Raw genomic sequence first — 72,089 nt, 5'->3', positions numbered from 1 at the left:
GAAAAGCATGGAACAGATTTTCCCCTAGAGCCTTCAGCTAGAGCATGGCCCTGCCAGTGCTTTGATTTCAGGCTTTTTGCTCGCAGAACTGTGAGAGAATAAATTTCTGTTGTTTTAAGCTACCTAATTTATGGTACTTTATTACAGAAGCTCTGAAAACTAATACATAAGTCATCAGTATAAAACAGTTATTTAAAGTCAAGAGACTAGATGAGATTCCCCAAGGAAGTAAATATAGTTAGATAAAAGTTAAAGTCCAATGTCTGAACCTTGGGTAACACTAGCTTTTAGAGGTCAGGGAGATGAGGAGAAAACAGAAAAAATAGACTAAGTCATAGCCAGTGTGTTAGGAGAAAACCAAAGAGAGTTGGGATCCTGGAACTCAAATGGAGAAAGTGTATCAAGAAGAAAGAAATGTGTTGGGGTGCTTGGATGGCTCAACTGACTGGTTGGGGGTCCAACTTCAGCTCAGGTCATGATCTCATTGTTCAGTTCCTGAGTTAGAGCCCCATATCAGGCTGGTTGCTATCAGCATGGAACCTGCTCTGGATCCTCTGTGCCCCCCTCTCTCTGCCCCTTGCCCCTGGCACTCTTTCTCTCAAAAATAAATAAACACTTAAAGCAAAAAGAAGAAAGAAATGTGTTAAATGCTACAAATAGGGAAAGTAAAATGAAAATTGAGAACTGATCATTCAGTAATGTAGCAGTCACTGATAACCTTGCACTGAATTAAATCATCATGTTGAAAATTACTTTGACACAATATTTTTTTTAATTTTCAAAGATAATGATTTATACAATCTGATATAATTTCCAAGTAGATAGCTAACTGACAGAGATGATAAGATGGGAAATGCAAGACGTAGTGATATTTTCATTAAAAAACAAACCTAATTCAAGTAAAGATGAGGAATCCATGACTAACTATAGTTCTCACAAAAAAAAAGTAGAGTTGAGAAAATACCCTAAAAACCTTTTACCATTTCATAAGTTTGTATGAAACTTTCTATAATTTTGACTGCCCCACTTCTCCTTTTTTACTATAAAATAGAGGAGAAAAAAAAAAACAAAGAAAGCCACAAATACAAAAGAAGGCAAGAAAGTGAGTCATATGGGACCATTCTCTTTGTTGTCCCCATGTGAGAACTGTCAATGATAGAACACAGAACACCAAGGAGAGGTCTTTGTCAACAGCACTGATGTTCCTCACTGTAATTCTCTGCTTTGAAACCAATCTGCAATTCTCCTGATGCCACTTTTCAATTTATGACCCCAGGTGGGTTGGTCTCTGAGGAAGACCAGCCTATATATGCAGCAGCTGAAATCACTAGTTGGGGCTAGTTAATGAAACTGAGAATGTCATGGGCTGGTTAATATTCATATATTTGAAAGGAGCATCTCTGTTTAACCCGAGGGCTATATTTCATTAGATTTATGCACTGTAATGCAATACCTGAACGCTGAATGAAACTGGTATTGTTTTGTTAAATACTTGCAGGTTTCATTTATGCTTCAGATGAAAATCCGCCCATCTTTGGCATATGTATACCTGTTCTCGCAGCTACTAAGATTTTTCTTATTGTGGTCATTGTGTCCTACCATAGTAACATAGATGATTCACCTGGATATTTGAATAAGACTCTTTTTCCTCCTCCACAAGAGCTAATATGTCTCTTTGTCAAAAGTCTTAGGCATTTGTAACAACTAAAGTAATGATTGCAACAAGGTCCACAGACATATATTTCTGCCTGTGGCATCCAGGATGATAGAGGCAGCCCATGTGTTCAAGTAAGAAAAATTAGATTAGCAGAGGATGGATCACATATTGCAGGTTAAGGTAAGTGAGGAATGTTGTCCTTGTTATATTGTTAGACAGAGACACATTGAATGTCTTTGTCAGCAAGAAGAGTCCAGAAGAGTGGATATCAGATTTGGATTGCAATGGAATCAAGTATAGATCCTATTAAAAGACACTAATGACTAAAGTCCTCCAAGCCCCTAGGCCTATTAAATTAGAATATATGGCGGTATATCTCACGTATCTGTACCAGAAGTAAGATTGTACAGAAAATAAGATCCTTCAGGAAATATTAAGTAGTTCTGGGGGTGAACTGGCAATATTTTCTGCCTGTGTCTACTATATTTAATAGCCATTATTAGGTTTATTATTTCACTTTTCTTGTTGAAAACTGGAAAGATTACAGAGTCCTTCATGTGAATCCCGTCGCTTTTTGAGGTAAAGAAAAATGTGGGGGAGTTAAAGAATGGGTCACGAAACTGTCATTCCCAGAGATGCTGTGCACACGTATACTTACAAGGTTCTATTACAAAATGCACTTTTGAAACACTGAACACATACCATCCCACAAACATTTCTATAATCTAAATTACACAGTAGCTCATTTCAGATTAGGCAGAGTACTGCAATTTAAAAATCAGTTTATCAGTTCATGGGGCACCTGGGTGGCTCAGTCAGTTGAATGTAGGACTCTTGATTTCATCTCAGGTCATGATCTAGTGGTTTGGGAGATCAAGCTCCACATCAGGCACCCCACTGACAACATGAAACCTGCTTGGGACTCTCTCTCCCTCGGTCTCTGTCCCTGCTCATGCACGGTGCCCACACTCTCGCTTTCTCATTCTCTCTCTCAATTAATAAACACTAAAAAAAATTAAAAAGTAAAAAATCACTTTATCAATTCACCTTTGTTTACACTAGTGTTTCCAGTATTAATTTGTAATGATATTTTTTCTGCATATCTTCAGCACAGTTTACAAAATGACATCTTTGGTAGAATTTTTGTTCTATTAACTTGTTTTTAACATTTGACTGTTGATTTATGAGTCTCACTTATATTTGTTAGTTTTTAGAGTAAAATTGCCCAGTAGAAAATACTAAGCCAAGTGCCTCAAAGTTAAATGTACACAGGGTTCAAGATAGTAGTAAAAGGTGTAAACTGAGCTGTCTGAAAGTGAATAAAGAGTGGTGATGTCTATGTGGAAACAGAGAATTTCTTATTTGCCTACAGGTACACAGTCTTTTTCTTTTTTTTTCCTTTTTTTAAATAATATTTTTTATTTATTTCTAGGAGAGAGAGAGAGACAGCGTGAGCAGGGGAGGGTCAGAGAGAGAGGGAGATACAGATTCTGAAATTGGCTCCAGGCTCTGAGCTGGCAGTCAGCACAGAGCCCGACGCGGGGCTCAAACCCACCAACCGCGAGATCATGACCTAAGCGAAAGTCGGACGCTTAACCGACTAAGCCGCCCAGGTGCCCCTACACAGTCTTTTTCTAACAACACCAATGCTCACTCCTTCCTTTGTTCTTTGTTTCCTTCCTTCTTCCCTCCCTCCCTTCCTCCCTCCCTCCCTTCTCCCTCCTTCCCTCCCTCCCTTCCTCCCTTCCTTATTTTTTTCTTTCCTTTTCTTTTTTTATCTATATATCTGTTTATCTACTCACCTACCTATTTTGAGAAAGAGAAAATTTACTAACACAATGCAGAACATGGGCCTTCATTTTCAAACTCTATTTTAAATCAATCTTGTCATCAAGGCTAAGAATTCCAATATGTTTTTCTTGATGGCATTCAATTACCTGTTTATTAACAATTTTCATGAAAGAAGATGAAAAATATTGTAAATAATGGATAAGCCATAAAGATCCATCCTAACTACATTACATGACAAAATGATTTTTATATTTTGTGTTTACTTAATGTAGTAATACTGATATATGCTGATATATCTAAAATGTCTACTTCCCTATGGGAAAACAGAACAAGCAAGGTAAAGAAAACTTTCAAAACCTGAGCTTATGAGACTATGTACTCAAACCCCCACATAATTAAAATGTGTTCATTTGATCCACATAGACGGTAAGTGTAACAAACTCAAATAAGATGTCCCTAGAACTTATGCAGATCTAAAGAAGGATCTGCTTCAATTTCTTCTAATGTTTAAATATTCAATATCAGGACTTACACAAATGGAAAGTAGAAGCTAACCCAAGAGTCGGAGGGAGCTGGTGGCTTCCAATACCTAGAGGTCATAGGGCAAGGAAACAGTAGACACTTGACAGGAAGTGAGAAAAAACCCATAAATAAATATATTTGTCAACTGTGTAATTGGGTGTGAGGGGAGAAAATCAAAGCTGGCAGCTGTGGCAATCCTTCCTACATGGGGAAAATGGGATCTGGGAGGTAAAGTGTCGCAAAAATAATTAGAAGACAAAAGCCTTCTTCTCTGCAATGGAACATTTCCAGCCCTTTCTGGCCCAGTGGAAGCAAGAGAAGCCAACTTAACCCACACTCCATTTGTTTTGAGCTATTTTGGTGTTTTTATTTTGAAAATGTAACTTTCCATGAGCATGTGACTTTGAGAAATCAGTAGGACAATTGAGAATAAACTTTACTTCCAAGAAATGTGCCCATTCTGGCATTCACATTCTTGGGCCTCCAACTGTCACATCTCAGAAAACAAGATTTAAGCATTTTAGCCTACACTGCATTGTTCAGTGGAGAACACAGCGTGCTGAAAGGAAGCGCTTAACTTAAAAAAATGGTAACAATTTGGTCAAAGCCCTTGTAAAATTGTTAAAGACTTTTTTAAAGAGTAATTTTAGATTCACAACGAAATTAAGAGGATGGTACAGAAATTACTCATATAATTCCAACCCCCATATAGGCAGTCTCCTCTATTAACATCCACTCCAATGGTACTTTTTTTTTCTTAATCAAGGATGAACTTACATTAACACATCATAATCACCCAAAGTCCATAGTTTACATTACCATTTATTCTTGGTGTAGTTTATTCTATGGGTTTAGGCAAATGTACAATGGTATGTATCTATCACTATAGTATCATGCAAAGTATTTTCGTAGCCCTAAACATTTTCTGTGCCCCACCTAGTCATCCCTCCCCCAACATCAACTCCTGACAACCACTGATCCTTCTACAGTTTCTGTTTCCACAACTTTGCCTTTCCAAGAATATTAAAGAGTTGGAATTATACAATATGTAGCCTTTCCAATTGGCTTCTTTCACCTAGTAATATTCATTTAAGTTTCCTCCATATCTTATCACAGTTTTTTAGCTTTATAAGAAATTGCCAAACTCTTTTCAGAAACAGCACCAGCAAAGAATGAGAATTCTTGTTGCTCCACATCCTCATAAGCATTTGGTGTTGTCAGTGTTTCCGATTTTGGCCATACTGATAGGTGTATAGTAGTATCTTGTTGTTTTAACTTGCATTTTCCTGATGACATAAAATGTGGAACATGTCATGTGCTTTTTGAGCATCTGTAAAACTTTGGTGAAGTGTCTATTCAGGACTTTGGTCCATCTTGTAATAAAGTTGTTTTCTTATTGTTGAGTTTTAAAAATCTTATCATATTTTGGATAGCAGTCTTTTATCAGATGTATCCTTCACTCAAAAGTGTTAATTAGCTTATCTACATTTCTTTCACAGATCATGACTTTGGTATTGTATCTAAAACATCATTGCCATATCCAAAGCTACCTATGTTTTCTCCTATGTTATCATCCAGGAGTTTTATAGTTCTGCATTTTACAGTTAGACCTGTGATCCATTTTGAGTTAATTTTTGTGAAGGGTATAATGTCTATATCTGAAGTTATTATTTTCATTGTGACTGTCCAGTTGTTCCGTTACCATTGTTGAAAAGATTATTTTGCTCTTATTGTAGTGTGTTTTCTCCTTTGTCAAAGATTAGTTAACTATATTTATATGATCCTATTTCTAGGCTCTCTTTCCAGTTCCACTGCTCTATTTGTCTAGTTTTCACTAATACAACAGTGTCTTGATTACTGCAACTTTATAGTAAGTCTTGAAGTCAGGTAGTATCAGTCTTCCAAATCTGTTTTTCTCCTTCAATATTCTGTGGGCCAGTCTGACTCTTTTTCTTCTTCATATAAACTTTAGAATCAGTTTGTCAATATCTGAAAAATAGTTTTCTGGAATATTGATTGGGATTGCATTGATTAATTTGGGAAATATTGACATCTTGACTATTGTGAGCCTTCTTATCTAAGAACATGGAATATTTCTCCATTTTAGTTCTTTTATTTCATTCATCAGACTTTTCTAATTTTCCTCATATATTGTTAGATTTATACCTAAATATTTCATTTTGGGGGTTGCTAATATAAATGGTATTGCATTTTTAATTTCAAATTCCATTTGTTAATTATTAGTGTACAGGAATAGATTGACTTTTGTACATGAACCTTGTATCCTGAAATATTGCTATAATTGTTTATTACTTTCAGGAGGTTTGTTGTTGTTGTTGTTGTTGTCGTTGTCATCATCATTGTTGTAGATTCTGATTTTCTACATTAAAAATATCATGTCATCTGTGAACAATGAGAATTTAATTTTCTATCTCAATATACGAACCTTTTAGTTCCTTTACTTGTCTTATCACATTGACTAGATTTTCCTGTAGGATTTTGAAAAAAAGTGGTGAGAGGGGAAGAGTTCTATAATCCTGAGATTAGGTCTAAGTCTTAGTGAGTTTATGCTTCTAGTCTGTGCACATTACAAATGCTTCTCCATTTTTTTCTGCCCCCCCCCCAAGTTATGACAGGATGGCTAGAGGTCAGTATATCCTTTTTCCCATGTGGAAGACTAATGCTGAGTGGTGTTGGTTATTTCTCTTCCCTCAGGTCAGTCTCATAAAAGAATCCAGCAGGTTAGGCTCTGATTAACTAGTTTCTCTTGAAGATAGATCTTGTTAAGAACAGAGTGGTCTGGTGTATTTCAAAATGATTCTCTTTCCCAAAGAGATTAGCAGACTTTTCTAATATTTACTGTGGAAACCTGGTCAAGCTCCTGGTGGTAAATCTCACACTATTGTGGCAGCATCCCTATGACTGTGTTACTCTAGATTATTTTTAATGTTTATTATTTTTTAATTTATTTTGAGAGAGAGAATGAGTGAGGGGGGCACAAAGAGAGAAGAAAGAGAGAATCCCAAGCAGGCTCCAACCCATCACAGAGCCTGATGCGGGGCTTGATCTGATGACTATAGGATCATGACCTGAGCTGAAATCAAGAGTCAAATCCTCAAACAATTGAGCCACTTAGGCTCCCCCCGCCAACCCCTGAATTTTTAACTCAGTTGTTCACAATGAGTCTGCAGCAATTTCTTAATTACAGTTCAAGTTTTCCTACCCAATGCTTGTTTCTGTAGTGGTTTATATTTGTGACTCTGTATTCACCTGCCTGTATCTCCAATTTGAAGACAACAGTTTGCCCTATGTTCTCCCCTCTCTTGTGGATCAAAGAAGCATAGTTGATTTTTCAGTCTATTCAGCTTTTTACTTGTTGTTAGCATAACATGTCAACTTCCAAGCTCCAACCAGAATCCCAAGCCCATCTGACTTCTTTTTAAATGAAGCACATATTCATAATAGACCTTTGCAACATGACGAATTATTCTAGATGGGGAGAAGCATCTTGAGTCCTGCAGAGGCATTCACACATAAAATAATAAGGGTTATAAAAAGATAAGCAAAATGTTATGTAGAATTGACACTGAGCTACAGTTACATATGTGACCCCACTGGTGTTCTGAGATAAAATAATGATATATAAATAAGAATGACCACAATGTTTTGGTTATACCTGATAGAGTTTAAGGTAAGTAAAATGGGTATAATTGTGTCCATGGACCCATATTGCCTGTATATCCCAGGTTCCCCTCCTTATTTTCTTTTTGATTACTTCTCCTTGGAAATTTTGAAAGCCAAAATGTCCAACATCTGGGTTATTTTAATGTCTGACAACTAAGTCATGAGATACAACAGAATAAATCATCGAATGTTTTATAACATTAAATTAGCTGATTATAAGGGCAGCTACTCTGACCATTATAATTTAGTCTGCCCTCAATGTATCTCTTGAGGATACAAAGGGAGGCTATTTATTCAAATTGGGTAAAGCACATGGATAGAGTAGATAGATAATACAACTTGCCAGTTTGAGATATCTCTATAATGCCCAAGAAGTGAAATTACTCCAGTGCTTTCTCTGCACAAGAGTAGGTCTCTAGAACCAATGTCCTAGTGTCTTATTCCATGTGGGCTGCTGTGATAAGGTACCATACACTGGGTAAGTTAAGCAACAAAAATTTATTTCTCACAGGGCTGGATGCTGGAAGTCCAAGATCAGAAATCTAGTATGGTTGGCTTCTGTGAGAGCCCTCTTCCGGGCTATAGGCTTCTCCTTTCATCCTGTCATGGCAGAAAGCAAGCAAACTAGCTTTCCGACCTCCTCTGATAGGAGCGCTAACCCTATTCATCAGTGCTCCATCCTCATGACCTAATTAGCTCCCAAAGTCTCATCCTCTAAATATCATTAGATTAAGCGTTAGGAATTTCAACATATGAATTTTGATGGGAAACAGAACGACAGTCCATTAATATCCACATATCCTAGGAAAAACTATGTGAATGTGAATAGCATAACCATGCCTACATTGAAAGGCTATGTTTTTGTTTTGGGGTCTTCAGAGGTCCTTTTCAATAATGCTTGTGCTTGTATCATTTGATTAAACACTTTCACTTTCTTTTGTTTCTAGCACACTAGGCTCTGGACACTCCCATGAACTTTGAAGCACAGGGTACCACAGATAATAAAAGTAAGAACATCAGCTTTTAGGTCTTATATCACTTATTTCTATCCTAGTGAGAATTAAAACTATTGATTTATTTTCTGAGTTAACACAAATTGTGATTATTGAAAATATTTGATTGAAAAATGTCCCTGAAAATAGAGATTTCACACATCAAAGAGCAAGTAGAAGTGATAATTTTAATAATGCAGAAATATAAAGAAATTGTTGTGCTTTGTGAATTAGAAACAAGTATATATTACAATTTCATGTTAGGTCTCTCTTGAGTATAATCTGTAAGGAAGATCTGTAAATCCTTTGTCCAATAGCAGCCTCATTTTCATTTTACTTTTCTCTTTCTCTTTTTCCTTTTGTTAATGAACTCTTTGAAAAGGAAACAATGGGAAAGGAAAAGATAAAAGAAACTGCAGCTCCATCAATTTTCTCATTGCGTCTCATTAGCTAAGAGACCAGTGTTAGTACCTTTGTGATTTTTGTAGTATTGACTTTAGGCTATTTTCAATTTGTGAAAATAAATTACTTCCTCCATTTCTCTTTGTTTCTTCTGAATAAAAGGATCCTATGGAGCCAAGTATGGTAATGGGTTAACAATATTTAAGATACCTTTTACTGATACACATAATAATGTTAGAGATTGGAATAACAGGGTTAAATCACTTTGAAATCTGTCAGTTTTGTTGTTTGTCCTTTGTCTTATATTTGTAGTTACATACATGTGCAGATGTTTTATGTTCATAGAGATTCATTTCCTTTAGTTTTTTCATTTCCTTTAACTTTAGATAATGACCTTCATTATTTGTAGTATTTTAAACTATATTTGAACTATATTTTAACTGATATTCACATAAATAACCAGATTTTTTTCTGGTTAGGACTATATCTAGTATTACTTTTCTTATACCTTCACACTCTGTTCTTCTGATATGTCATGTTCTAAATGTCTATCTTTATTAACAGCATATAGGTAGATTTTTTAAAATTTCTAATCTGACAATTATTATATTTTAATGACTAGCTACAAATATTTCTTGCACTTACAGATATATAGGCATACCTTGGAGATATTTGGAGTACCAAATATCACAAATGAAACAAGTCATGTGAACATCTTGTTTTCCCAGTGCATATAAAAATTATGTTTACACCATGCTGTAGTCTATTATGTGTGCAATAGTATTATGTCTAAAAATAATGTATATATCTTAATTCAAAAATACTTCATTGCTATAAAATGCAAACCATCATCTGAGCTTTCAGAAAGTCATAACCTTCTTGTTGGGAGAAGATCTTGCCTTGATGATGTTGATGGCTGCTGACTGATTAAGGTGGTGGTTGCTGAAGGTTGGGTGGCTCTGGGAATTTGTTACAACGACACAACACTAAATTTTGCTTCGTCAATTAATCCTTCCTTTCACAAATGATTTCTCTGTAGTATGTGATGCTCCTTGATAGCTTTTTACCCACCGAATTTCCCTCAAAACCGTAATCAATCCTCTCAAAACCTGAAGCTGCTTTATCAGCTAAGTTTATATAATGTTCTAAATCCTTTGTTGTCATTTCAACATTCTTCACAGCATCTTCACCAGGAGTAAATTCCATCTCAAGAAACTACTTTCTTTACTCGTCGAAAAGAAGTATCTCCTCATCCATTAAGTTTTATTGTGAGAGTGCAGCAATTCAGCTACATCCTCAGGCTCCACTTTGAAATCTAGTTCTCTTGCTATTTCCACCACATCTGCAGTTACTTCCTCCACTGAAGTCTTGAACCTTTCAAAGTCATCCATGAGGACTGGAATCAGCTTTTTCCGGAGTCCTGTTAGTAAAGTCCCAGGAATCACTAATTTTCTTCATAGAATCTAGAATGCTCTCCAGAAAGTATCTGATTTTGCCCAGATCCATCAGAGGAATTATTATCTATAGCAGCTATAGCCTTACAAAATGTATTTCTTAAATAATAAGACTTAAAAGTAAAAAAAAAAAATGCTCCTTAGTCCATGAACTGAAGAATGGATGTTGTGTTAACAGACATGAAAACAACATTAATCTCACTGTACATCTCCATCAGAGCTACTGGATGACTGGTTGCATAGTAAATAAGCTGTAATATTTTGAAAGGAGTCTTTTTTTCTGAGCAATAAGTCTCAACAGTGGGCTTAAAATATTCAGTAAACCATGTGTAAACAGATGTGCTGTCATCTAGGCTTTGTTGTTCCATTTATAGAGCACAGACAGAGTAAATTTAGCATAATTCTTAAAGGCTGTAGGATTTTCAGAATGGTAAATGAACTTCAACATAAAGTTATCAGCTGCATTGGCCTCTAAAAAGAGAGTCACCCTGTCTTTTGAAGCTTTAAATCCAGGCACTGACTTATCCCTACCTATGAATGTTCTAGGTGGTATCTTCTTCCAACATAAGGCTGTTCTGTCTGCAGTGAAAACCTGCTGTTTACTATAGTTGTCCCCATCAATGGTCTTAGCTTGATCTTTTGGATAGCTTGCTATAGCTTTTACATTAGCACTTGCTGCCTCACTTTGTACTTTGATGTTACGGAGATGGAGACGACTTCTTTTCTTAAACCTTGTGAACCAACCCCTACTAGCCTCATACTTTTCTTCTGCAACTTTATCACCTTTCACTGCCTTTAAAATTGAAGGGAGTTAAACCTTGGCCTAATCTCATGGTTGATCTTTTCTTCTCTTTAGACCATTAAAACTTTTTCCATATCAGCAATAAGCCTGTTTTGCCTTCTTATCATTTGTGTGTTCACTAGTATAGCACTTCTAATTTTTTTCAAGAACTTTTCCCTTACATTTGTAACTTCGCTGTTTGGTGCAGCAAGCCTAGCTTTTGGTCTATCTCAGCTTTTGACATGCCTTCCTCACTAAGCTTAATCATTGCTGGATTTTAATTTAAAGTAAGAGATATGTGGGTTTTCCTTTCACTTGAAAACTTAGTGGCCACTGTAGGGTTATTAATTGGTCAATTTCAAGACTGTTGTATCTCAGGGTAAAGGGAGGCCCGAGAGAGAGAGAGAGAGAGAGAGAGAGAGATGGGTAAATGGCTAGTTGGTGGAGCAGTCAGAACACACAAAACATTTATTTTAAGCTTATCATCTTATAAAAGCATGATTCATGGTACCCCCAAATAATTACAATAGTAACATCAAAGATCACTAATCATAGGTCACCATAGTATATATAATACTAATGAAAAGTTTTGAAATATTGCAATAATTACCAAAATGACACAAAAATGAATAAATGCTGTTGGAAAAATGGTGGTGATGAACTTGTTCAACACAGGGCTGCCACAAAGCTTCAATGTATAAGAAAACTTAGTATGTGAAAAGCATAATAAAGTGAAGCACAATAAAATGAGGTTTGCCTGTATTTGGATTTGTTCAAGCTGGCTTATTTTGTATCCCCTTATTTCAATTATGGATTTGCCTCTTCATTCTCTTTTGTCTTTTATTTAATTTATCAAATATTTGCTATTTTATCTTTACATTCCAGTAATATATAATTTTACATTCTATTTATTTTATTTTAATCATTGCCCTTACGGTTTTAGAACATACACCTTCCTTAAGAATGTTGAAAGCTACATGCACTTATTCCACTGTATCAAAATAAAGCTCTCCATTTGCTGACATGAAATACATTCCTGACAAACCTTCTTCATTGCTGTCTTTTATTATAAAAATGTTAAACATAATTTGTGTGCTCATTAAGCAGTTCCTAGATTTAGCCACCATTAATCAGGTTTTCTGTTTCAGCAGAAATCATTTCCAAATAGTCCATGACCTTTCTTCCATATCACATGATCCATATGTCAAGTATTAAACATTCTATCTTGAGAGACTTCTGCAAGTTGGTAGCACTGAAGTATCCTGAACTCACCTTGTCCCATGAACGTACCTACCACATCAACAGTGACATATGACATATGGATCATTTCCCTCTGATAAAGGTCTGAAAATGAGATAAACTGATTTTCTACAACAAAGATAAAAAGACCACATCTAGACAGCTAGGAGAGACAGAGACACAGTCTCTTCCAAAGCCTCACCTCTGGCATGGCGACACACAATAGGGAGGAATCTCACCCATTTGACACTTCTTCCCAAAGAAGGAGGGGTTGATGCTCCATGTCAGATTCCCCAACCTCTGGGATCTGCATTAGAAGGACAAGCCCCCAAAAATCTGGTTTGTAAAACCAATGAGGCTGATGTCCAAGGAACCAAAAGTACAACAGGAAACCAAGGTTTCCCTTTTAAAGGGCTCACTTATAGTCTCATTTGTCCCAAGGCTCAATGAGAAAATAGCAGTTCTAAAAGCGCTTAGACTGTATGTGAGAGGGGTTAATTTCCTAATCTAAATGCATATGCGAGAGGGGTGGGGTACAGTTGAAACTCTCCCCAGAGATGGAGGCACTGGCAGATGCTAGTTTTAAACTCCCCACCTACTCTGCCAGCACAGATAGGTGAACTGAGACATGGGACCCTCATGCCACTTGTTAAGACAGGTAGGAGCAGACCATCATGGCACTGTCTCATTTTCTTGCCAAAGCCAAGGAATGATGGCAGTTGCAGCACTCCATCACCCACCCTGGCCCCGCTGCCATGGCCAGGGCAATCTAGCACACTTGTGGCATTCTGTTCCCTAGCTAAATTCTGTGAGCAAGGAAGCTGGCAACATTCTTGTTTCTTGGCTGGGGCTGGTGAGCTGAGGCACTCTCCTGCTCCCCGCCTAAAGCCAGTGTGTGCACACAAACAAATTACTTTCCTGATGTTCTCCTGAAGCCCCTGGTTGGGCACAGTCCAGACATGTTCCTGCTGCCTTTCTGAAACCAGGCCCCCTACACTCTCCACCTGCCCAGATCAAGCCAACAGGTATTTGTGATCCACACAAAGGACACTCCAAGATCACATGGCCCTGGTGGTGAAGGGTGCAGATTCTCCTAAGGTCCCCTGGAATGTAACAATTGGTAGGGCAGGTCATAGCAAGCCACTACCCCTGGGACAGTATGCAGACAGCAGACAGGGACAATGCCAGTTTTCCTGTGAGATAGGTCTACTCGCTTAGCCCAGAGCTTCAGCCTAAGGGACGGACATCAGGTTTCCCACACATCTAGAGACTAAGGAGGTAGCCCAGGGAACATAAGCAGGGAGATATCATTTTTGTACTCTGCTACAGCTTGACAAGACCTCCCAGAAAGGAGGTTATCCACTTGTCTGGGACCCTGAATTCTGCAACTATTGCTCAGAAGATACCTCCATACCTCCTGTTCTGGAGGCCAGCAGGTATGACAATTGTGGCCTCACGAGACTGTATATATTTGCAGACTCTGAAAGCTGCCACCTGAGAGTAAGGATTCCAATCAGCCTGAATCTAGGTACTAAATGAGATTCCTCCTCTTGGAACACTGACAGGCCTTGGCATACAGTCAATCAGGGTATCAAGAATAAATCAAATAGTTTAGACAATCACAAATGTTTGAGAAAAAACAAGAGTTAAGGGAAAGGTGAATGAGAAGTTTCTTTGTCTACACAGGACTCCTCCTCTCTTTAAGACTGAGGTAAGTAGCTGTTTGTTTCATACATAGAAATAAACACAGAGATTCAGGGGAAATGAGGAAACAGGAAAATATGTGGCAAACAAAAAACAAGATAAAGCATCAGAAAAAGACCTTAATAATAGAGATAAGTAATTTACTTGATAAGAATTAAAAATAAAGGTCACAGAAATGCTCACCAAACTCAATGAACACAGTGAGAACTTTAACAAAGAAAATATAAGAAAGTACCAAAGAGAAGTCACAGGGCTGAAGAATATAGTAACTAAATGGAAAAATTCACTAGAGTGGTTCAATAGCAAACTGGATAAAGCAGACAAATGGATCAGCAAGCTAGAAAACAAAGCAATGGGACTCACTTAGAGCACAAAAAGAAAAAAAAATGCAAATACATTAAGGGACCAAAAGCAAATCAAATAGAATAATATTCACATCATAGGGTTCTCTGAAACTTATCTGATGAAATAATAGCTGAAAATATCCCTAACCCAGGGATGGAACAGACGTCCAGATCCAAGAAGCCCAGAGAGTGCCAAATAAGACGGATTCAAGGAGATCCACCACAAAACACAGTGTAATTAAAATGTCAAAATTTAAAGATGAAGAGAGAATCTTAAAAGCAGAAAAAGAAAAAACAAATTGTTAAGTACAAAGGAAATCCCATAAGGCTCTCAGGAGACTTCTCGGCAGAAACTTTGCAGACTGGAATCGAGTGGCATGACATATTTAAAGTATTGAAAAAAAAAACTTTCAACAAAGAATATTGTACCCAGAAAGATTATCATTCAGAATTAAAGGAGAGATAGAGTTTTCTATACAAGCATAAGTTAAACAAGTTCATTTCTACTAAATCAGTCTTATAAGAAATGTTAAAGGGACTTTTTAGCTGAGTAGAAATGGCATTAATTAATACCAAGAAAACATATGAAAGTAAAAATATTACTGGAAAATGTAAATACATAGTAACTGTAGTAGATTAATCACTTAAAACACTACCACAACACTTAAAAATAAAACTAGAAAAATTAATGAAAACTACAGTAATTAAAGGATATATAAATAAAGAATGTAAAAATGATATCAAACATATAAAACAGTGGGAAGGAGAGGAAGAGTAAAAATGTAGTTTTAGAATGTGTTCAAATGTAAGTTACTATCAGGTTAACACAGACTTTTATATACATAGAATAATATATGTGAACCTCATCATAACCAAAAAACAAAAACTCACTGTAAAACAGAAAAAAACATGAGAAAGAAATCTAAACATAACACTAAAGGAATTCATCAAAACACAAGACAAGAGAGAAAAATAAGTAGAAAAGAATAGAGAGGGACTATAAAAACAGCTAGAAAACAAATAACAAAATGAGAACAAACATATACCTATCAATAATTATTTAATATGTTAATACACTATATTCTTTTTTTTTTTAATTTTTTAAATGTTTTATTTATTTCTAGGAGAGAGAGAGACAGCATGAGCAGGGGAGGGTCAGAGAGAGAGGGAGTCACAGACTGAAACAGGCTCCAGGTTCTGAGCTGGCAGTCAGCACAGAGCCTGACGCAGGGCTCGAACCCACGAACCGCGAGATCATGACCTAAGCGAAAGTCGGACGCTTAACCGACTAAGCCACCCAGGCGCCCCTAATACACTATATTCTTTAATCAAAAGACATAAAGTGACTGAAAGGGTAAAAAGAAAACCAAAAACACACACGTATATGTAAGACAGTCACGCATACACACATACACATGTACATATACATATACACAGATACACACACTGCCTACAAGAGATTCACTTCAGAAGGAGGACACACACAGACTGAAAGTGAAAGAATGGAAATAGATACTCTACACAAATAAAAAACAAAATGAAAGCTGCTGTTGCTATACTCATATGAGACAAAATAGACTTTAACACAAATAATGTAGTAAAAGACAAAGAGGAGCACTATGTAATAATAAGTGGGTCAGTCCAGCAAGAACATATAAGATTCATGAATACATATGCACCCAACTTAAGAGCACCAAAATATATAAGGAAAATATTAAAAGACTTAAAAAATTGATAGGAATACAGCAATATTAGGGAAATTTAATATCCCACTTGCATCAGCAGATAAATGATCCAGACAGAAAATCAATAGGAAAACATTGGCCTTAAATGACACATTAGATCAAATGGAGATAACAGAGATATATAGAACCTTCCATCAAAAGCAGCAGAATATACATTCTTCTCAAGTGCATATGTAATATTATCCAGGGTAGATCACATGTTAGGGTACCGAACAAGTCTCAATAAATTCAAAAAGACTGAAATCATACCAAGTATCTTTTTTTTACCACAAGGGTATAAAATTAGATTTCAATTACAAGAGGATCAGAAAGACTATAAATACATGGAGATTAAACATGTTACTGAACAACTATGGGTCATAAAAGAAATCAAAGGAGAAATTTAAAAATACCTAGAGACCAATAAAAACAGAAATACTACACATCCCAAATATATGGGATGCTGCAAAATTATTCTAAACAGGAAGTTCATAGCAATACAGGACTGTCTCAAGAAACAAGAAAAGTCTCAAACAATTTTACTTGTACACCTAAAAGAATTTAAAAAGAACAAATGAAGCCCAAAGTTAGTAGAGGACGGAAATAATAAAGACAGGAGATTAAATAAACACTAAAAAGGCAATAGAAAATTTCAATGAAACTAAGAGCTGATCCTAGGAAAAGGTAAACAAAACAGACAAACCATTAGATTGACTCACCAAAAAAAAAAAAAAAAAAAAAAGAAGGCTCAAATAAATGCAATCAGAAATGAAAGAGGAGAGGTTACAACTGACACCACAGAAAGAGAAAGGATCATAAGAGAGTACTATGAACAATTATAGTTCAAACTGGACAATCTGGAAGAAATGGATAACAGAATTTCAACAAATGTGAAGCAAACATTGTCAGAAAGTAGAAATTTACAATTCCAATTGTAGAAAATTTTTCAAAATTTTCTGTCTCAGCATTGATAGAACAACTATACTTTGATGCATGTCAATAAAGACACAAAATAGCTGAACAACATTATCTGCTCTCTTAGGTAATTTTGTCTCAAACAAAGCAAAACAAAACAAAACTGATATCATACAGAGAATATCCTCTGAGCACAATGGAATTAATGAAGAAACCATTTATAACATGTTGTATAAGAAACCAAATGCAGTATTTAAAAATTGATCAACAAAAGTTCTAAAAAAATGTGTCAAAGAAGAAATCACAAGGAAATTGGAACATATTTCAAATAAAATAAAATACATGGAAATTTGTGAGATGCAGCCAAAGCAGTACTTGGAGAAAAATATATAGCCATAAATATTTATAGAAAGGAAGAAAGGTGTAAAGCCAGTAACTTAAGATTTCACTTCTAAATGCTAGAAAAAGGACAAAGTAAACCTAAAGTACAAAGGAGGAAATAAAGATAACAGCTTAAATAAGTAATACTGGAAACAAATATATAACAAGAAGTTTAACAAAACAATGAGCTAGGAAATTCTAGTAATTCTGAATTGAAAATAAAAACCAGCGCTGTCAGGAATAGTAGAGGATATTTATTGCAGATGCTATATGTATTTAAAGGATAATATTTTATGTTTCAGAAAAAATTCAGTATCCACTCAGGATAAAAGTATTCAACAACCTAGGTACAGGGATATAGAAGAGAATTTCCTCAGCTGAGCCATGGTATCTAGGACAAAGACACAGGGAAAAAAACCCTAAAAAACAAAAAACAGACCTACAACTAACTACAAATGAATTCATACTTAATGGTGAAATATTGAACAATTTTTCTCCTAAAATAAAAAAGTAAATAAAACAATTAGTAAGGCTATCTGTCAACACTTCTGTTCAGCATTGTGCTGGAGGGACTTGATATTCAAATAATGCAAAATAAAGAAAGTTACAAGGAATAGGAAATGTACAGATGACTATTTACTGCTATGTTCAGATTCTTATATTTATAATAGGTAATGTTGCTGTGTGTCAAGAAATTTTTAAACCTAAGTTCATCATCAGTAGGGATTCAGGATCTCCTGGGTTTGAATCTGTCTCTGCATGTGTTTTCATGTTCTTATGTCAGGGACCCTAGATCGCCCCTTGCTAAGACTTGATTTATATTAGTTCCTTGTTTTAGGACAAAGGTTCAAAGCCTTGACTTTTAAAGTGACAAATAAAAACAGGCAGCAACAGGCTTCCTTATGGTTCTTTATAGAAATGAACACATTTTTCTTTCTCATGCAATCTTTAGAGGCCTCAGTTCTTTTTTTTTTTTTTTTTTTTTACAAATAGTTTATTGTCAAGTTGGTTTCCATATAACACCCAGTGCTCATCCCCACAAGTGCCCTCCTCCATGCCCATCTCCCCCACCCATCAGTCCTCAGTTTGTTCTCAGCATTCAAGAGTCTCTCCTGGTTTGCCTGTCTCCCTCTCCCCCACTATTTCCCCCCTTCTTCTCCCCCATGGTCCTCTGTTAAGTTCCTCCTAATCCTCCTATATGTGCAAACATATGGTATTTGTCCTTCTAGAGGCCTCAGTTCTAAATGACTCTGTTGTATCTAACGCTTTGACTTAGGTCACTGTATCAAGTCTCTAAATGTCCCAACCACATCTCAGGTCATTAAAACTATTATCTCTAGTTCTTATGGCTTTGATTTTGGCATCTGTAAATTTCTTTGTTGAGGTATTTTTCCCTCCCATAGCATCCTAGCAATGCATGTTAATTTTTGGTTTTGTTACTGTAATTAATGAGCATTTTAGATGTTTATAGAGAGAACTTTCAAGTTATTTTTGCATGCCATCTTGCAAGAGCCAGAAATATTTTTGTTATAATAAAATATACTCTTAATATTCTTATTTTTAATAACACATGGAAAATGGCCACAATATATTTAGTTAAAAATAAGAATAACATTGTTTTATAGTATTATATCTTTATGTAGTATAGTCATAGAGTACAGTAACAAAAGCAAAAGTGATCATTTTTATTGCTTTATTTGAGCATTATTTAGTGAGTATATTCTACATTTACAATTGGATAAAGAAAGGTTATTGAAACTGAAAAAAAAAAAAAAGGAAGAAAAACTAGCACAAATGCAATGAATAGGTTGGAAAAATACAAAGAGCTCTCCTAATACCTTGCATGCAGAGTTGCTCTGTGAAACATTGAGTGAAGATTCTTTGTGAAACTCTAGGATATATTTGAAAATTATTTCAAAAACTTCATGCCACTGAGATGCCAGAAATTGTGGGTTTACTTGCTTTCTATGTATTTGTGAAACACTGAACCTGACAATTCACACCTTGGCAAACATTGACACTTGCCAACCCTAGTGAAATGAAGTAAACTAAGAATTAAAAGCCTAAGTTATTATTCATTTTTGTCAAAATATTATGACCACACACCCTGCATAGTAGGAATGTCACTACTAGTGATAAGTGGCTTTTGCCTTTTTCATTATCTTTCACCTTCTCAAATGCCAAACAATGACTAAGCTCCACAGATTTGGCTTTGATGCAGTGAAATTTGAGGTCACTCAGGAAAGGATTAACTTTACATTAAGTTACATCTAACTGATCACAAGATGGATTTAGTGAGTGATGAGGAGTTACGGAGAATACATGTACATTAAAGTAGGTGACAGGAAATTGAAAATATTACTGTAACTTATTAAGTATTGATTTTCACAGATTCTTGATATTGCCTGACACAAACAAATGGTAGAGGCAAAGAAACTTGATGAAGATAAGAATGGGGACATGGTGGTCAGGGTAAAGCACTACAGATATGGACTCAGGTGTTATAATTACCTATCCAGGGAAGAAAGCAAAAGCCACAAAATGACTGTAGACAGCAGGTGTGGGCAAGATGGATGAGAACATAAAATTAATTTTCAAAGAGTGTGGTTCAAAGATATAGTTTTTAAAAAAATAAGTCACTGTATTTCTTTCTTTCATTTCTTTCTTCCACCTACAGTTGAAATAGAATATTCCCAATATCTAATCTTTGACAAGGCCTTACCATGGAAAGAACATCATAATGAGCATAAACTGAACAAATTCTTTCTTTCTTTATATTCGTTATAGACTGTGACTATATATGACTATGATTATAAAGTCCTTTGGCTTATATTCTATCAGTAACTAGAGTTAGCTGATTATTTTTATTTATAACTTTTAAAATTCATTTCTTTTAATTCCCTTAAGTTATACCATGATTACCTCTGTATTCTAATGTGGCAGTGTCTTTGTAATTAGTCTTTCATCTGTATCCCTCTATCAGGTTATCCTTGAGTATTGCAGTCATGCTGACATTCTCAGGATATCTGTGTACAACATAGCAGCTCCTAATTCACCTAAAATTCTGTGAAATGTCATGTTTCCATTTCTTTGTTCTGGCTGTTCCCTCCATGAAGACTTCTCTTTTCTCTATTTCCATCCATCAACTTATGTTCTTGTCCTTTAAGACTGAACACAAATGTCATGGACTTCATGGCAAATTCATTTCAGCCCAAAATTAAGCTCCTACATTTTGGTTAACTTCTGAACTTCCTCATTATTATTATTATTTTCATTAAATGTCTGCACCGGTCAACAGGCTCATTGTTTCTAGAATCTTCTATATGTAAAAGACTATGCATTTTCTTATGACATTCCATTTCTCAGGAATTTTCATCCAACTCCTCTCTGCTTATGTTAATTTTACTTATTATTTAAGAAGCAGTTTTTTTTGGGGGGGCGCCTGGGTGGCTTAGTCGGTTAAGCGTCCGACTTTCGCTTAGGTCATGATCTCGCGGTTCGTGGGTTCGAGCCCCGCGTCGGGCTCTGTGCTGACTGCCAGCTCGGAGCCTGGAGCCTGTTTCAGTCTGTGACTCCCTCTCTCTCTGACCCTCCCCTGTTCACGCTGTCTCCCTCTCTCCTAGAAATAAATAAAACATTAAAAAAAAAAAATAAATAGACGGTAATAGGAAGAGGTGTATAGACTAATCCAAGTTCACACAGCTTAGGCAAGATGTTTGATACAAGTGTGTATCAAAATTTATACCAAAGATATCTCCCACTTCCATTATATTTTAAGACTACTGAACTTGCCATTTTCCATTATTCATGGACTTTTTAAGTGCATAGGTTTTCCCTCTTTATCTCAGCTGTAATCATCTTAAATATCCAGCTAACGTTTTATACACCTTTGTATTTAGCACAGTACTTGGCAGAGTTACTTCTGCATAGTTTATGTTCAATCCCCTTTTATTGATTTTATTAAAGACCCAAGGACCATTAGTAAGTTTTAGGCTATACTTTATTATTATAGTTCCCCAACCATAACCATTGCACCATCATCTCCTCATCTGCTGAACAGGAGAAAAATCTGGACCCCTCCTACTTGTTTTCCTTGTCACCTACTTATTTTTACTATAGTAATTACTATTGGGAAGGTTTTAAAGCCTTGGCCAAAACCATGTCTGGAAGGTAAAGCATTTTTAGCTAAAAGGTGGAAAATAGATTTCAAATCTCATCTTTGTGTTAGCACACAGTATTTTTAAACTAATCTATTCAGTTTCCTTTTTTTCCCATTTTGTCAAACATCAAGGGCACTTTCTGAAAGTTCTTTCTTTCCAGATATATTAGACTCCATAGTTTGCTGAACAGAGAAAAATAATTTTGAATGTAGATTTCAATACCATGGCAAACTTGTAGACTTCTGGCTTATATCGATAGTAATAATTATATGAGTTTATGAAACATTTCATTGTAGATTACTTTAAACATATCATATAAAATAGATAAGGCAGATATAGTTAGTATTATTGTACTGGTGAGGAAACTGAGGCTAAATAAGATTCAGTAAGTTACTCAGAAATTCTAGTAAGCAGAGCTGGATTAGAACCCAGTTCACTTGTCTCCCTTCCCAGTTCTCTTCCTATCACTTCATGGCCTGTCCCCAACTGGCGAAGCAAGGCCCATTTTGGCTGTGAAATGCAGATAGCCTGTAATTGCTGCCAAGGAGGCATATTGAGTGGGATGTACTGAATCTTTTGGTCGCATCAGGTTCTGCTGTGTATGTATGAATTTTGCCAGAATCAGCTTCTTTCATCAAGATGTTCATTTTCCAGAGATGAAGTTTAATGGGATGAAATTTCATATAGTCCATGGTTAGTGGGTAGGAAATAAAATAAAAATATTCTGTGTTGGATAACTTCCACAAAAAAGATTGAGAAAATTCTTATGGTCACTACAGGAAAACTTCAATTTTTCAGAACTCAATTCCTAAGAACTCAATTGATTAACGGAAAAATTGGGGAGAACTAGAATATGACAGGAAAATAAGTGAGCAGGGCTGTGTGTGTGTGTGTGTGTGTGTGTGTGTGTGACTTGAATTCTAATCTTTAATTTTTTGCCTCTCTCATAAAAGTTTCCCACTGATCATAGGTATCTCATATCTTGGTTGGCTAGATCAATTGGATGTTATGGAGGCATTTAGGGAGAAATAGGAAGTGCTTAATAATGATTTTCAAGTTTCCTGGCTTGGGACCCTGGTGGATGGTGGAGGCACTCATTACTTTTTTCCCCCCTTTTTAAATTTAATTGGTACGACAGGTGTTCGTAGTGCAATTTTACAGGAAATAGAGGAGGGAAGGCAGTTATAGGAACCATTATAAATGAGTGAATAGCTCAATTCACATGTAGGACTGGAAATGAGAAATTCTGAGATATCTTCCTCTATCTTTTCATTTTGCAAACTCAGACACCCTCTGTCACAGAGCAGGCAAAACCAAGTTGGCATTCTGTCATATTCCTTTTTCTAATTCTTCTGATAAAATCTCTTCTAGCTCCCTATTTGTCTTTCTTCCCCTGTCCCAGCCTACTCCAGTAGTCTTTACAACTTCCCCAGCTTCTGCATTTTAATTATGAGATGTTTGGTAGCTGCCATTCCTTCAAGGAACAAATGCCACAGGATATCCAACTGCCGAATTAGAGCTCACATCACAGGCTGCTGACAGCAGCAAAACTTAGCAATGGAAAGATTCTCAGATCCTCTGGTTTCCAATCTTATCAAAAGTCATGTTTGTGTAGGCCTTGACTTTATTATTCAATGATGGAAGGGAAGAGCAGTCAGAGAGATGAGAATTTTCGTTTCTTTTCTCCCTCCATGAAGTCTTCCCAGGTAGATCAAGGAACTACTGACAACTTGCTCTCTGACTTTTCTTCTTCCTTTCCCCCATTTCCCTATTCTAAAAATGTGCTTTCCCCAAACATGCTCTTGATATATAATCCTCACTTATTTGTGTAGTATCAACTCTCATTATGCATATGGGTTTTATTCACAACAAAAATGTAATGTCAAGTTGGGGCTGCCTGGGTGGTCACTTGATGTTTACTTGTCTGATGCAAACTAATTTTATTGTTTGCCCAAGAAAAACATCACTAAAAAGGAAAACCTGTAAGTAAAACATTTTGTCAGATATTGAAAAGCTGAATAAAAATTGATAGCATACAGTATGTCATTTATCAGAACCACCCCTCTCTCCCAGGACAGCTATTAGGGCACTGCAGTATTCTCCATTCTGATTTCTTGACTACCCCAAAATACTGCCCAAACCCAAGAACTGACTGCAACTGGAATTTAATAAGTATTTCCTCAGCTTCTTTTACCTGCTACTATTGTTACTCATATATGATATAAGGTAACATAGTATGTTAAGTCATGCACATATAATACACATAATAATCAGAAAGTGAAAACTTGAACCCAAATTCTCAAATGTTTAAGCCTCAAAACAACCAAAATCATTACTCAAGTTTAAAAGAATCCTATTCTGTTCATTTGGCTTTAATATGGAGAACAGCACCAAGCATCAATGAAGGGAGGGAGAAAGGAAACAGAGAGGAAGTGTTGCTCAGACCTGGGGAGAATGCTGAAGCTCAGTTTTATGAGACAAGAAGAAGTATTTAGATTTCATTGTCACTTATTAACCCCTAAGACTTCCAGTGAGTTAGATGATAACCACAATATCTTTAATCTATAGTATGATTAGTTAATACCATACAAATGATCACTGTTGCTACCAATGTGTTGCAAATAAATTAAATATAAGGTTAAGAACTAAGAGTACTAGCTGTCCTATAAGTGCTAAAGGGTTTTCCTTTAGGGGTACTAGTTCGCATTACTGGAGCTGTAGTTCACATGGGCTTTTTAGAAGTCAGAGGACTACATTCTTATATGGATATAATCTTAATCAGCATACTCTGTTGCAACATTAATAAATTCTTTAGTACTTGCCAGAAAACAGATAACTAGAGCGCCTCAGAAGATCATTTCTCTTTTAAAAGTAATAACACAATAAAGATACTTTCTAAAATCATCAGTTATAAACAAAACAAAACATAGGGAGGCTACTTTATTTGCTTACAAGGTTCCTAGACTGTCACTGCTGAACTGATTATATTTAAAGCTGTATGAGGAATTTTAAGCATAAAACATGCTCCATAAAACCAAATTCTATTCTAGCTAGTTCAACCTTAAAGGTCACGGCTGAGACTTCCTTTCTCATAATCACTGCTATCCAGAGTGACACACCTGCTCCATGGTACCACAAAGCACAGGCTGTGTTGAAAAAAATAAAGGTTAAAAAAAAAGTACAACAAAAACTGGATAGCAATTCTGGGATTCATAAATGCATCCTCATGACGACACTCTGCCACCAGAGGCACAGACAGCAGAGACGACCCAGCTGGTATGACTTACTTTCCAAAGCCATAACCTTAATGCCTCCCAGTGGGGGAAATGAAAAGAGATTTATTATTAGTTTTGAGCTAATGCTGATCAATGAGCAAAATGCCACAAGGCTGTGGCCAAGACCATAGATGCTGTCCAAGAAAGAATAAAAGGGAAGAGTAAGGAAGAAAATGCCTGGGATGTGTAAGAGAAATACAGGGGAGAATAAAACCTCTTTTTTAGGAAACTATCCCTCATGACCAAGAGCAGGGCTCCACCATCTGCTCTTCGTAAATGCGGTCTCACGGTGCAAATGCCTGTTGTGTACAACAAGCAAACAAAGCATTAGGAAAAGTGAACATTTCCAAGGTAATTTTCCCAATACCGAGTAAGTTGATCGTCAATCTGCATGCCTCTATATTACTAAATATCTGTATGTCTCGTATCTAGGAGGGCAAATCCCAACAGAACAACCTCCTCTTACAGAGAAAGGGAGGGACCGAGACTTTGGCCCTGAGGGATTGTGGCGAGATGACACAAAATGATAGATAGAGATACAGAGAAAAATGGCCATGACCACTAAAAGCCAGGTGGAAATATATTTAATATATAGCATTTCCATTCACCTTGCTGTGAGATTGGGTTTGAATCTTAATTACCAGCTGGCATTCCCCAAATATACTTCCACCCATGGGGGAACTGTTGTAGAAGATTTTTAGCAATGGAAATGCTAATGATGGGAGTAAGAATCTTGGGGAGTAGGAAATGTGACCATCATGTGCAGATGCATAAAGCAGCAGGTTGCATGGACAAAAGAAAAGTTAGAACAAAGGGAAGAGATGGCTTGTTCTCAAATGCAAAGGTCAGGGTTGCAGGGGTGCTGACTCCAAGAAAACAAGGAGAACCAGGAAGATGCTAGAGCCAGATTTAGGCAAATGGTCAGGTGCCAGTGAAAACCTAGAGCTGTGTGGCAAAGTCTCCCAGGTAGCAAGAACCAGGAAATATACTAGATCTGAGGACACGGAGACGGTACCATAAGAGCATGCAAGGACATGGTCACAAGCAAAGACCCAGGTAGCTGGAGTAGATGTGTCCAGTGTCATCTTTATTTCCCTGCTGTCCTATTGAAAGGGGACCTTGAGCAAGACAGGCCAGAAGCCTGGTAGCTGATGTCAACTCAAAACAGCTGTCCTGATAGTTAACATGGCTACAATGAACGCATAGAGATAAATTGGGAAAGGCAGTCATATAGTGCAGTAGTTTAAAACATAAAGGCCACTTGCTAATGCAAAACTCTAAATACACAAATGACAAACTTGCTTAGTGGTTAAGCTTATGCACTAAGATGGACCAAAGTTTGAATCTCACTCATGTCTCATAGAAGAATTGTGACTTTGTGCAAGTCATGGAATCTAGACTATAACATTCCCTTCTTTTACTTTAATAATGCGAATGTTTAAAAGCATTTATTTTGGTATAGAGCTTTGGTTTTATCCCATAAATTCTGCTTTATAGACTTACTTATTTATTTTTGTTTATTTATTTATTTTGAAAGAGAGAGAAAGCATGAGCAGGGGAGGAGGCAGAGAGAGAGGAGAGAGTGAGAATCTCAAGCAGACTCCACACTGCCAGCGCAGAGCCAGACAAGGGGCTTGAATCCAGGAACTCTTAGATCATGAATTGAGCCTGAAGAGTCAAAAATTAAGTCCTCCATTAAGAGAAACCTTGGGCTGCACGTAGCCCCAGTCCCAGTCCCAATCTCAAACTGTTCAAGGCTAAAGCCATTCTCAAACAGCCCTCAGTTCAGCTAATCAAAAAAACATTCCTATGGTCTGAGTCAAGGCTGGGAACTGCAGATACAAACTAGCCAATTTCTCACCGCTTGTCTGAACCCCACGTGGGCCCTTTGAACTCACCTCATAATTGGTCATTTTCAAAGGATTCTCAAAAGTCATGATTGGGTCCCACCAAAAGTAATGAACACCTCACAGATACTGAATGGTCAAAGCTGTAATTGTAATTGGTGCTTATGTGATGATGCTACATGTACTGTAACACCCCATCCCTTACTCCTTAAAAACCCTGTTCGCTACTGTTCTGTGCTTCATCTTGCTGCCACGACACTGGTAGGCAGATGAGCCCCTGCTCGAGCTTGTAATAAAGACCCTTTTGTATTTGCATCGGTGTCGGCTCCTTGGAGGTCTCTGGGAACTCGTGAATCGGGCACAACAAGCCAAAGTCAGACATTTAACTGACTGAGACACCCAGGCACCCCTGGACTTATTTTTAATGCTTTGCATAATAGTATAAAATTTTATTACTGCTTTCTTCATAAATATTGTTTTGTGTTTATTCCCAAGTGCTGTTTATTTTGGTTTATGTATTTAAATATTACCCTCGATTTTTTTTTATTTTAAGCATTGTCATCATCTTATTTCCCTTTTTAAACAAATGGGGATACACAGCTTTTCAGGCAGGCTACAGTTTGGGGATCTAACACTGGACGTAGAAACTGAGCAGCATTTGCCCACAAGCTCAAGACACTGAGTCAACAATTTTAAACAAAACATGGATGGCTGAAGCTGGATTAAGAATCAAACAGAGATAAGCCAAATGTCAAATTGTGCCGGTTTTTAATAAAAAATGTAGTAGTTCTTTTTCCAGCAGCATTTGCTGAAGAGACTGCCTTTTTTCCATTGGATACTTCCCTGCTTTGTTGAAGATTAGTTGGCCATGCATTTGTGGATGGAACTAGAGTGCCTTATGCTAAGCGAAAATAAGTGAGGCAGAGAAAGACAAATATGATTTCACTCATATGTGGAATTTAAGAAACATAACAGATGAATATAGGGGAAGGGAAGGAAAATTAAGATAAAAACAGAAAGAGGCAAACCATAAGAGACTCTTAAATACAAAGAACAAACTGAGGGTTGCTGGATAGGTGGTGGGTATGGGAATGAGCTAAATGAGTGATGGGCTTAAGGAGGGTACTTGTTGGGATGAGCACTGGGTGTCATATGTAATTGATGAATCCTGGGTTCTACTCCTGACACCAATACTATACTGTATGTTAACTAAGTTGAATTTAAATAAATACATTTTTAAAAAGTAGTAGTTGTCATAGTGTTTTCTATTCTTATATTCAAGAAAATAATACAACTTAATAAAAAAGATATCTAATATCCATGCTCAATTCTACTTCCCTTAAGAACTGGTAATTACCTTTTTTGTGGTATTGTTGAGTATAGTTGACACACAATGTTACTTTAGTTTTAGGTGTACAACTTAGTGATTTGACACGTTTATACATTAAGCTCTGTCTACCCATAAGTAATTCTACCATCTGTCTTATTACGTTGCTATTACAATTATCATGGACTGTATTCCTCATGCTGGCCCTTTTATTCCCATGGCTTACTCATTACATAAATGGAAGCCTGTATCTCCCTCTCCCCTCATCCATACGGTCCAACCCCCCAACCCCTGCCCTTCTGGCAATCATCAATTTGTTCTCTGAATTTATAGATATGCTTTTTGCTTTTTGTTTATTCATTTGTTTTGTTGTTGTTGTTGTTTAGATTCCACTTATGAGTGCAATTACATGGTATTTGTCTTTCTCTGACTTTACTTCACTTAGCATCTATGTTGTCCATCTATGTTGTCTCAGATGGCACAATCTCATGCTCTTTATGGCTGTATAGTATTCTGTTGCATATGTGTGTGTGTTGTGTGCGTGTGTGTGTGTGTATACACATACACTCCATTTTCCTTATCCATTTATCTATCAATGGACAGTTAGGTTGCTTCTATAGCTTGGTTGGCTTGGCTACTGTGAATAATGCTAACATAAACATGGGGAGGCACATATCTTTTCAAATTAAGAAATTGGTAATTACATAATCTAATTAATATGGCTAAGGAAATAGGACTTGTGCTTTTTTAGATCTTCCAAATGACATCTTAGCACGGGTTTTTTTCATACATTTTGTATAGAAGAGAGTTCTGCACTGTTTCAAGGCTATTCTTCTGTGCTTTTACTTTTTTATTTCTGTACGTGTTCATAGATAATCCTACTCATCTTCATTTTCACCTAACTTCACAACTTCTAATTGCTTGCCCCACACCTGACATCTAGTTTTAATAAGGCGTCTTTTCCAATTTGTTTTCCTATTTCCTACTATTTATGTGTGAAAGTTATCTGACTATCTTCTATGTCTCTGGCTTTTTCTTCACAATTTTTATGATTTTCATGTTTCTTTCCCATTTGATTTATTTATTCTACTTGTTTTGCACATATCTAATTATATTTCAAAAGTATCTTCCTTATGTTTCAGCTACTAAATATTTTATTTGGAAAATAAGTTTCTATATATCCTCACAGTAAATTTGGTCTTATAAATTTTCTTAATTGTTCTCACTGGTTATTGTTCAAGTTATTGTCTGGCCTATTCTTTCAGTAATTCTGTTTTACTAGAAGTTGTATCTTCTTTTTTTTCTTTTTTCTTTTTTTTTTTTTTTTTTACAAATAGTTTATTGTCAAGTTGGTTTCCATATAACACCCAGTGCTCATTCCCACAAGTGCCCTCCTCCATGCCCATCTCCCCTCTAGCCCCACACCCATCAGTCTTCAGTTTGTTCTCAGTATTCAAGAGTCTCTCATGGTTTGCCTCTCTCCCTTTCCCCCACCATTTCCCCCCTTCTTCTCCCCCATGGTCCTCTGTTAAGTACCTCCTAATCCTCCTATACGTGCAAACATATGATATTTGTCCTAGAAGTCATATCTTCCAAGAAAATTAGCCTTACTGATTTTCTGTTTGAACTTAGGAAACTTTTGTTTAGGTTTTTTAAATTGGGCTTTAATGTTTTTGTTTGTTTGTTTGTTTGTTTACTTGTTCCTGGGTCTTAGGTCTAGCTTCTGAGGCTTATAGCAAAAAAACTCATGACTTGTAGGAGGTGTTTGTTGGTCTCCCCAAGGACACTACATAGTACAACAGTGGGAAGCTCATCATTATCCTCTTTATTCACTCAGTTCATGCCTCTCTCTTTCCTGGTCCTCTCAGCTTAAAGAATAGCAGATGCTGGTATGTGTCCTGCTTAAAGGACATAGTAGAGTATTCACCAGTTTTTGGCTAACCCACAGCTCCTTAAGGAATAGGGCACCAGCCAATTCAAAGAATATTTACTGGACTAGGTGCAGTCTCTGTTCTCTCTTTGCTCTAATATCTCCACAGGCCATCTTTCCAAATTTCACGTTTTCTTTCTGAGAACATATCAACATTATTAAAATAAATCATTAAAACAACAAAGGAGAAAATCCAAATACATACTAAAAATGCACTTGGCAAAACTCAACATCCTTCTAATAAAACCTCTATATAGTTGGAAAAGAATAAAAATGTTTAAAAGCAATACAACAAATAGACAAAAATCCACAGAAAATATTATCCCAAAGAATGACTCACTAAGTTAATTAAAATCAAGAATAGGAATAGTATTCCTAATACATATTAGTTCAGGGGTTCTAATAAATACAGTAAGACAAGAAAATAAAATAATTGATAAAATCACCAGAAAGGAATATGTAAATATTTCTTTATTCTGATAATATATTTGTTTTTTTTATTTTTTATTTTTTTTAATATTTTTATTTATTTCTAGGAGAGAGAGAGANTTATTTCTAGGAGTGAGAGAGAGAGACAGCGTGAGCAGGGGAGGGTCAGAGAGAGAGGGAGACAGACTCTGAAATAGGCTCCAGGCTCTGAGCTGGCAGTCAGCACAGAGCCCGACGCGGGGCTCGAACCCACGAACCGCGAGATCATGACCTAAGCGAAAATCGGATGCTTAACGACTAAGCCACCCAGGCGCCCCTGTTTTTTTTAATTTTTAAAAGTATTAATATTAATAAATGAATTTGGGAAGAATGTTGAAAATAGAAAAATCAACTTTCCCTCACACATATATATATCATTTCTATATCTGTATAAGCTTTATGTCGTTATATAAATGGAAGAAACATTCTGGTTATAGTTTGAAAACCATTCATAAAAAACCGTAAGAAAAACACAGAGGAGTAAACCACAATGTTTTTAATGGGTAAATAAGAAGGGCTATGTTCTTTGAAAAACTATTAAAAAGTAAATTCACCCCAAATTAATAAATATTTTATTCTACAATGGATGAATTTATCAAAATTGCCCAATATAATGAAGTGAAGTAGGAAAGAAACAATAGCTATGGAAGAATTGCCTTATTTGATGTCAGAGCACACAATAAAGCCACTGTGATCTAGTCAACATGATATTGTCATAGGAATGGGAAATATACTAGTATAACACAGAGGTTGCAAATTATGGCCATGAGTCAATTACTGTCTTTCACTTGTTTTCATAGGTTTCAAATTTTTGAATTACTTCAGAAATACCAAAATAAGAATGATGTGCCATGACACGTTATAATTAGGTGAAATTTAAATTCTTGTGTCCATAAGTACAGCTTTATTAGAAAATGTTATGCTCATTTATTTGTATATTGTCTATGACTCCTTTTGTGATACAATAGCAGAGTTGAGTAGCTGTGAAAGAGGCCATCAAGCATGCCAAGAGTAGAGTATTTAGTATCTGGACCTTGATAGAAAAAAGTTTGATCACCCTTGGTTTAACATATTATAACCTTATATTATTATTATTATTATTATTATTATTATTATTATAAAAGTAGTGCAAATCATCCTGGTACAAATGGCTGAGGCTTTCTATAGAAATAAAACAATTCATTTATCTTATATCATACAGAAAATAAAATTTAGTATGAATTAAATGGTTAACTATAAAATAAAAAACAATTGTTCCAAGAGACCTTATAAGCAGACTTAAAGAAACTTTCTTAGAAAAAAGTACAAATAATAAGAAGTACAAAAAAATACCATATAGATAATATTTAACCATAAGAAGTAGAAATTTTTTTTGTAAAAAAGGTTATAAAGTCTCAAAAGATCTACCACAAATTTAGGGAGGAAACTGCAATATAGGGGTCAGACAAAAAGTTAAGATCTATAATATAGTTTTAATTTAGCTATTGTCAATAATAATAATATGAAGATAAAATCATAAAGAAGCAAACTCAAGTGGCAAAACAAGACAAAACCTCAAACTCAGCAGTAGTTAGGAAAATGCAAATAAAAATGTGTTATTACTCTACAACCATCAGACTGGGAAAAATTTCAAAAGAGCATTAGCACTTATTGCAGGTGGGGAAAATGGTTCAGGGATGTTTAAACTGAAACAGCCTTTTTGCAAAGCAATTCAGATGAGTACACTGAACACTTGAAAAAATACACTCATCAATCCCATTCCTGAGAATCTCAGGAATAATAAAAATAGGGCTGAGGGATATATGTCTTAAGTTCTTGTACTGCAAGATTGTACATATAGGAAAAAGATAAGTAAAAGAAACAACCATCAATAGGTACATGACTGAATAGTTTATGGAACCTCTATGCTATGCAATATCATGTAGTTATTACTTTATATGAATAGTTTGTTGTGAGCATAAAGAAAAAGATGAAGACACAGAGTGTTAATATTTACTTTAAGAATGTGATGGAAAATGTTAGGGAATAAAAGGATAGGGAAAACAAAATTTTTAAAAAGTAACAACAGAAGACTGCTATTCTGCATGTGTCATGATTACCTTGATGCATTTGTTAGTATACATGTGTGTGAATAAAGAAATTTCAAAACATTCTTGATACAATTTTTTTTCTTTCTTTTTTTTAATTTTTATTTATTTCTAAGAGAGAGAGAGAGACAGCGTGAGCAGGGGAGGGTCAGAGAGAGAGGGAGACACAGACTCCGAAATAGGCTCCAGGCTCTGAGCTGGCAGTCAGCACAGAGCCCAACGCGGGGCTCGAACCCACGAACCGCGAGATCATGACCTAAGCGAAAGTCGGACGCTTAACCGACGAAGCCACCCAGGCGCCCCAAAACATTCTTGATACAATTTTGTTTCTGGTTTGCTTCATATTTTAAATTAGCCTTGACATTCTATATTTTATCAATGTTTTGCTTCATATAGGTTAATTAAATTTGTATCCATGTCAAATTTTTCTTTTACACTGCAAATGGTCCTCTTTCTGATATTTATATCTCCATTTTTGCTTTTCTATAATCACATTTAATATTTATTTATCTGTTTACCCTCACATAACCCCATTTTTTTGCATGATTTAGTTTTTGTGGTGATCAAATATATAACCAATGCCTCTTCATTCACGTAAATTAAATTTTCTTTACTTTTTACCATAGTGGTCACACTTGCCTCCATTTCTTTTGTAGGTTTCTCTTGTACCCTAATTTTCTATTTTGTCTTATTTATAAACTATTTATGGAAGACACATACTTATATTATTATTATTAATTATTATTATTATTATTGTATTTTTTTGGTAATGGGTAATGGCCACCACCTCCTCTTTCTCTGCCTTTTTCATTTCTTGTTCTAGAGTCCAAAATTAACATGGGCTAAATGTCCATGATCTAGTAATCCATATCCAGTATACATTCTATCATTTTCCTTTTTGTCTCCTTGTTTATTTCTTCTCCTCCCTGTTTGATTTTCTAAAGCTATCCTCAGTATCAGTTGATTTCATTTTATGTAACATGATGTCTTCTACTTAATCTTACACTGAAAATTAAATTCAGATGCTGTATTATTTGCTGACCTACATCACATCTTTTATAGACTTGTTCTCATTTGATTAAAGCAACATCTTTCAAAATATAGAGAATATATATCAGATATCTTTATCTTTTTCTCTGACTTATCAAAAGTATTTTTTAATGTTATAAATCCCCTCAACATTTTTCGCATTTTCTTGTTTATTTTTGTAATTAAATTTCTTGTAGGCTCTTTGCTCATTTTTTCCCTTTTTGATAAACGAAGAGATCAGTAGCTAGGCCCATTTTGGAGAGCAGTCATTGGCAATGACTGTTATCGGTCCTGACAGCCTGAGTACCAGCAGAGGCAATAGATCATCAGATCTCTGAACCTGTAGGCTAGAAATGTATGCCAAGCACAGTTCTTGGCACTCTGAAGATCTCTCCCTAAGGTACTAGTGATGTTTACTTTTAGATACAAACTCCTATTTCACTTATTCTGGAGTGGCCTGATATGAGCCAGGAGGAGAAAAATCCATTATGAGAGAAATCCTGGTTCCTGTTGACAGAGGAGAGTTAAGACCCAAATATAACAAACCTTCCTAATGGAATGAAGCTTCTGGAATATGACTAAAAAGATATTTTCCCTTCCTTTTAATTGTTAAATGTAGATATGAGCAGAGGCAAATCATATTGATTGGGCAGTGGGAAGGACCCAAGGAGTCACACTGATGTCTAGGAACCCTATCTTATGTTGTACTTACAAAATAAAAGTGAAGGAAAAAATTCCCTGAATAATCAAATTCATAATCCTATCCTACTGGTAACAAATATTTTGAAAATCCTTAGCAGAGTATCAATTTTCTTAAATTACTTTTTACTGGAAAATGCAATTGTTGCATCCGGAAGAGTGTGGTCTTATGGGCACAGAGGAGTCTAGGTGGTTTCTAAAGTCATATTAAATGCATTATTTTATCATTTACCTTTCTTTTCTCCTCTCTTCTGACCTACCCTCCACTCTTTTTTCCTTTTCCTTTTCTTTTCCACTTCTCTCTTTATCTGTTACAGTAAAACCTTCCTCCATAAACAGCCACCACATAGGATTAGAATAAATTAGTAGAGCAATCTGATGGTAGCAGTATATTATATTTCTACAGCATGGAAGTGGAAAAATTCAGAGCTTCCTAAATCACCTAGATGAATGGAAATGGATGGTGACAGTAAAAAATGGAGTTCTGAGGGTGCATTTTCACATATTACTCTTTAAAATTATCTTACCTTTTTATTACAAAAATAATGCAAGTTATTTTACTCAGTTTTGAATATACAGGAAAGCATATAGGTAATGGAAAAAATGCACTTGTAATCTCACCACCTTGAAATAACCATTGTGAAAATATATGCATATTTTCCAGAGTATTTTTTTTTTCACTTTGTGTGAGTTTAAAATGAAATTGGGGCCATTCTTGATATACATATGAGTAACCTCTTTTTTTTACACATAATATTGAAAACTTTTTCTATTTATTTTTTACATTGTGCAAAAATATTTTTAGTGCCCTCATATGAATGTTAATTTAAAACCAATCCTCTCTTATCAAGCTCCAAGGTTCTTTCAATTTCTTACTATTCTAAATAACTCTGTGATACAATTTTGTATATAAATATTTTTGCATAGCACTGATTGTTCCCTTAAGTTAAATAATGGAATGTAGTTATTTTTTTAAACAGAAGCTGTCTTTCAAGAATTTTGCTTTCCCTTTAAAATAGAATATATGCTGATGTACTTCAGGGTCTTAATGGACCTAAAAATAATAATTTCCCAAAGCTAAGTAAAATATAAACTGTTCCTATTTTTTCTATTTTCTTATGGTTTGCATTTTAGAGATTCTAAAGAAGCACAAGCCAACCACCATGAAAGCCAAGCACTTTCTGATGTCTAACTCCATGTTTTAGGTGAAAAGTAAATTAGTAAGCCTATGTCTGGTGGAATCCTCTCAATAATTCCATCCAGAATATTATCTATATATGGCCTCTTCTCTGTCCTGGTTTGTAGTCCTTAGAATGTTCTATATATAATTTGTCTATATTTTCTATTTCCAATGTTAAAAAATCCTAAACTCATCTGTCATAGAAAACTTGCAGAACAAAATACCTATAGGACCAATACATTTAACCAAGTTTAAGGCAAGTGGAATATGGTATTCTATCTACAACAGTGCCCATAATTTAACAAGAAGGAGCAATAACAAGCATTATATTGATCATTGTTACTGTAGAGAGAATGTACTTCTTTCTTGATATATGGCCATGAGAATGCACTTTAAAAACTCAACAAGTTACTTGATATCTAGAAGCAAGTATTTTTATGAGCTGAAGCTTAACACAAAGTTTTCAGATGAGGAAGGCATACTTGTACATATAGTCTAACTGTTCTGCAAAGGCACTCAAAAACAGATAGAACCGCATAATTTCTAACCCTGGTATTTGTCCTGATAGAATATAAATCCATACATAACTTAGTATGGATTTATAATTGACTCAGTGGAGTCAATCTCTTAGGGTAGTATAAAATTGGGCACTTTGATACAAGTCAAAGAACAACAAAATCAAGGCCAAAGAATTGGGTTCTGCTTTGAATTCCTGGTACTATATTTGCAACACATGTTTGATGAAGGAAAGAAGGATGTATGGAAGAAAGCAGGAACCAAGTATGGGAGATTTGGTTGGCTTGTTGATATATGAAGCAATGCTGAGTAAACAGATAGTTTTTCTCTTAATCTTATAGCTTATGCCTTCTACTTATTCACTTTTTAAAGTATTTTGTTTATTTGTTTTTGTTTTCTTTCCACATATCATGGGGTTCTGGGATAAAGAATGGGAAGATGTTAGTGCCTCAAGAGGACTATTAAGATGTTTCTATTATTTTTCAACTTTATTACTTAGTAATAACCTTTATCCCTCAACATGATTTATATATGCCACAGCATAAATGAGTTGAATACTCTCTGGTAGTAATAGTCCAAGTGTCCGGAGTCCATTAGACAAAAGTCAACAAAAAGATTTGGGAAAATTTCTGAAGACCCTGAGACAAGATCAATGGTCAACTACTCAACAGAATTCACTGAAAGGCAGCATAAATAGAAACACTCACATCAGTCTTGAAACTTCCCATTAATTTGTGTCTCTTTGGGCTATATCCTTTCCAACATACCTCTATGCTTGAGAATAAACAGGTCCTTGTGTTTTATTTAACCTAACAACGTATTTAAACTGATCCTTAAAAAAATAGGAAGAAGGCGAAAACAAATGAAATTCTTTTTAACTTTTCAAAAATGTTGTTTTTACAAAATAAAATGATCAAAACATATTTTCTGAATAATTATTATGTTTCATGCATGAGTTAAAAAGTAGAAATATTAATTAATCATCTTTCCAGTAGCTTGGTAAAAGCTTTCTGCAAAAATTTTGTCTGATCAACAATTTTCCCAAATAATTTGTATTTTAAAAAGTAGAATGTAAACACACATAGGTAAAGTGTTTTATTTCTGTGTATATACATATGTGTATTTCTGCAGACATACTATCTCTGTGTATAAAATATCTTGATGGTTTGGTTCTATTTCTACACTGTAATCATATATTTGAGATAACAGAAACTGGAATTTCTACAAACTTTTACAGCTTGCTATGAGCTGTCAAATCAACTCAGTGAAACACTGCATTCAATTTACTGCCTGTCATCACAAACTTTAGTAAAGTCATATCGGAGGTCAGGTACATTTTCAGCCTTCATCTTGACCTCACAGATCTCAAGGTCCTATCAGTGTGATATGAACTTGACTATTTTTTATAAGATGACAGACAGGGTCTATAATATTTAAGTCTCCACACCTACCTGACCAAGTACATTGCCATATTCTCAACTAAGGCTTAGTAAATGAGCAAAAACTAACTGAAGTATTTGATCAATATAAATTATATTATAAACTATGTGACAATTTGTAATTTCCTTCCCTGGGAATACTGGCCTAATGGGAACATGGGGGCAAACCAAATTTCATATTTAGAAAAGCATACTAGTCAATATTCTTATAAAAGATGGGGCTGGGGATAGGTAAGAGATGCTAAAAAAGCAACAAAATAACATTTTATTTGCATCTCCCTTTTACTATAGTGATAGGTGTGTTAATATGTATATAGCAATAGGAAGAATCACTAAGCTGCATCTATTCATTCTTCAATAAGCTCTGGACAGGCACAGAAATTTCATTAACCAAAATGATTGGAATAGGAGTTGGCTGGAATCTAAAAGCTGGTTTTGGGGTGCCTGGGTGGCTCAGTCAGTTAAAGGACCAACTTTTGATTTTAGCTCAGGTCATGGTCTCATGGTTCATGAGATCGAGCCCCACGTTGGACTCTGTGCTGACAGCACAGAGCCTGCCTGAGATTCTCTCTCTCCCTTCTCTGAACTCTTTCTCAAAATAAATACAAATTGATTTTGATTAAATATAACAATATATATGTATTTATTTAAGAATAATTTGTCTTTCTTTGGGCTTATGGATAGGTATCCACTGAATTTTATTATTTCTTTCTTACATAAACCACACCCATGATGTAGTTATTTGTATCCTTAAATTTTGGCTTTGAAAGATTGAATAACCATGTGCTTCAGTATTATTTCTGGCACATTTAATGAAATGTACAATGAATAATCAGGTGATTGCATAAATTATCATTCATATAACAATGATATATGTGTTGTATCTATCTCAGTTAGTAAATGAAACAGGAATGTAATTTGAATTTTGGGTGGTGGGAATATGGGTTTCTCTAGCTGCCATTAAAAAAAAAAAATTCCAGGTAGACAATATTGTGATTCAATAGTTTCATATATTACTCAGTGTTTATCAAGGTAAGTATACTTTAATCCCCTTCACCTATTTCACTCATCCCCTCCCCTCTAATAACCATCAGTTTGTTCTCTACAGTTAAAACTCTGTTTTTTGGTTTGACCTTTCTCCCACCCTTTGTTGTTTTCTTCCTTAAATTCCACATAGGAGTAAAATCATTTTTCTTTCTCTGACTTATTTTGTTTAGCATTATAGTCTCTAGATCCACCCATGTTGTTACAAATGGCAAAATTTCATTCTTTTTTATAGCTGAATAATATTCCATTGTATGTATGTATGTATGTATGTATGTAAGTGTGTATGTGTGTGTGTATATATATATCTTGTTTATCCATTCAGCTATCAATGGGCCCTTGGGCTGCTTCCATAGTTTGGCTATTGTAAATGTTGCAACAAACATAGGGGTGCATATATCCCTTTGAATTAGTGTTTTCATAGTCTGTGGGTAAATGCCCAGCAATGCAATTACTGGATCATGGGGTAGTTCTATTTTTAACTTTTTGATGACTCTCCACACTGCCTTCCACACTTGGCTTCACCAGTTTGGATTCCTATCAACAGCGTATGAGGGTTCTTTTTACTCCGCATCCTCACTTGTTTCTTGAGTTTTTGATTTTAGCTATTCTGACAAGTGTGAGGTAATATCTCATTCTGGTTTTCATTTGTATTCCCTGATGATGAGTGATATTGAGCACCTTTTCATGTGTCTCTTGGCCATCTGTATGCTTTCTTTGGAGAAATGTCCATTCATGCCTTCTGCCCATTTTTTATTGGATTATTTGTTTTTGGTATTGAGTTATGTAAGTTTTATATATATTTTGGATACTAACTCTTTATCAGATATGTCATTTGCAAATATCTTCTCCCATTCATATGCTGTCTTTTATTTTGTGGGTTGTTTCCTTTGCTGTGCAGAAGCTTTCTTATTTTGATATAATCCTAATAGTTTAGTTTTGCTCTTGTTTCCCTTGCTTCAGGAGACATATCTAGAAAGATGTGGCAACAGCCAATGTCAGAAAAATTACTGTCTGTTCTCTCTTCTACAATTTCTGTGGTTTCAGGTCTCACATTTAGGTCCTTAATCCATTTTGCGTTTATTTTTTTTGTGTATGGTTTAACAAAGTGATCCAGTTTTATTCTCTTGCATGTAGCTGTCCAGTAATCTCACACAATTTGTTGAAGAGGTTGCCTTTTTCCCATTGTATATTCTTGCTTCCTTGGTTGAAGATTAATTGACCATATGATAGTGGGCTTATTTCTGGGCTTTCTATTTTGTTTCATTGTTTTTGTATCTATATTTGTGCCAGCACCTATTGTTTTGATTACTACAATTTTGTAATTTAACTTGAGTGTAATTTGAATTTATTGTCCTTTTCTGAATATGTATTTTAAAATACACTTAAATATTCTATGGAAATCTACTATGTGCTTAAGACATTAATTGAATTAAATATTTATATTTATTAATACAACTATAAATCCATAATAAATTTTGATTTGAAAACTCAATTTTATGTAAAATAATTAAGGTAATTTGAAATAAAAAGGTAGTCATTATAATGAATATTAAGAGAGTGATTTACCTAAATAATTTTATAAAGAGCATGACAAATTTTGAATCAAGAAATGACTATAAATTAAATAATAATATAGAGCAGAATAATTAAAAATGTATTTCCTCATAATTCTATTATTTATACAAATATTTAGTAGACTCATAATTATAACATTTAACAATACAGCCATTAAAATGTATACAAAATTAAAGTTACTTTATTACACTTAGGCTATGAGTGAAAAAAGATAACAGTCTGAGGAACATTTTACGTCTTATGGAGGCTGAGTGAAGGCACAATTCCAATCTCATTTCCTTAAGATGTCAACGAAGTGAAAAGGCTACAAAAATAAATTATTTCCAATTTGGCCGTCATATAGAATATAAATAAAATAAAGAAAAAAATTTAAAGAGTTAAAATTAACATACACAAAAAAACTCTTTCTTCTTCAGTGACAACAGTTGAAAGTGAGCAGGCATCTGTCATTGCCATATAAAAGCTTGTTAATGCTGAAAAACTACTATGCCTTGTGACAGAAATTCAAACTTTTAAAATTTGGCAATTAAAATTTAAATTAGGGGCATCTGGGTGGCTCAGTCAGTTAAGTGTCTGCCTCTTGATTTCAGCTCAGGTCATGATCTCACAGTTTGTGGGATTGAGTCTCACAATGGGCCCTGTGACGACAGCATGGATCCTGCTTGGATTCTTTGTCTCCCTTTCTCTGCTCCCCCCACTCACATTCACTCTCTGCTCCCCCCTACTCACATTCACTCTCTCAAAAAAAACCTTTAAAATTTAATTTAAAAATTATAGTAACAATGCATTTTTTATATAATTTTAGATTTTTTATATCCTAGAATGATTTTGATATTTGACCATGGTCAAATTTAGATTTTAATACTTGAAATTCTAACCAAAATGTGTATTGACTGCATGTTGTACAAAACAGAAATCACAAACATATCATTGTCAAAACAGACCTAATAATTTCCAACGAAATCCCTCTTATCCTTGCTTCACAAATATATCTTGGAATCTGTATACGTCTTTATGTCTACTACTATTATTCTGGTTAAGTCATCACTGCCTTTCCCCTGGACACTTAGAAGACACTCAGGTGGGCTCTGAACTTTTCTTCTTGATGCCTCGTAAACTCTTCTCAAGAAATCTCTTCTTTTAAAATCATATCTCATAGTTCCCCATAAATCCCTATAATGGTTTGTCAGCACATTTTTTTAGCCTAAATTTTTTGGTGTAATAAAGTTATTTGAGCCATCTGTTAATCTCTTCTTTGAATATTTGAACATCTCTCTCCAACTCATTCTTCTAGTTCTTCTAGTTTTTATTCACATGCATTTCACCAAGATTGCTTCTGCTTCAGCTCTCTATTCTGTTTGGTATTTGGATGCATAAATTCTCATAGTTTCATTCTTCAGTCAGGTCTTAGACTTAACATCACCTCTTCAGAAAGGCTCATCATGCCAATCTAATTGTTCTGAGTCTTTTGCAGGTTACATAATTTTTGAAACACTGATGGATGCTATAAACTCTCTCCCCGCAAATGTGCATAATAGCTACCTAATTTTTTATACATTTTTGAAGAGTTCATGGAACCTACTAAGCACATATATAGAAGCCCTAGAAGTCCAAGTATCCCAGGTGAAGAATTCTAGATTTTTCCAATCCTTAGAATCAACAATTTGTCATCTCCTTAGGAGTTATAATTATCTAAAATTACATATTTATCTATTTATTGACCTGTATGATATCTATTTCCCCTCTTAGGTGCAAGTTGTTTTTTTTTTTAAATGTTTTATTTATTTCTAGGAGAGAGAGAGAGAGAGACAGCATGAGCAGGGGAGGGTCAGAGAGAGAGGGAGTCACAGACCGAAACAGGCTCCAGGCTCTGAGCCAGCAGTCAGCACAGAGCCCGACGCGGGGCTCGAACCCACGAACCGCGAGATCATGACCTAAGCGAAAGTCGGACGCTTAACCGACTAAGCCACCCAGGCGCCCCAGGTGCAAGTTTTTTGAAAGGAGTCAAAAGCCTTTCTTGTCATTGTGGTTAACTGAATCCCCAGACCCTGAAATAGTGTAGGTGCTTGAGTAGGCATTCAATAAATATCTTTTGTATGAAAAACTGAATGAATCCTTGTAGTTCATGCCAATTGTGGGAGAGAAGACATGCATGGTAAAGAGGTATGATCTATATATAGCAAGTGTGTTGATTTTGGTGTGTTCCATTTTCAATAAAATGTCTGTCTCCCTCCAGAAATCCCTATCATAACTTCTTCCAGTACTTGAGAAATGACTCACTACACATCAGCTGCCCTTTATGTGGAGTGAAGAAGTTGAAGATCCCAAAACAATATAATAGATGAAAAGTTATTCACAGCAGGATAGCTGAGACCTAACCATTTACTGGGAACAGACTGGTTTGGAGAAAAAGATTTGCCAAAGGAAAATAAATAAAAGCCTGTGAGTTAGAAAGATTGGAAGATGTCCCAAATGGCTTTGAGGTAGTTTGGAAGTAGTTTATTGTAATTCATTAGAAGTATAGTATTTTGTATCCTAGAGATGTAAGTTTAATTTTCAACTCTGTAATTCAATAGTTGATTGAATAAAATTACCCAAAATCACACATCAAAATATAGAGCTTTACTGACTTTTTGATAAAAATGGTTGATATTTCCCCCCTTGATTACATCTACTGCAGTGTATCCTGGACACCAATGTTACATTCCTTCTTTACTACTTCATATGCTCCTTTACTCATCATGTTCTCATGATTCTATACTCATCCTTCTTCCCAATTTACTCCCTTTTCCAATTCTCTCCACTGCTTTTGCTCTTGATTCCTGAAAACTTTGTCAGCACCTTCCTAGTTATTATCATCATTATCCTCCCGGCTCACTGAAAAGTTGTTTTCTAGATAAAGTTCATATAAAAATTTGACTGATTTTTAAATTAATCATAACCATCATCAATATCTTCACTCTCTCTTTACTGATTTCTTTGTTGAGGAGGGAGAAAAGAAATATGTTTTATAAACAGCAGTACAGAATACTACATAAGGCGGGGATGGGCAAACTTTTTTGTAAAGAGCCACATACTAAATGTCTTTGGCTTTGTGGGCCATACAGTCTCAGTCACATCTACTTAACTTTGCTATTATAGCATTAAGAAGCCATAGGAAATAGGAAAATAGTCTGTCTGTGTTACTATAAACTATGTTTTCAAAACTGACCATAGGACAGATTTGGCATGTGATAAAGTAGTAAATGAAATTTCCCATCTCTATATCTATTAAAATATGTTTTTAAAGTTTAGCCTATTATTTGAAGAGATATAATACATAGCTCTAATTATATAAGTATATATATAGTATAAATAGTATACAGTATATAAATAGTATATAATATATATTGTGTGTATATATGTATATATATGTGTATATATATACGTATATATACACATAGAGAGAGAGAGTATAATTTATATGCTTTAAGATTACTGATGGAAGTCTTCTCCTCCTAGAAGTAACCCTGTTTAAAACCTCTTTTTTAAAGTATTCCAGACATCACATATCCCTAGCCTTATTTTTTATTGTTTCAAATTTTTAAAAAAATTCTACTTAGTTAAGTTATAGTTTGATATTCATTTCAGGAGAATTATAGTGATTGATCACTTAAGTATAACACCCAGTGCTCATCATATGTGCCTCCCTTAATACCTATCACTTATTTAGCCCATTATCAACAATAGTCAAATTATGGAAAAAGCCCAAATGTCCATCGACTGATGAATGGGTAAAAAAGATGTGGTGCATACATACAATGGAATTTTACTCAGCCGTCAAAAGGGATGAAATCTTGACACTTGCAACGACGTGGATGGAACTAGAATGTGTTATGCTAAGCAAAATAAATCAGAGAAAGACAAAAACATATGATTTCACTCATATGTGGAATTTAAGTAACAAAACAGATGAACATGGGGAAAGAGAAAAAGAGAGTAGGGAGGTAAACCATAAGAAACTCTTAACTACAGAGAACAAAGGGAGGGTTACTCGATGGTTGATAATGCTGCTATAAACATCATGGTGGATTGACATTTAGGGTTCTTACCATAATTTGGCTATTGTTGAGAATGCCTCTATAAACATCGGGGTCCATGTGCTGCTTTGAATCAGTATGTTTTTATCCTTTTACCTAGTAGTGCAATTGCTGGATCATAGGGTAGTTCTATTTTTCAATTTTTGATGAATCTCCATGCTGTTATAGAGAGTGGCTATACTAGTTTACATTCCCACCAACAGTGTAAGAGGATTCCCCTTTCTCCACATCCTTGCTTCCTGTGTTAATTCTACTCATTCTGACAGATGTGAGGTGGTATCTCATTGTGGTTATGAGGTGGTATCTCATTGTGGTTATGATTTGTATTTCTCTGATGATGAGTGATTTTCATGTCTGTCGGCCATCTGAATGCTTTCTTTGGGAAAATGTTCATGTCTTCTGCCCACTTCTTCACTGGATTATTTGTTTTTGGGGAGGTGTTGAGTTTGATGGATTCTTTATAGATTTTGGATACTAACCCTTTATCAAATTTGTCATTTGCACATATCTTCTGTTCCACAGGCTGCCTTTCAGTTTGTTGACTATTTCCTTCACTGTGTGGAAGCTCTTTATCTTGATAAAATCCCAATAATTCATTTTTGGTTTTGTTTCTCTTGCCTTGAGCGATGTGTCTAGTAAGCATTTGCTATGGTTGATGTCAAAAAGGTTGCTGCCTGTGTTCTTCTCTATGATTTTCATGGTTTCCTGTATCACATGTAAGTCTTTCATCCATTTTTTATTTATTTTTGTGTATGGTGTAAGAAAATGGTCTAGTTTCATTCTTCTGCATGTTGCTGTCCAGTTTTCACAATGCCATTTGTTGAGACTTTTTTTCATTGGATATCTTTCCTACCTTGTCAAAGATGAGATGGCCATATAGTTGTGGCTCTATTTGTGTGTTTTTCATTCTGTTCCATTCATCTATGTGTTTATTTTTGTGTCAGTGCCATACTGTCCTGATGATGTTAGTTTTTTAATATAGCTTGAGGTCCAGAATTGTGATGCCTCCAGCTTTGCTTTTCTTTTTCAAGATTGTTTTGGCTATTCATGGTCTTTTGTGGTTTCATACTGATTTTACAATTATTTGTTCTAGCTCTGTGAAAAATCCTGGTAGTGTTTTGATAAGGATTGCATTAAATGTGTAGATTGGTTTGGGTAGTATTGACATTTTAACAATATTCACTCTTTCAATTCATGAGCATTCATTTTTTCCATTTCTCTGTGTCCTTTTCAATTTCTTTATTAGTGTTCTATAGTTTTCAGAGTAGAGACCTTCTTCCTCTTTGGTTAGGTTTTTCCTCTTTGCATGATATTTGGTGCAATTGTAATGGGATCGATTCCTCAATTTCTCTTTCTTCTGCTTTATTATAGATATGCAACAGATTTCTCTATGTTGATTTTATATCCTGAGACTTTGCTGAATTCATGTATCAGTTCTAGCAATTTTTGCGGACTCTTTGGGTTTTCTAAATAAAGTATGGTATCATCTGCTGATTTGGATGCCTTTTATTTCTTTTGGTTGTCTGATTGCTGAGGTTCGGACTTCTAGTACTATGTTAAATAACAATGGTGAGAGTGGACATCCCGGTCTTATTCCTGACTGTAGGAAGAAGCTCTCACTTTTTCCCAATTAAGAATGATATTAGCTGTGGGTCTTATATGACCTTTATGACGTTAAGGTATGTTCCCTCAATCCCTACTTTGTTGAGGGTTTTGTTTTGTTTTTTTTTTTATCAAGAATGGCTGTTATATATTTTCAAATGCTTTTTCTGCATCTATTGAGAGGATCATATGTTTTTTATCCTTTCTTTATTAATGTGGTGTATCATATTGATTGATTTACAAATATTGAACCATCTTGCATCCCAGGAAGAAATTCCACTTGATCATAGTGAATGATTATTTTAATATACTACTGGATTTGATTTGTTAATATCTTGTTGAGAATTTTTGCATGCATGTTCATCAGGGATATTGGTCTGTAATTCTTCTTAGTGGGATTTTTGTCTGGTTTTGGAATCAAGATAATCTTAGCCTTATAGATTGAGTTTGGAGGTTTTCTTTCCATTTCTATTTTTTGGAACAGTTTGAGAAGAATAGATATTAACTTATGTTAAATGTTTGGTAGTGTTCTCCTGGGAAGCTATCTGGCCCTGGACTTTAGTTTGTTGGGAGATTTTCGATTACTGATTCAATTTCTTTGCTGGTTATGTGTCTGTTCAGATTTTCTATTTCTTCCTGTTTCAGTTTTGGCAGTTTATATGTTTCTAGGAATGTATCCATTTCTTCCAGATTGCCCAACTTGTTGGCATATAATTTTTCATAATATTCTCTTATAATTGTTTGTATTTCTGTGGTATTGTTTGTGATCTCTCCTCTTTCATTTGTGATTTTATTTATTTGGTTCCTTTCTCTCTAATTTTTTTTTGGTAAGTCTGGCTAGAGGTTTATTAATTTCATATACCTAGGCTTAAAATCCAAGTGTACATGTAGTTTTAGAATCCTTTACTTCCTAAAATTGCTTTATTTCACCAAAATAAGTGTAAATTCAATGGAATAAAATAACACTTTGTACAGGAATTAGAATCCAAGGTTATGTATCCCTACAACATAATATAGAAACAAACTATGAAATATTCATTTGTTGATGCCTGGTTTATCTATGATATTTGGAAAGACATTATAAATTTACCACATTTAAAATTAGCTTCATTCTTATACAAGCAGTCTTTTTTATCTTTTCTTTCTATCTCTAAATTGCTTTGCTCCTCTTACTGAATGGATCCTACACATTGTTGTAATAAACTAGTTTCCAAATCATGCTTTATTGTGCCATTCTCCACACTTCTCCAACCTACAGAAAATGTCAGTGACTTCCTCCTACCTATAAAATAAAGCACAACCTTCTTAGCAAATAAAATAAAGTCCTCTGTATTATCTATAAATATCTCTAAGATTGCTGTATCCCTTTGTACAATTAAGTGATATGATCAACTTGTCCTCTGAATGCATCTTGGACATTACCAATTTCATGCATTACCTCACATGATAGTTCCAGTCTTCAACATCTTCCATTTCTCCTCTTATCTAAATCTAGAATTTGTGATCTCTGTAGGAATATATATGTATTTTTCCAGGGAGAAGACAATATTGGTTATTGTGTAAACAACAAAACAATAACAAAACCTAAAAAGCTTTGTACATATACACAATGGAGTATTACACAACCATGAGAAAGGAAGATATCCTCCCATTCATGACAACATAGTTAGACCTTGAGCACATTACACTAAGAGAAATAATAAGTCAGACATAGAAATAAGAGTATTGTATGATATCACTTATATGTGAAATCTAAAAAAAATTAAACTAGTAAAAAACAGAGAGTAAAATGATGGTTACCAAGGGAATTGGGTGGTGGATAAGAGTAATGGGTGTTTAAAAATTCACTGGTAATGAGTAGTAAATAAGACATAGAGATCCAATGTACAGTATAATGAACATAGACAAAAATATTGTACTATATATAATTACATGATGTGATAAATATCACTACATCAGCAATCATATTATAATATATAAATGTATGAAAGTAACATGCCATATACTTTAAACCTATACAATATTATATCAAATTTATTCAGTAAAAAAAATCAGGTTGAAGATATGATAACAGAACAGTTAGAAATCTTTCTCAGTTACTTTCAGCTTAATCTACTATCTTTGGTAGCTATGCTTTTTAAGGTGCTCTACTATCTCTACAAAGAGAGCTAGGTAGTCAGCATCTTACTTTTGGCACTGAGAATATGACTATATGTCTGGATGTTCCCATTTTCTAGAGGAACATAGGCTACGAAGTAAAACAAAAGAATGAATAAATACATATTTAACAAGAAAAATAGATAGTGCCCAGTTAGGCTTAAATGAGCAGTTACCTTAAATTTTGGAATGACTCTGTGGTATGACCGAATTACAGGTAATCATTCTTCTTCTGGAAACCACTATCTGTCCAATCCTGTTTATTTAAATATCATCTCACTTCTTTGTATTAGGAAAGATGGTGTTGTGTCTAATTTGCTTTGTATTCTTCCTAGGCTGATGTGCCCTGATGGGTGAATACAGTGAGTTTATCCATTAGTTTCTATCTCTTGCTGGGAGCCACACTGGCCTCACTGGATGACAATCACAACGAGGGAATGGCAGCGTTTGTACAGCTCCTGCCATGAGAAACGAAAACTGGTATCTCCTTCTGCTACTACTGGCTTCATGTTGGAAATGAGCCTTCTGGTATTGACCAGGCCTCACAATATTCCAAATCAGACCAATATTCCCCACAGATTCCTCATAAGGAAAAGCATATCCTTGACTTTTCAAAAGAGATTTCAGATGAAAGCATTGTGGATGATTGTCAAAAGGCTTTTCCTATGGGCCTTGCAGATCCAAGACTTACATAATAAAGGGGGATAAGAACACAAGAATTACAGTTGAGTCTGGCCCTGAGACAAAGAGCCTAATTTAGAGTTAAGGACAGATATCCACCCCCACCCAACTGTTTCTGCTTGGAGCATCAGCCCCCCAAGGCAGTGACTTATTCTGGCCTTGAATATGCTGATTGCACCCTGTGAAGGAACCTATTGAGGAACTTCTTTTGTGATTATGGGGGCAAAGGTATTTCCTGAAAGGCCTGTTTTTCTTAATACTTCTTAAATAAGCTATTGACTCCTGCTCACAAAGAAGTAACTTCACCCTTTTTATGCTAAAAACATTGTCTGGTATGCTAAAGATGCCTTCTTTCTCCATAGGATAAGCATCTAAATCACCTTCCTCAATCATTATTGATAAAGGTTATGCAGGAGTCTTCTACACATCTATGTTCTGGGAAATTCTTACGTATCAAAGAAGTTTGTCGTCAGAAATCATTGTCTAAGGCAAATGCCACTTCTGTGCCATCCCTCAAACACTTAAATATAAAATAAAGTTGAGCTCCAGTCAGAGCAGAGATGCCTGCCTGGTGACCAGAAAGATTCTCATGACTCTCTCATCCCTACCTTGCTGACGCTGTCCATCCTTCAGGGACCCCCGGCCAGGCCAGCCTCCGACAATCTCTTCCACCTGCCCCCTAATCAGCTTACATATTGGAAAACAGTCACCTGGTAGCTATATTTACTCTTCCTACATCTCTCTCTTTTTCTTTCTCCCCCACCTGCTCCTTGCCCTGAGCCACACATGCATTATTCTTAGAAAAGTGTCCAGAAGAGATATATCAGAATGGTAAGTAACTGAGACAGAAGATCACACATACTGTGTGTGTCAAGGTGGATGACTATATATTTGGAAAGGATACGATGTAGTCAATAAACACGAGAGCTGATATGAGAAGAGAAAGTCTGGCCCATGTCATTCCAAAAAATAAAACAAGAAGAAACAGAAGGTATATTTGGGCTTATATTATTTTCGTAAGAGCAAAAGTTATCCAACAATGAATCATGTTGCCTGGTGAGGAACGAGATTCCTTGTCACGTAATGTGGTGAAGTTGAGTATGGCAGCAATACAAGAGAGATTAATACACTGGCCATTAGTTCTTTAGTTGCTTTAGAGTCTACTGAGTAATTCAATGCTACTCTTCTGACTTAAACAGACGAACAGCCATACATACCAAAGCTTCAGTGTATTAATTATCTTCAGGAGTTTCCTGAATGTAATAAAAACTGATACATATGCTCTTGCACCCTATCTTCCATCTGGTTCTGATACCAAACTGTTTCTGGTAATCACTGTGGGCATATGATGCCAACTGAACCGATACAGAGAGCACAGGACTGCAGCAAAACTAATTGGTTTGGGTGGGATGAATCACATTCCTTCACCAGACTTTGTACAGGCAATGGGAAGAGAAAATCCTTTCTTTCCACCAGGCTTGGTAAGTTATATTACATGACTTGTGAATGCCCAGTAGGCATTTTCCCTGGTTAAATGTAGGCAAAGCATGTACAATGGGAAAATGTGTGATTACACATAAAGGCTAAGCTGAAAGATTAAAAATATAAGACTCCCCAAAACATTGTTAGTCTCCTTGGATTCTGTCAAGCCTCTGGTCAGCTTCATTCCTATACTTCCTAATTATGCCATAAAATAAATGTCCCCCTAAGAAGCTAGTCTAGTGTAAGGATCAAACTTAATTTTATCAAGTTATATATACTAGTCATATCAAGCTATCAATACTTGGCATTCATAGTGTTTTTTATGTACTTTTACTTCTAGGAGATAATTTGAGAGGATTTCAAAGAAAAAAATCATACTGCAAATGGCTTTTCTATCCACTATGTCTAGCACAATTTTAGGGCTCTGATAAAGGCACGAGAAGTACTTCATTTGTGTGTATATCAATCATCTGGATCTGATTAGAACTTTAAAGCTGTTCATCTTAGATATTTTTACTGATACTCCTTTAATGGGAAAAGGGAGTAAATTCACACCATGGAAGTCAGGGGCTTAGCATGATGCTGCCACCTTTAATGCAGTATTTCTTTAAATTCTTGCTTTTACTTTTTTCTTAGTCATCAAATTTTGCACTGAAATCCATGATAAAGATTTTTTAATCTTAACATAAGCATAAAGTTTCAAAATTTTAACCTATTTTCTAGAAATCTGTCAGCAAGATATAATGTACTAGGAAGAAATACCTTTTATAATATAGAGTTGCCTTTAGTCACACAATGTTATAGCCCTAGGAGTAGGTACAATTTTGTTTGAGGAAAGTTGGAGGTCAAAACCTGTTGGTACAATAAAAAGTATGCATTGCTCTCCAATGAGAGTTCTGGGAAGGAAATGAATATTAAGATTTATCTCCCATTTCCAATTGTCCTGTATGTTACCAAATCTAGCTTATTTTGTTAGTCCTAAATCTAAAATGTGGTCCTACGTCTTTAAGAAAGGATCATACACATTGCCTTACATTAAAATATTCAGGCTTACTGATTGATTAAAAGAACTTGGCGAAACATTTCTGTAAACTTGCTCATAATATTTAAAATGAAGGCAGTGTTGGCTATCCAGAAAACTGTAATTGTCAGTCTTTATAATAAAGTTGCTTAATCTACTCATTACAAATAACAAATTAGGTTCTAACAACAACAACAACAACAACAACAAGAGCAGCAGCAGCAACTTAATTATCCCAAAACTGCAGATTCTAACTTTGCAGGTTTATTTTGGAGTCTGCTTGACCTGCTTTGAGAAGCCAAATTGCCATGGGAACTGGAGAGAACAAGCATGAAAGTGGTTGCTTTTACCAAGTGGTATCATGGGAGGAATCAGATCGAAATTTAAAATGTGATATAAATTATTCACCATGATGTTAACATTTTAAACAGAGTCTTTTCACATCTTTTATCCCATTGGGATCCACAATGATCCTCTGAGGTAGAGAAGACTAGTATCATTATCCCCACTCTACAGATGAGGATATTTATGCCCTTGAAAGTGGAATGAGTTGCCCAAGGTCAGGCAATATTTAATCTACAAATAGATCCTGGAACTCTCTCTCTCTTTTTGGGCTTTATCTATTCACTTTTTTTCCCCTGCCTGTTATTCAGGACAGAAACATTGTGCTTACTAGTACTCTGGAACTGAGAGGGAAGAGTACATTTAGATATGACAAAATAACCAAAGTGGCATTACCATAAATCTTGACACATATATTAATCTTTTCTATTGAATGGACTCACATACATATACACCCCAAAACCCATAAAGCATGCATCATATTTTAAAATGGATACGTGTGTGTGTGTGTGTGTGTGTGCACATATACACATATATATATCCCAACACAGTTCTCAGATATACTGGATGGCCCATTTCTTAGTATAACATCTTAGGAGGGATCTTTCATTACCATTTCTCCCTCTTTTGCCATTCAAACCTTTAGCAATACCTTCCAGCTTTACCTTTAGCAAATCCTACAACACCCTAACCCAAATTACCTTCATTTCTCCTGAGTTGCTGCAATCACCTCTTAAGTTGTCTCCTTTCCTCTTTTGCCCTTCTATATTCTAGAAGGATATTCTATAAACAATCTTCTAAATGAGTGAATTAAATAACCTCACTGTCCCACTCCATAATATTCAGTGTCTTCCTAGCACAGTTAGAATAAAATCTATATTCCTTGCTATAGTCATGACTAGTGATTGGCTTCCACTATCAACCACTTTCCTTCTTGCTTCTTTCTTTTAATAATATGGTTTTGGCAATTTAGCTGGGCAATGGGTACATTCCCTAGCTTCCTTTGTGGGCTAGTATATTACCAATGTGTACAACTTGGGGGTCATACCCTTTAGCAGTATATGTGTTTCTGTTTTCTTCTCATATGCTAAAACCCAGATAGTGAGTTAGGATATCACCTAATGGCAGGGCAACAAGTTTCAAAAACCTAGATGACCTATGAGGAGGGCCATCCAAGAATCCCAGAAACTCTGCCTCTAGAACACAATATGCTAATATGTCAGAGCTGCTGTATCTGGGGCTTTCCTCGCTACTGCAGCTAAGCCTGTACTTGCTAATGCCCTTACCAAAGTCTACAGGCAACGTACTGTCTTCCTTCTGCCTACAGCCCTGGCTTTGGCTCCATATCCCTTCACCCTGTACCCTAAGGAAGCTATACTCCCTATACTTTGAGCAGTCTATGTGGCTTTTCCTCTTGTTCTCTTTTCCACCTGGAATATTCCTCCTCCATACCCTCACTTGGCATAATACTTCACTTATTGAGACCTTTCTTTGTTCAGACATCACCTCCATAAAATCTTTCTCTGACTACTTGGTCTAACATAGCCTCATCTTTCTACCATTGAGAACTCTCTCTCAATCTATTTTTCCTCAAAAATCTTGCCACTATTTCAAATTATATTACATATCTATATACTATTTCCTCCATAAAAAATAAAAAACCTTCAGGTAAACAAGGACTTTGTCCTGTTCATGCTTATACTGCCCAGGGCCTAGAACAGTACTTAGCTCACAAAAATTCCTTTCATTTCACCTTTTTGACTCCAAGTTATCAAATACGGTTATGCTCAGCCTGCTATGGGGATAGAGATAAGTGGAAAGATAAAGAATCAGGTGGAGCTGAAACCCAGATTGGGAGCTGAAGCAGTTATATATCTGCTTATATAAACAAATACTTTCACTGAGTACGGAGACTGTATAAGCTCTTCCATTAATTGTTTCCCACTGTATAAAGGAGATCCTACTCTTACTTAGCCCCACATTACTCTGATGGATTAATTGAGATTTGGTGAGATTAATAACTCTACCAAAGTCACAAAGGGAGTTGTAGCTGACACAGAAAAATAAGACTGCATGTCTTTCAGGCTTCAGCCTATTCTCTCAAGACTTTTTTGTTCTGTTTTGCTTTGTTTTTGTTCCATGTGGCATATTTTTCAACAGAAAAGAGTGATTATTCTATTGTTAACTCAACATGCACACTGAAATATCCAGGGTCTGTGGTCTGATGTAATGGCCCTCACAATCCTCAAACTCATTTTTGCTCTACTGCACAGAAAAGTAACTGAGTCACTGAAGTTCTGTATCTTTGTGGGATAGAGCAGGGAATAAGAGTCTTAGAATCAACTTTGCATGTGGGCATACTGAAGACTGTTTGGATAAACTTTTCAAAAGATTCAAAATTGCAGGAACTATGCATGAAGTGGTTAGTTAACAGTGGACATGGAATTTGGGGAGAGAGAATGAGGAAACCACAGAAGGGAAGACTGGCCTTTGGGTGTAGAGTCAGTTACTTAGCTGCTGTTTCTGCCTGTGCTGTTAGAAGTGGGAGCCTGAAGGAGGTCTGAGGGGACATTTAAGTTTCCACAGCTTGTCACTGATACTAAGCAGTCAGGATGTCTTCCCCAATTGCTCTGAGAAATACCCAACTTCCCAAATGTTTTAGCCTAGATCAGCATCTGGCTGAGAGCTTTTGGAAACAGAGGTGCAGTGTTTCACTCTTCCCAAGGAATTATGAGCACAACCCTTACATCCCATGTCCCTTGCCCCATTGCCCTTTGAATGCTATCTTCTCTAGTGGAAATATAATTCATAGTTAATATATGTCTTAGTAATTCTAAAGCTATATTGAGGGAGCTACTGCTCTTTCAGTTAGAAAATCCATTTTCATGACCTATTTGGGATCCTCTAAAGTACCTAAAATCTGAAGCATAAGCTTTCTCCTCTATGTTTTATTTTCTGAGTCCTTTACAGGTCCCACATAGTTTCCTCACATGTTCTCCTCCAATCAGATTATTGGGTTAGCAGGTATTAATCTAAGTCAGTATCAAGTAGGCATGAACAGTAACATAGTTATGAGTAATATAGTTAGGTATCTCTATACACTAACTAAGGCATGAGCTGCTAATCAAATCTGAGACCCACGGAGTCATAAACCATGTGTCCAGTATGACACAAAATAAAAGGGCAAGATCAAACCTGCACTTCAACACAGGGGGCATCCTGGATATCCAAGCAAATTCTAAGGAAAGTAAAACCAGTGCTATGAATTGAGATATGTTCTCCCTAAATGTACATGTTGAAGCCCTAATCAACAATGTGACTATGTTTGGAGATAGGGCCTTTAAGCTTAAGTGAGATAATAAGGGTGGAGCCTCAATTCTGTAGGACAGGTATTATAACAGGAAGACACCAGAGCTTCCTCTTTTGTGTGCATTCATATGGAAAAGACCATACAAGTACAAAGACAGGAGGTAGCTATCTATAAGACTGGAAGAGCGGAGTCACAAAAACAAACAAACGAACGAACAAAACACCCCAACACATCTGGCACCTTGATCTTGGACTTCTAGCTTCCAGAACTCATAAAAGACATTTCTGTTGTTTAGGTCCCCTAGACTATGGAGTTTTCTTATCACGGCACAATTAACACAATTAGTAAGTAACATTTCGAGAGGTACCTTCTAGACGGACAACTCTTTGAATAGGTACTAGTATTACTAGGTTAGGGAAATTGAGTCACAGAGATTTAATATCTTCAAGGTCATTAAGAAAATGGGAGAGCTGCGGGGCGCCTGGGTGGCTTAGTCGGTTAAGCGTCCGACTTTCGCTTAGGTCATGATCTCACGGTTCGTGGGTTCGAGCCCCGCGTTGGGCTCTGTGCTGACTGCCAGCTCAGAGTCTGGAGCCTGTTTCAGTGTGTGACTCCCTCTCTCTCTGACCCTCCCCTGCTCATGCTGTCTCTCTCTCTCTCCTAGAAATAAATAAAACATCAAAAAAAAATTAAAAAAAAAAAAAAAGAAAATGGGAGAGCTGGGTCAAAAACTCAAGGCCACATGACTTAAAATCCACGTAGTCAGTATGTAACTACATCACCCTCACACTACCACACTATTATGAAAAATGCATATTGGCCCTCAGAAATTAAGTAGTGTTCTTAAAAAGACTCACAATCAGAATCTAAAATATATTTATAGGATTTTTCTTCTTTTATGCATTTTGTTGTGAGGAAAGCATGCACACACATTTATCTAGATTGTTAAGACTGTGCCTCTGCCCTCCCATGTTATATATTAATAGTGCATATGTCGTAAAGACCCCCTACCTACAACCCTTCTTAAACCAAGAACTTCATTTTCAAAATAATCAGTGGACTTTTTTTCTTTTAGCAAAATGACCCAAGTCAGGAAAAGTGAGAAAAAGAGCTTATTAGTATAACTTTTCTCCCATAACTGTTATTTTATGCCTATCTGATATATTAACAATCCACAATAAAGTCCTACATTTAATAATTTGCAAACAGTTAACAGTATTTTTTATTAAATCAGTGAAGCAAGAGGTTGAATCAAATTGTGAGATAAAATTTAAGGACAAACAAACTTCAAATGATGGTTAAATGTTTAATCAAGGCGTTTCAATGATGATATAAACGTCAAAACAAGAGACTTATGCACCCAAACCTTTAAAACATCAGGGTGTCTTATTATTTTTAATACTTTTCAAAAAAACATGTATTTTTTAATCAACAACTTCTATTACCTAACTTTATGGTTCATAAACTGTTATAGTTGTCAGAAGATCTAGACATTTCTCCTTCTACCCAACTAATAAAAATAAATGAGAAAACTGAAGATATTTTTATTTTTGTGTGGGCTTATAATTGAAACTTTAAAAAATTTTTTTCTTTTATCTCCTTGCACAAATGCTATACTTGACATAGCACATGTGTGATAGGCTCTCCTCATGGGATAGCACCTGAATTTGGCATATACTTATTTATTTCAGATCAGAGCATTTTGCCTGAAAAGAAGTTAATCTTCTCACTTTACATTCTTCTATAGATTGAATACGTCAAATAGGTTTTTAACAAATACAATGGTATTTATATTTTTACCAACAGTTGCTTTATGAATATTTTCCATCCTTTCAATTTTTAAACCCACAACAAACTTTAGGGAAGATGGAGCAGACATTATTTTCTTCAATTTATACAGAAGGAAACTGAGGTTAAGTAACTTGCTTAAGATGCATTGCCATGTGTTCTACTGCTTTTTCTAACATACCATGTAAGTTTTCAAAGGCAAGTTTTTTATTTCTTTCATAAAATATTCCTTTTGCCTACATTTTATGAAAGAATTCTGTAATAACCAGAAAGAACATAGCTTTAATAAATATTAATGAATTCTCAATATTACCTCTCACAATACCAGGTTTTAGAAATTCTTCAATCATCATGGTACCTCATGTATTAAGCACCTGATGTGTATTCTGAACAATGTACTGATGCGAGTCCAACATTTAAACACATAGTCCCTAACTTCCAGTTGGCTTAGATTGGTGGACAGCATGGTTTTAAAGCTGAGACTGCAGAAAATAATTCATTTGCCTCAATTATTGTACACAAAGACATCTTCATCACTACATAGTTTATATTGCATACATCATAAAATTATCTAAATGCATCAAACAATGCAGCATCTTTCATCAGGCTGTACAGACCTACCACATACATGACAAAACCTATACTTGTCATGAAGTATAGGTCACTATGGGCTGAATGTAGAGGGAAAATTTATTTGGATAATGAAAACTTGGTGCTGGTTCTTTTTTATTTGCTTTAGATTTGCCTCCCAACTCATCTTTCAACCTATAAGCCACTTCTGCCATCCCACCTCAGTTGGTGCATAGCTTGCTTGGCTCACTCAGGCAAAGCTCTCATAATTCAGGAGGAAACTCTCTCCGTATCATGGAGATAAATGTTTAATTGAACACTGTGTTCTTGGTTAGCTAGTTACCTGGATAATACCCTGGGACATCTAATTAAATAGCCCAAACTTATACAGAATTGCGGGATGAAACTTACTTTTTTTTTTTAATTTGAGAGAGAGTGAGTGAGTGGGAGAGGGAAAGAGAGAGAGAGAGAGAGAGAGAGAGAGAGAGAGAACACATGAGGAGAGGAGAGGAGTGGTGGGAGAGAGAGAATCTTAAGCAGGCTTGATGACAGCGCAAAGCCCAATGTGGGGACTCGATCCTACAACCCTGGGATCCTGACCTGAGCTGAAATTAAGAGTTGGACACTCAACTTGCTGAGCCATCCAGGTGCCCCGAAAAAAAATTTACTTTTGAAATAATTCCTTTATTTACATGATGGCAACTCATGACTTTAGTATAGATAGTTCTACTATATTATCATAAGACATGTTTTATCTTCCTGGAATCTGAGTTAGAATATAAAATCTTGTAATACAGTTCACTCAGTTATGGTATACATTAAGTTATTATAATTGTGATCCTTTTAGTTCACTTGAACTGAGTACTTAAAATGCTCATTTGCTGAAAGAAACTTCTCATTCTGTTTTAATGGTCTGGCTTCTAAGTAGTACACAAGGACACTGCATAGAAGAAGAGCCACACTACCGTGATATAGTTAAAAAACCTTTGTAATTATCTCAGCTTAAGGAATTCCTCCTCTAAACAGCTATGCAGAAATAGTCATGTAGGAGGGAAAGGCTTCTGTTAACTTTCAAATATAGTGAATATAGTTCATATGACTTTATCTTCAAATTAGACAATTTAAGAATTTCTGACATTATCCAAGCCACTCTGGCTTAAATCTTAACATGCTTTGAATGTCTCATGTCTCACCAGCCTAGATGATTGTTCTACTTTAACCACTTAATATGCACGCCTCAAAATAAGATTGTGATTATGTTCCTTCTCACTGGGCATTCTCCTCTCTTGGACTCACACATGGTTCAAGTGTTTCATTTTCAATATCACACAAACCCCTGAACCCTCATCAAAACTGTGAATATCCAACAGGTTTACTGGCATTTGCCTATAATCATTTTTCAAATGAACTGTCAGCACAGTCTTAATCTGTCTTTGGCTGCCCTAATTGTTCCCACCTTACCTGCCAAGTCTTTCACCATTGGAAAAGTTTTGCTGAGATTTTATACTTATTCATCAGTAATTATAAAAATGTGTGTAAGGATATGTTGCACAGCTAAATAAGTGGAAGACCTTATCTGAGCACCTCATCATGGAAGCAAGCCATAAAACCCCAAATCCTGGATCTGAGTCTGTTGCGAAACATTCTACCTTTATCTCCTTTGGGTGAAGAATTAAATATATGTAGCATCTACACTATTATAAAAGCAATTACAGTGATAATCAGTTATCCAGATGTTTTACTGATTTGATGCCCAAAGTCCAGATGTTTAGAAATATCTATGATTGGCATGATGTAAACACATCCAAAGACTATTATTCCAGTCTGCTGAAAGGGATAATGCTATTCTCAGATAATCTGCTTTGCTAATAATGCATTTATATACTTTCTAATAGTGCACAGTCCAAAAAGCAAACAGAAACACACCAGTTTTGTAGTTGTTGCTGAAAGATTCTACTAGACATGATTTCATAATCATCCTACTAGATTGTTTTTGATCTACTGGCCACCGTCAAAGGCCTAGAAAACAAAAGAGGAGGTAAGTAAAACTGAACCAACATCCATGTCATTGAAAAATACAAATTTCCTATACTGACTTTGGTTTTTATTTGTCTTTTAGTCCAGAATGACAATTTTTGTTCCAAATACTTTGTAGCTATTGTCTGTTCTTTTTAAAATTATATTTGCCATGAAATTTTGCAATGACAATGCAGGAAAAAGTTTATGAGTATCTCCTTGGAAGCTACAAATATTCCCACTGTGTCCTTGTTGAATAAAAAATTTGAAGTGCAGAATTGGCACTGGAAGATTGACTGGATTCTAAATGAATTTTCTGATAGCAATGTAACACTAGAGGGAACAGAGCACCAGTAATAAAGGGAAATACAAGGCTAAGTATTGGGAAGTAATTAGCGAGCTCATCACTGACAACCCTTTGATGGCCTGAATTACTTCCAGAAAGATAAGAGTATATTGTTTAAAAAAACAATTAAATCCCACATGCACATTCATAGAATTATTGCACATTCATATGCAAATAGAGAGGCCTGGATTCTTTGAACATACTAATATATGTCAACAGGGAAGCATTATATTAGGCACTGGCATATTTGGGTGTGTAAAAGGCATTCATAGTAAATATGTGCACTACAGACCTATGAATTTTATGAGGTGCCTAGGAATTGTGGTTACAGTTTGCAATGTGGCAAAGGTCCACTGACAAACAGGATATCCATTGGGTTTCTCAAGCAGTATTAAGTTATTTGTACTATCAGACACAAAAGAATAAAGACTAATCTGTTATCAATTTTTTTCTTCAGGTTCATAGCCCTTATTTATGGATCAGTAGAGTTTATGTATATATGTTTAATAAATAACAATATCAAAAGCAAAAAGTGAACACAGTCTAGGTCTTATGCACATAATTATAATGCATTAAACTACTATCTTTTTCCTCTTTGACTAATAAATATAATCTTAACTTCTCATCCTAGTAATCACTTTCCTTCATAATTCAGCATTAATTCATAATTGTGGTTCCAAACAGCCCTTTTCTTCAAGAAATCAATGTATTTCAGTCTTCTAAACTCACATCTCTTCTATTTGTTTACACTGTTCTTGTGTGTATGTAATTTATTCACTCTTTTCCTAAATATCATCTTATAATTTTTAAAAATTTATTTATTTAAATTCAAGTTTGTTAACATACAGTGTAGTTGGTTTCCAGAGTAGAACCCAGTTATTCATCACTACACATAACTCCCAGTGCTCATCACAAGTGCCTTCCTTAATGCCCATCACCCATTTAGCACATCCCCCAACACACTTCCTCTCCAGGAATCTTCAGTTTGTTCTCTGTGTTTAAAAGTTTCTTATGGCTTGCCTTCTTGTCTGTTTTTATCTTACATTTTATCTATTTTGTTTACAAAATCCACATATGAGTGAAAACATACCATATTTGTCTTTCTCTGACTGATTTACTTTGCTTAGCATAATACCCTCAAGTTCCATTCACATTGTCACAAATGGCAAGATTTTATCCTTTTTTGATAGCTGAGAAGTATTCCATTACACTATCTATCATCTATCTATCTATCTATCTATCTATATCTATATCTACCACCTCTTCTTTATCCATTCTTCAGTTGATAGACATCTGGGCTCTTTCCATAATTTGGCTATTGTTGACAGCACTGCTACAAACATTGAGGTACATGTGCCCTTTCAAATCAGCATCTTTTTATCCTTTATATAAATACCTAGTAGTGCAACTGCTGATGTTTTGAAGCCCAATGTCAAGCCCTATCACTCAGTGCTTCCTCTATACATAAATACCACATTTCTCACTGATTCAACCCCATTGCTACTGTTCTCCTCCATAGGACAATGTTAGATATATTTTACTGGTTGCTTCTTTTATATTTTAGTATTTACTATTTCAACCTCAATTTTTATTGAGCTTGAGTGAGTGTGTGTATGCATGCAGGTATGCACATGTGAAAACATTATGCACAGCTCAAGTATTCATTTAGATTGTAAATGCTGGCAGTTCAAACAGTATCTAATGATCAGTTTTTTGGTCTTCATAATTTCTAATCAAATGTCTTGTCCAAAATTATCTGTTCAATATTTGCCTGCATGTCATATATTCAAAAATTGCTATACTTAAAAATGTGTAGCAATGAAGCAGTGACAAATGCTAAAGAATGTTTACAAATATATATTTTAATAAATGTTTAAAAAATTACTTTATCTCAACTGAATAATTATTATGACCAGGGACATTTTTGATTATTATATAAAAGTAATAAATGACCACAAAAATAAGAAATAAAAGCCAGGAATATTTTGCATCAATTATCCTAATTTTCTAACTCTGGAAAGACTTTAGGATTGGGAAGGGAGTTCAGTGAGCTTCTAAATCAGATGAAGAATAGCTGTAGAAATGTGAGACCAGCTGCCAGCTGCCCTGCATTTGCTGGAAGCACCAGCATTAGTTCTAGAACCAACAGTCTGTTTTCAGTTCAAAGGCTGCCTCCCCACCAACTGACTTGGAGTCTCTGACTCATCAGTACCGTGGACTCTTGGCTGTGCTGTAGTCAGTAACTTCAGCCTTGACCTAACCAGTGAAAGGAAAGTTCTTTTACTGCCCACATAGAAATCCTGAAACCTAATTCTAGTTTTGAAATTCTTATGCTGGCTGCCAAATTAACCAACAGCCCTTCTCTTGTCTCAATGCTGGTATTGCACAGATTTCTCCTAATATGGCTTTTCTTGAGTCTTTTATCTCTGTTTTGATTTCAGCTTTGCTTTTGTCCAACCTACTTAATTAAGTTTATGGATTATGCCTTTCTGTGTTTCATGACACCTAGGAGAGTGTTGGGGATAGTAGTGTGGTAGTAGATATTTTAATTGATTATAATTGTTTTATAAATAATACAAATATCCTTATCTCATTGCCCAAACAAGAATAGAAGTTCCTTGACTCAGATGCTTTTGGAGCCCTGAAGCATATCCACCTCCAATACTGGATGAAGCCAACGTGTTCCTATCTTCCACAGCAGAGAACTCCATGAGACAGTAAAAAAGCAGCTCCAGGTATGTGAATGACTCTTACTGAAGACTGGTGTCTGATGACTGGCATCAAAGCCTGATGCCAGGAGCTCTCTTTCATGAGCCAAGCATTGCCATACCCACCATGTCATGAGGTTGAGCAGAACTTTCAGCAAATATATGATGAAAATGTGTCCAGAGGGCCCAAATAGTCCAGACTCTGTTGCAATTGTCATCTTTGCATCAACTGAAACTTATAACCTCATGTGAGGTTTCCCCAAACCAGCTGATGGAGAAGAAGAAAACCCAGGCCCCAAGGAATGTACCAGTTGAGTATCTTAATGCAAATGGAAACATTCTCACACATGACAGCAGTCCTAAAGGGATGGTGAGGGAAATCATTCTAATGGGCAGAAATTCAAACATTAAAACTGGTTGGGCATTTTCTGTGGAGGGAGATAGAACTGAAAGAAGGATATACAGAAACTCCCGAGCAGTGGCATATGGTTTGGCACATCAGTCGGGGCCTGGAGGATGTAAGACTGGAAGATCAGAGACAATGAGGGCTTGGGAAGAGGTATATGGTTAAACTTATGCGACTGAGCACATAATAGGTCAATCCTTTCCCTTCACTTCATTGCCCATCAGAAAGCACCTACTGTGGAGGAGACTTTTAAACACCAGGTGAAATTAATGGCTTGTCTCCTGTCTATTTGTTAGCCCTGTTCTCAGCCACTGCAGTGTTAGCTCAATATACTATCAGATGGACTAGAAATGTTTTCAAAGATGGAGACTCTAATTAGACCACATTTGGGCTCCATCACAGAAAGCTGATCTGAGTACCATTGCTACTGAATGTTCTCTTATCAGCAGCAGAGACATGCTAAGAAATGGCCATAGTCAGTTAGTATACATAAAGGCAGTTTATATATAAAGTATATATAAAGGCACTTAGTATATATAACTAGACTAAAGACCATGTAGATAATAACTGTAAGAGCTGAATACAGTATCTGATTTCAGGGCCTAATCTCTGTATACTGTGCCACATTATTCCTACAAAATATAATCTCACTAAATAGATAACACATCATAGCCAGCTATTTAATAATTGCTCAAATGTGAAGATGTATTTTATTTGAGAGTCTTTTAACAATAGAAAGTATTCATAATTATCTTAGATAAAACAATAGAAATTATTGCCTGTTGAGAGAGGAAATGATAACCTAAAAAAATAAAAATTTATTATAATTAGTTCATTTCTTAACTGTCTCAATGTCAGTGTTATAGGTCAAATCATATCTAAAAGTTTCAAATAGGTAAGTTAGGGGGACTATGGTTATTAGAACATAAAAATGGTAAATGAGAGTTAATTTGGAGAAAGGGTGTTGATGGGCCAGTCTCCTATTCAACTCAGTCATCTAGAATTTGACCAATAATCCAGAAGTTATAGTTGATCTCTGAAAGCACAGAAATGTAAATATACAAATTGATAATGGGGCACCTGAGTGGCTCACTCAGTTGAGCATTCTACTCTTGATTTCAGCTCAGGTCATGATCACAGGATGGTAGGATTCAGCCACATGTCAGGTGTTAGGCTCTGTGCTGGGCATGGAGCCTGTTTATGATTCTTTCTCTCTCTCTCTCTCTCTCTCTCTCACATTGGCCCCTCTCCCAAACCCTCTCTCTCTAAAAAATATAAATAAATAAATAAATAAATAAATAAATCAGTAAATCTTTGTAAAATATGGAAGACCCTATCTCTGGTAGACAGTTGAATGTGAAATTAATCAATATATTAGAATCTATAAATAGGAGCTATAAACCCTGAGAAGCCAATAAAAGTGTGGGAAAGATAAAGACTGCTGAGGCATTTTAGCAAGACAATGGTTTCAGAAACACTCCTGTTCTAAAGCACAATATAATGTTTACACATATAATTATGACACAGACAGGACATAGCTCCCCTAGCCCCCATCAATAGTATGATCAGAGATGTGTGCAGTGTAAGAATATTTTGTTTTAATGTCTACATATATTTAAAATAACTATTAATAATTAAAGAATAAACTTCAGTTTTCTTAGAAATATGATTTTGAAATGCTCTTCCATCATTCTGAGAACATAAAGGAGTTATTCTACTTCACGGGCCATTTTCACAGAAGATTTTGAAAAAGACTGAAGAAACCACAGAAAAGGCCCTCAGCTAATGCCACTACTCAGTTCTGCTTGTCATTATGTGGTTCAAGACATTTTCTTTTTTCCCATTATAGATGAATCTGACCAAGGCCATTAAACACAGTGGCCAAGCCAATAGGTATGTGAAGAAGTGTAATAAATTCGTGTGTGAATAAAAGTCAATATTCAATATAGGTCATATAGTATTGAGTATTTTTACTTTAGAAACCTGAAATCAAAGCTAAAGTAGTAAAAATGAAAATAAAATAGTGCCACAATGCCTTAAGACTTGAGTTGCTCCCAATTGGCTAGATTAGTTTTCCAAGCCCCTTCAACTGTCTAATCTTTATTTTATATTTCAGGATACTGATCAATAGAGGCTCCCTCCCTTAACTAAATAAGCCTCACAAGGTGAAAAAAAGTCACTAAATTAATTTATTTTGTAACATAAAAGAGCCAGTGCTATCTACAAACAGTATAATTAATTGGGATTAATTTCATGTGCAAATTTTGTCATTGCAGGTGTTGATGGAGTAATACATCAAAGAGACTTCACCTCTGTAAAAATCAATGCTAACATAACCTTGATTACTGTTCTTGTGGATGTCACATATAACACTAATCAGTCATGGTTTGTAGCAAACATCTTAGAGAACAAATATAATTTGCTTTTTTATTGGCATTTTTCAAGATAAGAGATAATACGCATTCATGGGCCAAGCAATTCTCTAAAAGAATACAGTCTCCTCAGGGAAGCAGTGGAGGCAGTGCTGGTGCATGTGGGAATGGTTGAGAAGAAAATTACAAGAGTGTGAAAAAAATTTTTTTCACATTGATATGGAAACTACTGATTCTGCTTTGGGAATATAGGCTTCCTAGGACACTTATAGAAAAGCAGAGAGCTTCAATTCTATGAAAGAATAACATTTTGTAGCGCCCAAAGGAAAAAAATAACCTAATTTTATTGTAACAGGCTTCATATAATCCTTATCTCTGAACCTCTCCTAGATATCACAGACCTTCTAGGGTTATCAATTATGAACACAAAGAAGCAAGTGGAGGGTAAACTTTCAGTTGGTTTTATCTGGAGTTGACCTTTAATGATTTACTGTGTAGTAAAAATTATAACTGTAATGCCATCTTTCATATTTGTAGATTCAAAATTTACCTCCATGGGGCACCTGTGTGGCTCAGTTCATTAAGCATCCCACTTTGGCTTAGGTCATGGTCTCACAGTCCGTGGGTTCAAGCTCTACAAGGGCTCTGTGCTGACACCTCGGAGCCTGGAGTCTGATTCTGATTCTGTGTCTCTCTCTCTCTCTGTCCCTCCCTCGCTTGTGCTCTGACTCTCTGTCTTTCTCTCAAAAATAAATAAACATTAAAAAATGTTTTTAATTTCCTCCATGTAGGTAGTCATCATTTCAGCTTCTGTCATTATGAACATTAAGAAAATCATCAAAGCTAGAACTATCTCGCTAGCCAATCAGTCAGCATGTACTAAAAACCTATTGGGACAAATTACATTAAAATTAACAATTATATTAAAGTTAGTAGTACTCATAGAGGAAATCTGGTGTAGAGAGACCGCATGTACAAGGTGGTATATGACAGATTTCATTTGAATAAAAATGAAAGATTTCATTTAAAAATAAAAGACTTGCAGCTTGAAAATGGTATGTATGACTTTATAGATTTTAAGTTGTTCTTTATAAAAGAGATTTCTGTGAGCACAGAGGAGTTAAGGCCAACGTGTAGACGTAGAGGTATATGTGCAGGCATTTCAGAGAGAGGATAAAACAAAAAGTTTTAGAGATGAGAATAAAGTTGTTGCATATATCTCCTTTTCCATTCTCTCATCCCTTCCAGACTTGTTTTATTCCATATGTTTTCACATAATTTGACATTTAGAAGGCCAAGTTTCTAATTTTAGCAATTAGACTAGTGCTAAAATAACATGCTAGAAAAAAACAAATGCTTTAGAGGAAGCAATCATATTAAATGTCTTTAACAACAGAAGCCTTAAGTGCCCTTTGCTTTTTACTTTTGCCACCAATAAGGCAGGCAGCAAAAACGCAGTGATATTTGCAATAATCACCTTATAAGTTACCTTCCTCCATCCTAAACTATTCTTGTCTGATCCCATAAATATATGAAATAAACTGCTTCTATAGCCTCAGTTTTGGCTCAGGCAAAATTGTGTTTGGGCTTGGTCTTTCCAGTATGAAAACTTTTCTTTTGTTTTGAGTTTATGCTTGACTAGTCCCTCTGGTTCTTATATTCTAGGGTGTGTTTAGTACCATCTCCATCTAATGCAGACTTTGTTAGATTTCAAGCCCATCCATGTGGCAGGAACCTTGGGGTGGGTAGCACAACTGCAAAGTGGGGGACACTCAGAGAAGGCATCACTAAGTCTCCTAATAATCACGTTTTGTTACAGTAAATTTTAATGTTTTCCCTTCAAATTTGAGAACTTATGAATAGATTTTGATGAAGAATATTATTCCTTTAATTTTGTTTATCTTTCAAACCCTCATTTATTTTCTCTTCTTTCCCTTGTCTTTCTTTGGTTTTATCATTTCCCAAGTCACCTGTTTCCTTCTCAACTTTCTTTGTCATCCTCTAACAATTTTTTCAACAATTTCATAGAAAAAATGGTGAGGGAAAATAAAACACTGTAAATTAAGTTTTGATGGTTTCATTTTGTAGGCATGCATGTACACGCTGTATGAAATTTTTCAGTCTAGAAGACATGCTATACTTATAGTTGTGAAACTTTGTATTCCTAAAAGCTTTTGTCATTTCATAGATCAAAACTTAGAATATGGAAGATCAAAGTTCATAATGATCCTATATAATACACATTTATCTTATTTTCAAATAAGACTTTTTTATTCTTCCCAAATCAGTCACTGTCTCTTAGGATTGTGATTGTGTCAGGAGAAGTAGTTTCTTCCCTGCTTAGTAGTTTTCACCCACTTTCTCTATAATATCCTAAACCTGCTCTTCATTTGGGCCTCTACACAGTGATGAACTTAATGCAGTCTATAAATTTAACAAAATCAGATTTAAACCACTATTTGGGCAACTCTCTTGATGCTCAAATATAAACAGCTTGTCATGACATTTTCCAGTTATTAGAGACCCTTAAAGAGAAAGACTGGGGGTACCTGGGTGGTTCAGTCGGTTAAGTGGCAGACTTCAGCTCAGGTCATGATCTCACAGTTCGTGGATTCAAGCTTCATGTCAGGCTCTGTGCTGACAGCTAGCTCAGAGTCTGGAGTCCGTTTCAGATTCTGTATCTCCTCTCTCTCTCTCTGACCCTCCCTTGCTCACGCTACCTCTCTCTCTCTCTCTCTCAGAAATAAATAAAACATTTAAAAACTTTAAAAAAAAAGAGAGAGAGAGAAAGACTGAAGATTGGAGAAATACGCTTAAGGCAAAAATAGTTTTTAAATTTTTTTCTTTTAATGTTTTATTTATTTCTGAGAGAGAGAGACAGCGTGAGCAGGGGAGGGGTAGAGAGAGAGGGAGATACAGAATCTGAAGCAGGCTCCAGGCTCTGAGCTAGCTGTCAGCACAGAGCCCAATGTGGGGCTGGAACCCACAAACCGTAAGATCATGACCTAAGCCGAAGTCAGACGCTTAACAGACTGAGCCACCCAGGTGCCCCCCAAAACACTTTTTAATCCCAAGGTTAGTCTTCTGAATTTCAGTATCCCCTGAGACCTTGGCCTGAAAAAATTCTTACTATCTGTTAAGTCTTTGGTAATTTTGAAATTTTCAGAAAAAGAATATTTTTTTTTAGTTGTGTCTAACAGGATGATAGATTTAAACCAAGATTTATCAGCAATCATATTTAATGTAAATTAATCTATTATGAGCAATCAAACGTAAATGCAATCAACTAATCCACTTAAAAGACAAATACTATATTTATTTATAGGGCATACATTTAAAATATAACAATATCAAAAGTATAGAGGAAAATACACAATGCAAATACCACATAAAAGAAATCTGGCAAAATTATATTAATACCAGAGAAAATAAGTTTTAAGAGACAAAAATGCAATGGAAGCATCCCTTCAACAGGAAGATAGAGTCTAAATTTGTTCGTGTCAGATTCATGGCCTCAAAAAATTCAAACAAAATTGATAAAAACTTTTATAGAAATAATCAAATCCACAATCACAGTAGAGATTTAAGCATACAGTTCAGAGTCATATATATCTAAAAGTCAAAACACCATTAAGTAAAAATGTGGAAGATTAAATAAATATGATTGGTCATGTATATAGACAGAGCTCTCAGCAAATACTTTATCCATGTTTTTCTAGCAGTCATGAAATTTACAAAAATTATACATACTGACCATACAATTATTCCTAACAAATTATGTGTGACCAACTGGTTATGAGGCATACAAGATAGGAATAAAAACCAAAAGATTATATTGAAAAAAATATGTATTTAAAATTAAGGAATATGCTTTTAATAATTCATGAGACAATAAGAAAATTACAAGTCAATTTAGGAAATATCTTAAACTAGGGCATCTGCGAGGCTCAGTCAGTTAAGCATCTGACTTCAGCTCAGTTCACAATCACACAGTCTGTGAGTTCAAGCCCCATATCAGGCTCTGTGCTGACAGCTCAGAGCCTGGAGCCTGCTTTGGATTCTGTGTCTCCCTCCCTCTCTACCCCTCCTCATTCACACTCTGTCTCACTGCCTCTCAAAAATAAACAATAGAACTCCCCTATGACCCAGCCATAGCACTGCTAGGATTTTACCCAAGGGATACAGAAATACTGATGCATAGGAATACATGTACCCCAATTTTCTTAGCAGCACTCTCCACAATAGCTAAAACATGGAAAGAGCCTAAGTGTCCATCAACGGACGAATGGTCAAGAAGATGTGGTTTATCTATACGATGGAATACTACACAGCAATGAGAAAGAATGCAATCTGGCCATGTGTAGCAACATGGATGGACCTTGAGGGTGTTATGCTGAGCGAAATAAGTCAGGCAGAAAAGGACAAATATCATATGTTTGCACATATAGGAGGATTAGGAGGAACTTAACTGAGGAACAAGGAGGAGAAGAAGGGGGGAAATGGTGGGGGAAAGGGAGAGAGGCAAACCATGAGAGACTCTTGAATGCTGACAAAAACTGAGAACTGATGGATGTGGGGGGGAGGGAGGATGGGCATGGAGGAGGGCACTAGTGGGGCTGAGCACTGGGTGTTATGTGGAAACTAATTTGATAATAAACTATTTGTAAAAAAAAAATTTTTTTAAAGGACATATCTTAAACGAATGACAACAGAAAATGCTACATAAACTTGTGGGAGGCCACAAAAGTAATGCTTACATGAAGATCTATAATCTTGACTGTTTACATGAAAAAGAAACTAAAATATAACAAGTCAGACATCTACAAAGTTTGAAAAAGAAAAGCAAAATAAAACCAATAAGATAGAATGAAGAAAACAATAAATGTAAGGATAGTATTTTTTCTGTGTATCCATCTATTATCAACAATGTCAACAATTTATTATGTGAAAACACTGATAAAATTAGTAACCTTCTCAAATATCTGATCCAAGACTATAAATTAGCAGCCTCAATCATGACTATGTATCTAACATATAAGTGTCATAAATAGAAAATATAGGTAAATGGACATATTTTAAGAAAAATATAATTTATACACCTGATCCAAGAAGAAACAGAAAATTGGTAACTGCTGGGAGCCGCATTGGCCTCGCTGGATGACAGGCACAGAAAGGAAATGGTTGCATTTGCACAGCTCCTGCCATGAGAAATGAAAACTGGTATTTCCTTCTGCTACTACTGGCTCATGTTGGAAATAAGGCTGCTGGTATTGACCAGGCCTTACAATATTCCAGATCAGACTGATATTCCCCATACAGATTGCTCATAAGGAAAAGCTTATTCCTGCCTTTTCAAGAGACTTTAGATGAAAGCATTGTGGATGATTGTCAAAAGGCTCTTCCTATGGGCCTTGCAGATCCAAGACTTACATAATAAAGGCGGCTAAGAACACAAGAGTTACAATTGAGTCTGGCCCTGAGACAAAGAGCCTAATTTAGAGTTAAGGACAGATATCCACCTCCACCCAATTGTTTCTGCTAGAAGCATCTTCTGAGTGAGTTATTCTGGCCTTGAATATGCTAATTGCTCCCTGTGAAGGAACCTATTGAGGAATTTCTTCTTTTGTGATTATGGGAGCAAAGGTATTTCCTGAAAGACCTGTTTTTCTTGACACTTCAGCCTTAAACAAACAAGCTATTGACCCCTACTCACAAAGAAGTAACTTCACCCTTTTTATGCTAAAAACATTGTCTGGTATGCTAAAGATACCTTCCTTCCCCATAGGATAAGCATCTAAATCACCTACCTCAATCACTATTGATAAAGGTCATGCAGGAGTCTTCTACACATCTATGTTCTGGGAAATTCTTACATATCAAAGAAGTTTGTCATCAGAAATCATTGTCTAAGGCATAATGCCATTTCTGTGCCGTTCCCCCAAACACATAATTATAAAATAAAGTTGAGCCCCATTCAGAGGGGAGATGCCTGCCTGGTGACCAGAAAGACTCTCAGGCCTCTCTCATCCCTCCCTCCCTGACACCATCCATCCTTCAGGGACCCCTGGACACTGGCCGGAGCCGGTCTCCGACAGGTAACTATTAATTAAATTGAATTAATACATAGAAACATTTTCATAATTAAAACTTCAGAACTGAAGAGATTCATCAACAAATTCCACTAAATATTTGAGAAAGAAATGATACCTAGCTTACACAGAATCTATGAGAAAATAGAAAAAAGAATGAAAATTCTACAGCTTATTCTTTGAGCCTATCATATCAAATCCTAAGCCTCATAAGAACAAAGAAAATTATAGGCCAATTTCCCACATAAGCAAAGAAGTAAAAATGCTAAACAAAATATTAATAGACAAGCTATGAAAGTAAAGAAGAAGAAAATTAAATAATGAACAAGTTATGTTTGTTTCATGAATGCAAGGATGGTTTGATATTTAAAATTCAGTCAAAATTCACCATATTTAACAGGTTAAAGGAGAAAGTATTATCATAATAGTTACTGAAATGTATTTAATAAAATTCAATATCTATAAAATGTCTTACCCTAATTCCTTTATCTGCTAAAAGGTGTCAAATTAAAAACAAGTTTCATGCTAGCTAGTGATATATTAAAAACTTTTCTCCTAATATTAGAAATGGCACAGGAATACATATTTTCACTATTTTCATTCCAAATTATACTGAGGATCTTATCTAGCTGAGTAATTCAAGATAAAGAAATAAAAAGAATACTGGAAATGTATAACTGAAATTGTCATTTTTATGGATAATATGATTGTGGACAAAAACTCCAAAAGAACCTACAAATTATTAGAATTAATTTTAAAAATTTCAACAAAGTTGTTCAGTATAGTCAATACAAAAACCCCAACGATTTTTTATTCAGAAACAACCAATTTTTTTTCTCAAAAAGATTTATAACTCAGTATATAGGAATACACATATAATTATATTAGTGTTCATATATATTTATATACGAAATCTAAGCAGAAAATAAGAAATTATTGATGTAAATAAAG

The sequence above is a fragment of the Hyaena hyaena genome, unplaced genomic scaffold, assembly GCF_003009895.1.
Source record: "Hyaena hyaena isolate Hyena2069 unplaced genomic scaffold, ASM300989v1 scaffold_537, whole genome shotgun sequence".
Lineage (NCBI taxonomy): Eukaryota > Metazoa > Chordata > Mammalia > Carnivora > Hyaenidae > Hyaena > Hyaena hyaena.
The sequence above is the reverse complement of the archived record's forward strand: the minus strand, read 5'-3'. Positions refer to the sequence as shown.